The following is a 63,645-nucleotide window of genomic DNA, read 5'->3' as shown; positions in this document are numbered from 1 at the left end:
ATCTGTTGTTGGTGATGTGCAAACCTGCTTCGAATGACAAAACTTTGGCTGTAAATCTGCCCGCCTCTAAATGTGAAAGCTTCTCATCGGATGATGGACGGGCTGATAACAGGGCCACAGCATGTTTTTATCATTATCCCCACCTCACTGCCTCTAATAGTAAAGTGTCGCTGTTAGACCGTTCAGAGCTGTACAGAGGAGCCAAATCATCTCGAGATATTGTGTTTACAGTGTGTTTATTCCATGAGGTGGCTTTAATCACCACAGAAAAGTGCACAAGTGGGCTTTTAATGTCAATATAAGCTTTATGTTCTATTATGTAAACGTTTTAGGTCTTAGCTTTTTATGGCCTCAGTGGAATCAGACTGTTGTATGAGCTCTTATTGTCATGGTTGTCAGCTCTTAGTGGTGAGCAGTTGCACTTTTCTGACCACTTATCCTCTGTGTAAGGTAAAATAAATGAGCATCATTAGTGGTAACAGAGAAATAGAAAGGAAGATGGAGAAAACATTGCGTGTATATTTGAGCCAGTTGCTTTTATTTTTTTCAAAGCTCTGGTTCTGTATGTTTGTTGGCTTTGTTGAAAATAAAGTGCTTTGACAAGATGCGCCGGACTTTATTCACATAAACCAACGAGGCACAAACATGTTTCCAGGTTCAACACTTGAAAATAAAACCTCATTTTTTAGCCCCTCCATCTTGCTGACATTCTGTGAAAATCCTTTTTTTCTGATTTTATCGCAATTAATCCATTTCCCAAATGAATGACTATTAAAGCGACCTAGGTTTATTGGACATATTTCATTTTGTCTTAGCCATTTCAATCATATTTGATATTTTAATGTCACCCGTCTGAAGAGTCATGCTATTTTTTGACCCAAGGGCAGCAGAAAATCTGTTGTAAATCAAAAATCAAAAATAATTTAGTATTATAAATAAAAAATAACCACTGCCATAGACTCATTTGTATTTATACAAATATAGCCTCATACATATACGTATGCGGCTTTTCTTCAGTATATGTTATGATTGTCAAGTCCCTTGATTGTCAATGCATCATACCCAGAATCTGAAACATATGATCCAGCTGTTGATCCACCTTCTACAAGGGTTTCCTTTAACAGGGCCACGAGGGGTTGGAGCTCATCACAGCTGCCTTCAGGCAAGAGGCAGGTAGCAACACGGACAAGCTTCCAGCTAATTATAGGGCAGACATACAGAGACAAACAAACATTGACATTGACTCGAATCTTAAAATGGAGGACGAGGAAACGAGCCTGTCACTGAAGAGTTATTTTCACTCCCGTGGATAGCGGGTAGATTGATGTCTTTCTGACTGGAATGACCACGGTCAGCATGTCATGTGCCTGCAATCAGCGCTGATTGCATTCTCCATCAATAAATGAAATGGAGCAATGCAAGGAGAAGTATTTGACATGGACTGAATCCGATTCCTCTGCATTGATTAAAAAATGAAGCAAAATAACAAGGACAAGCTCCGCTGAAAGGCCACGCTGCTGGAGGTCTGGGCTGTGGCAACAGCTTGTCCCCCATCTCTCCCCCTGCTGCAACCTTTCAAACACCCCTTTGTTGGTTCTCTCTCATCTCATCTCCTCTCACTCTCCTCTCCTGCTGATAAACTAAGTACAAAACTAAGTACCATTAGCTCCAAAGTGGGACCCTCACACAGCCAAACATCACTAATACTCCTGAGAGGACGTTTGGCACCTTAGTTACCACGACTTCCTGCAATTCTGCCTCCAACCAGATAAAACCAGCCCACCAAACTGGTAGGATAGACCCTCTGTCAGAGTCTTATCAGGCCATTCCTTGTGTAATAATAGTAACATTTCTTTCATCCACACATCGCTGTTAGGCTGTTCATTTCCCCTCAGCGTTTATCTGTAAAACCCAGCTGTGTGTTTTTTTTTTTAAAGATTGCACTGTTAGCCGCAGGCGTCAAGGTCACAGTCAGCTCAATTATCTGCTCATCATCCCGTTGATAAAAAAGCAACCCAACAGAATTCCTGACACTTTAAAATGGGTGTACACTTGGGTGGGCGGTATCACTGTGAATTAGAACTGCCCTTTTCACCAGGCTTGTGCACCCGCCTGACGGGGCCGCCGTGCGTCCTTTGCATGCGTGAATGCTATTTATAATATCTGAGCCATTGTCCCGGACACAAGAAGAACGGTTCCGAGTTGCGTGTTTGGATTCCCTCAACAGTTTTTGTCTGTTTTAAAACCTTACTACAACACAAGGGTAACACAAAGGTAAAGTTCCCACATAATGAGATCTAAAATAACTGTAATAAATGTTTCGTTTTACCTTGATGCTGTGACCTACGGTTTCCAACACTCTTGGGTTCGCTCTGCACACACAAACTCTAAGGGATTTCTTTATTGAAGTTGTGTATTTGTTTATTGGATGTGTTGGTAGATGATTTATTCTGCATGAATACGCTGACATTCTTTGAACGGTTCAAGATGTGCGTCCACCCTTTATGAAAATGCTTGAGCTGCTTTGAATTTACATGCAAATGTGTTTTTGGGGGAAAGAGACATCCAAAGTCTGCAGGGGACATTGGGTCTTTGAGGCTTTTGGGCATTGTTTTTCTTCATCAGTATCCCTTCCTTTGCTTAAAAGGTGTCAACTATGTAAAACAGCAATTCAAAGTGATCTTTTGTTTCTATCCACAAAGCCAAACATTGTTTAAATGCTTGTATTCGGCTCAATGACTCTTCAATATAAGTTTATATTATGTTTTTGGGACCTTTGTTTTTATGCAGTCTGCATATTAAAGCTACTGCATCTCTTTAGTTCTCTGGAGTTATAAATTAAAATAATTAGAGGATCTGGGCCATGTGTAAAGCAAAATAAAGTAGGATAAAATGAATAACTACTTTAAAATAAAAGTAAGTTCTGCGATTATTTGGCTCTATTTCTGGCCACGGTCTGAAATCTCCCACCTGGTTTCTTTCAAAAAGATCAAAATTCTAAAGCTGTCCATTTTCAGGTATTTTGGTAAAAGTATTAAGCAAGATATGAGGTGAAAAACATAAAAGGCAGACAAGCTCAAATGGGAAAGTCCAACGAGTGCCACTCTTCATTCTTCAGGGTTTCATTCACTGAGCTAATGTGTCATCTTTGCCAAATAATAATTAAGCCATCATGGGGTATGTGGAGAGTCCTTGTGAGTACGCCTGTGGCTTGAATAAATGTTGATCGCAATTAAAATACAAAAAGAAAATCCCCTAACGAGTCACACCCTGCGTTACCTTGAAGAGACAAAGTTCACGAGAAGCAGCTTCTGCTTTCTGTAGAAAATAAAGGCAGAAAAGTTAAACAACAAAGACCTTAATGACTAGAATCATGGAAAGAAGTGCTGAAGAAGAGCCGTCATCATGAAATAGACGGGGCAGCATTGTCAGGACCACTAGAATGAGAGGGGCGGGGCTACACAGAAAGAGGCGGGGCCTTTCGGAGTGACAGCAGCAGAAACTCCAGGAAACTGACGGGACAACCTCAACCTGACAGAGGCCTCCATCGTCACCACCTTCCAGGTCAGTAAGCATGCATGTTACCAGCAACACGGTGCATTTTCCACCGTGCACGAGACCCGAACAGGACTGTCTGGGCTCTAATTCCACCTGTAAAGGTCAGGTCGCAGGGCAGACCGGCAGACACTCCCACCTTGGTGAATGAATTAGTGTGTAAATGCAGTTGTAATTATCTAAAGTTTGCATGGACTCTTCTGCCACATTCAGCTGTGAGGACATCTGGGGCTCGTCAGTGTCCCCAATCCTCTTAATCTCAATTTAAAATAGATCACGCAGTGATGAAAAGTGGTCTATTTATAAACAATGATGTCATTTTCAGCTTTCTGCACATGTAAAGCAAATTAATATTGCTAAAACTACGGCATTTCTGTGCAAAGCCAAAGAGGTGATGATAAATGTGTCGTGTTTTAAAAATATCCCTCACAATAAAGCCTCGTTATTCTTATTCTGCTCGCTTCTTTCCAATTTAATTGTCTTCTTGATTCTGTTTTAAGTGTACTTTTGGCCATTTTCTTCATTTGCTTTTTTATCAAAGGTGACATATACGTTTTTGCCTTCTATGCTTTTGCTCGTTATGAGCAAATATCGAAATTTTCGACCTTCCTCTGACGCGGATATTGGGGAGATTTAATTTAAGCCCTTGAGCCTTTTACGTTTGTGTTTAGCTCAGTCTGTTGGGAACTACCCTGCAGCACAGAGGGTTCTTGGTTCAAGCCCCGGGGCATCCAAAACATGCCCTGCCAGAGTGCTTCAGAGCACTGCCGAGGTACCCTTGAGCAAGGTTCGAATGCATGGGGCCCTGCCTCGTCCCTTGTGTACCCTTCCCATCACTCCGAAAGGGATAAAGTGGTCAAGAAGATGAGATTATTTAGATTGAAAATTGAATGTGTATTAAATAATCTAATATTTACATTTCAGATTTCTTTTTAGACGTCGCTTTTAACTAAAATTGAGGAAATGACTTGCCACATTTAGCGAAATGTGATAAAACTAGTTGTAAGGGATTTGTGATGTAAATGTAAATGGACTTTAGCTATTACGTTGACGTGACCACCTGTTAGCTAGAGTTCACTATGTCCATGCAGCGACCGTGCATTTATCCTGCACATTTGACCTCTCACGGATAAACAGACTTATTAAATATCTAAATTTCTGCAGCAGCGCTGGAGCTTTGTTCATGTTGGCAGGGTAGGTGAGAAAGGGCTTCGGGGGGATTAAAGCAGGTCCCTGATTTAACCAGAGTAGTTCCTCCACTGCTGCCAGAAGACTTCCACCAACTCAGATGTTTAAAACAGACCTTCCAGGTTCAAGTCAGTTTGTTGTTGTTTTTTAAAGAATAAACCAGCGTGTTTAAAGTCTTTTACACCGTAATTGGAAATCATCTTAAATGACGGCTGAAAACTGCTCCTTGTTTCGGGTAGAGAGAAGAACTCTCCATGAGATTCATCCTTCTCCTACGGCAGGAGGGTCGGAACCCAGTCATCGAGGGCCGTGATCCAGCCGTGTTTTGTTACTGACCAGGTCGAGACCCCTCTCACCTGGGGTCCCACTCGCCTCGTTATCGGTTTGAGAGGACGGGAAACCCGGCTGGGCTGAGGGACTGGGCTCTCTGAGACTCTCTTGATGTGCTGGGCTGACAGGTGACCGCACAGAGCCATCTGCTGGTGGCGCCGCACCCACGCACATCTGGATTTTTAACTTTAAACCAACCAGCGCGCATCTTCTTTTTGTTCCGGTGCATCAGGTTTAGTCTCCTGCTCTCAGGAGACATTAAGGACAGTTATACCCACGGCTCAAATATCAGAAATATAGACATTTATTCATCACACACACAAAAAAATTATTATTCCAGACGAGATGAGCGTGGGGGCGTTTCTGCTTTCCAATTTCCTTTACATTAGTATTCATCCATTCCCTGTGACCTGTTACTCATCCAGCAGATTCTCATAACCACCGAACTGTCATAGCAGCAATAATTTTTTATGTGGTCGTGGACACGAAGGAATTGGATTTTTTTAAAAAATAAAATAAAAAAAATCCGCTGTTGAAAGTCTCCAAATCAGAATAACAATATTTGAAATCATATTTCCCATAGCTGTTTTATTCACTTCTGTCTGCTAAAGGCGATCCAGAGCTGAAGAAGAGCTATAAAAAAAAAGAGAAAGAAAGAAACGCAGATATAAACCAGCCTATTACTGCAATGGCATGCAGAAATAGATCCACACCTCCACCTTTAAGAGGAGGCTGCTCCACCCTCCGGGCTTCAGCGCTGACCTTCCTGCCTTCGGTCCTGGGACCCGGTTCTCTCTCCTCCAGCAACGTAAGCAACCATTCATCTGCTTTCTTTTGAGAGGATTTCAAAACCCTTTTAAATTAAAAAAAAAAAAAAAACTCATTAAGATGAGACGAACGTGAATATTCCGTTTCTGAACACAAACTAATCAAAAACTGACGAATATTGCATCTGTCTGTCGTGTGAGGATAGCGTGTGTGTGTGTGTGTGTGTGTCTGTGTATGTGTGTGTGTGTGTGGGGGGGGGGGGGGGGGGGGTGGGGTGGGGGGGTTTGGGGGTTATGAATCGTGCTGCCAAATAGTATACATGACATCCAGATAAGAACATAAGAGGAACATAAAAAGAACAGATGCAGAGACACGGCTGAAAACCAGTCATTCAAGAACAGGTCTGAGTGGATTCCACTGAGTGGATTCCACTTGGCTCAAATCCAACCAGCTGTGCCTTTTCCTGTAAATACAACCTGATGTGAAACTGCTGCTACCCCGGCTGAACCTGTACGTCTGTCAACTCAACTGAGGATTTTTAAATCCCTTGGAAAAAAAATAAACTGATGAGCTTTGTAAACTCCAGAATGCAGAATCCATATTCCTGTAACAGTGGAAAGGGGAGGTTCTTGTTTTTCTTGTTTTCTTGTTGGTTTCTGAGTTTCACAAGCTTATGTACATTTAAAAGGCCCAGAGAGGCCGTAGGTGTAAACATTTTACCCATGCTCGACATTTCAGCCTCTGATAAAAACCCATCACCAGCTCATTTAAGCCTATTTCTTTCATTTAAGCTAATTCTCACTACGGTGGGGTTCTTCTGTCACACAGGCCTCCTTTTCTCGAACCTGAGGGAAATATGGACAACCGACTACTGGCACCACCGTATCCTGGTCCTCCCCTGGGAGTTTATCAAGCTCAACCTGCAGTTATCCAAGCTCCATCTGTAGTTGTCCAAGCTCCACCTACAGTTATCCAAGCTCCACCTGTAGTTGTCCAAGCTCCACCTGTAGTTGTCCAAGCTCCACCTACAGTTATCCAAGCTCCACCTACAGTTATCCAAGCTCCACCTGTAGTTGTCCAAGCTCCACCTGCAGTTATCCAAGCTCCACCTGTAGTTGTCCAAGCTCAACCTGTAGTTTATCAAGCTCAACCTGGTACATGTTCAAAACCTTAATCTGTGTTTATTTATCCTTTTACACAGCTGCTTCTTTCTTCTTTCTCCTTTTCTTGAACCTGAGGAAATATGGACAAACAACTACCGGTACCACCGTATCCTGGTCCTCCCCTGGGAGTGAATCAAGCTCAACCTGGAGTTTTTCAAGCTCAACCTGGAGTTTATCAAGCTCAACCTGCAGTTATCCAAGCTCCACCTGTAGTTGTCCAAGCTCCACCTGTAGTTGTCCAAGCTCCACCTGTAGTTGTCCAAGCTCCACCTACAGTTGTCCAAGCTCCACCTGTAGTTGTCCAAGCTCCACCTGTAGTTGTCCAAGCTCAACCTGTAGTTTATCAAGCTCAACCTGGTACATGTTCAAAACCTTAATCTGTGTTTATTTATCCTTTTACACAGCTGCTTCTTTCTTCTTATTTTGTTTGCATCTGTAGTTAGCAGGGGTTTGTGTTCTGAGGACGGCTTCACACATCAACGCCAGTCTCCGTCTCAGGTGGTGTTTCTGTGGGGCGGCGATTTGAAACGACCCGGAAGCCGAAGAAGACGAGGCAGTTTTGTCCAAGCACATTTTTTAAATGGACAATTGATTAAGATGAAGCAAAACCGTAGAGGAGAGGCTTCAGAAAAGACAACAAAGACTAAAAAAATCTCATGAGGAATATATTGTATATTATACTCAAACCCAGAATCCTACTATTAAGGTTGGGACTATGACATATTTCAACTTTTATTCATGCTGTTGGGCTGATTGGAACCTTTTTCGCAGGACGATTGAGATGCTGGTTCAGATTTTGTGGTCTTAAACTGTCAGATGTTGTGTGGACTCGTTATTGCAGCCTGTTGATGAATATGTGCTTCTCCTACTAAACATCTCCTCCTCACATCCAGCTCAGACAGTCCACATGTACTCGACACAGCAGACCCAGCTTGTTCAAACCGGTAAATCTCTTACTGGAACCGCGGCTGGAATGTTGTTGTTGATGTTGGTGTTGATGGGCCTCACAGAGTGTTTCTCAGTTCCAGTAATCACCAACGTAGGGATGGTGTCCCAGCTCCAAGATGTTCCTGGACGTATAACATGTCCTCACTGTGGACAGAGCGTCACCACTATAGTTAACTACAAATGTGGCCTCCTGACCTGGGTCATCTGTGGAGCGTTGGGAATCTTCGGGTTAGTATCCATAAACGCCATCTATATTAGATAAAATATCCGTTTCGAGTAATACAGCCAGGATGCGCCAGGAGTCTCTACTACGTGAAGAGCTTCCCATTAATAAAGAGACATCAAAAAAGGCTAACTAGGGCAGAATTTAATGAGATTCCAATCGTTTCTTAATCTGTGTGCTCTGTAGAAAAGATAGAAATAGAGATTTCAAAAGAAACAGGTGAGAACAAAGCTGAAGGTGACTTATTTCAGCTGTAAAAACACTGAGCTTGTTGAAGGTGGAGCCTCACATGCGTCAGTGGTATGCTGCTGAGCAAACACCACGCTAGAAACCAGTGAAACAGCTCGGACAGTTTACTGGAGCTGACCTCCGCCTCAGAGACCTATACAATCAGAGTTATAACAGACACATGCTGAAACTTTGTCCTTACTTTGTCCTCAGTATCTGGCCGTGCTGCCTGATCCCATTCTGTGTACCGTCATGCAAGGACGCGGAACACACCTGCCCTTGCTGCAATACCGTCCTGCGCCTTCACAAACGCATGTAAAAGTCAAGGCGACGCTGTGACCTCCACAGCCAGTGTGAGACCGGCTCAAGAGTAAAAAGCCTTTTCATATGGAATTCAACATATTCAAAGCAGATATGCATCTATACATACTATCTGGCATTTACTCAGACATACATATATGCAAATAAATTGTTATTTTGATCACTTGATGAGTTATGTGACCTTTTTAATTAAATGTTTCATTACAAGAATAGTGATCTGGTTTAACAAATGTTCTAGCTGAACCTCCTGCTCTGTTAATGACTTTTAAACTTTTTTCTGTATATGTTTACTTAGGAAAGTTTTCTTCTAAAACATGAGGGTGGCGGTACCCTATTGCCCCCTACTGGCCAGCGGCCACTGCTTAAATTGTGCTTAATTTAACAGCAGATTGGTGCATTAATACAGATAAACAGCAGGTGGCGCCAATACACCTCATCCTTTCGGCCTCGTCTTCAATGTTGAACGAACAATGGAGGCTCTGTAATGCTGCTGGGATTTAAATACAGCTTCAATTTGGTATCTAAACTCCGAAGCAATAGAAGGACGTCACAGAAAGGGGGAACAGTCGGCTCAAAGTCCACAAAAGAATACAGAAACCAACAAGGTGAACAAGAATCTGTTCAGTTCATGCCAGGATGACGGTAATATCAGGTAGGAGATGCACGGACCAGGTCCCTGGTCGAAAGTTTCCTGGGTAAATATATAACTAAATTCCAGAGACAAAAAACAAAAACCAGTCTGCAAACTTCTTCGTGATAGCGAATTTTTCTTTGCCCCTTTTGCTTGTTGGGAGTCTGGCCCAGGGTTTCTGTAAAGCCCATAGAAACTATTTTGGTTGTAAGAGCCACTATATCAACAAAGATTCATTGAACTGAATTCTGTTTTGACCTTTGAAAGTCATTGAATGCTGACTTTCATGTATATTGCAATGTCATCCTGACAGATGTCATTTTCCTTTCTTCCAAATGCTGAATCTCCCACTTTTTGGTCATGGGAAAGATTTGTGTAAGTGGTATGAAGGAGGACATGGAAGTCTCAGGGCTGGAAATAACGAGAGACCAATACGGGCTAGGAGCAAAATGATATACCGCATATTTGCTGCTTCCTTCATGGTCAGACAAGTGCATGAGCAAATCGTACTGCGTGGGTGAGGACAACTAAAGCTGGGATTGCATCTCTGTCGACACCTCCGCAGAACCAGTATGATGTGGGGAGGGAGCGAGAGAGAGAGAGGCAAAGACAGTGAGAGAGAAGGGAGAAAGACAGAAAATACATGGAAGGACGTGGGTGTGTGAAGTGTCAAGGAATGCATCAGAACTGTGTATTCTGGACGCAGCCGGACGAATCGTGGCGAGATTCAACTGGTCTCCCACAGTGACTTCTAAAAGGGTTAGGGTTGGACGGGTCTCCTTCTGGACGCCACAATGACTTTGATCAACCAGGTCTCTCGTGTAAGTGCGTGAAGTCCAAAACTCCACAAAGCGGATGAAGAGATGCAGACTTGAAAAGGTGGACGCCCCTTTTACTGTCAATCATCAAGATTCCAGACATCATCCGAGGTGAGTTTGGCGTTGTTAGGAATTGCAGGGTTGGGAATTTCATGTGGTGCTGATTGAAAACCGATGGTCAGGAGAGTGTGTGTGTGTGTGTGTCTGTGTGTGTGTGTGTCTTTATCATTGCTTTTGGATATTGAATGTCAACTTCTTCTGAAGCCCAGTGTGCAATGTTGTCAACCCACGCTGTTTTCAGTTTCCATGGAAACCTTTGCTGAGTGCTAAAAGCGTTTCTGCTCTGTGAGTGTGTTTCTGAGTGACTGTAAAAACAAAAAAACCCACATAAATTTATTCCTGATACAGAACAGCCTCCTGGATGGAGCCGTTTCCGGAGCACAGTTTCCAACCTGTGCTGTGATTCATAGAATGATGCATTAGTATTCGTTTTTCACCAGCTGCTTTGATTTGTAGATCTCTTCTCTCTTTTCTCTCTAAGATGGCCGCCAGCCCCGCCATCATCTGCCTCCTGTCACTGATCAGCTACGCCTCCGGCCACCTGCCCCTGAATCCTCCGCAGGGATGTAGCGCGGACCTGGACCCCTCGTACCGAGTGCTCTGCGACCTGGAGTCGGTGTGGGGTGTGGTTCTGGAAGCCGTGGCCTGCAGCGGAGGCCTCAGCTCGCTGGTCCTCGCTGTGCTCCTGCTGGTCAAGCTGCGCTCCCTTTCGGACCCCTCCAGGCGCTCTGGTGTGGGGCCTCTTCTCCTGCTCCTGGGCACCCTTTTGGGTATTTTCTCCATCTCCCTGGCTTTCCTGGTGGGGAAAAACCAGGTGCTGTGTGTTATCCGCAGAGCTTTCTGGGGGCCCCTTTTTGCCCTGTGCTTTTCCAGTTTGCTCGTGCAGGGCGTGAGGCTCAAGAGACTGGTGGCTGGTAAGATGAGCCCATCGGGCAGCTCCCTGGCAGCCCTCGGTCTGGCCCTTGCTCTGGTGCAGGGCATCATTTCAGCTGAATGGGTGTTATTGACTGTAGTCAGGGAGGGCCACCCAGCCTGCGTTTATCCACCTTTAGACTTTGCTCTCATTTGCAGCTACACCCTGGGACTGTTGCTCATAGCTATGGGACTCTCTCTGGGAGTAGTGCTGTGTGGAGGAGAGATGGGAGCCGAAGGAGCAGGTGGGAGTGAAGAAGATGGAGACGACAGCGAAAAGCACAGGTGGAAATGCAACGCCGTGTGGCTCTTCCTGTCCAGTCTGGCATCGGCACTGCTGTGGGTGGCCTGGTTAGGCTTCTACCTGTACGGCAGCCAGGCGCTCAGAGGGAAGGGGAAAGGTGAGAGGTCAGGAGGAGGGAAGGATGTGAAGGTGTTGGATGAGCCCGCACTGGCCGTGGCCCTGGTCATTCAGGGCTGGATCCTGCTGCTGCTCCATGCCATCCCAGAGGCACACCTGTGTCTCCGGAATCCTCCCCAGTCCAGCACGCAAGACTTCTTTGACACCAGTCACGCCACCCCTCCGGCAAATTTCGGGGACGACGTGCCTTCGCATCACTCCCACCGACCCTTCGCGGAAAGCCAGACCTTCATGGAGGAGCACAGCGCAAGTATGTCCATGTGACGTGTTTGTGTCTCGCTGGACATGTTTGAGAGAAACGTTACGGAGGAAGCGGAGGCTTTCCAAGCCAGACTGTATTTCAAATGTGTCTGGTACTAAAGCTTCGACTGTTAGAGAGAAGGACACGGTTGCTTGGCAACTGACAACTAAAATAAATGATCCTTTCAGCTGAATGACTGTGAGATTTAGGGATTCTTTGTCATACGGGTGATTCAGAGCCCAGCTGTAACGAGCCTTATAGGTTTGTTGACATCTAATTCTACACTCATTTTAAGTTAGCGTCCATCCAACCTGTCAAATTGTGGTTGATGTGACCGGGAGACGTTTTAAGGGACCGGGATGAAAAGAGAAATCTGTTTTTTTTATCGGGATGAGATTAGTGGAGAAATAGATTGCTTTGTGATGCTCGAAGCAACAGAGACACACAGTTAATCTCAGACCAGGTTAGGTAAGATAGGTAGTTACCCCCCCCCCCCCCCCCCCTTTAATGTTATTCAATATAAGTGTTAATGTACAGCAACTGCACCCTGCTGAAGAAGCATCCAGTCAGATAAGTAGCCAGAACCCTGACTTTTGACTCTTCTTTCAGCTCTTCAGAGTGGAACATACCACAGCAGCCAGAGGGGCGCTCGGCCTGGCATCGCCTTCAGGGGTCACGTCTACCAACCCACTGAGATGGCTCTGGTCATGAACGGAGGAACGGTAGGCATGGCAACGACGCATTCTGCTGCCACTCGGCCACACTGAGTCTTGTTTACTGTTTCTTTTTCTCCGTTGTTACAGATGCCAACAGCCCCAATTAAGTACACCGGACGACGGCTGTGGTGATATGGGAATAGTCTGATGCGTGAAAGCTGTGCTGCCTCTTTATCTGGGGGCTGGATGTGAAATCATACGAGAGGCAAGACACAGTGACTTTTAGGACACTTTGTCATGACAGATGTTGTTTATGGTGCATTATTTAAATCAACAGTAGTCTCCAGTCGGTGTGATACATAAGCTATGATGCATAGACAATGTGTGAAATATAACAAGTATGTAGATGACATGCATACACCTACACAGATTGGTTTCTGCGTGATATGCTGGAAACACCTAAAGGACATTGTTTTTTTCTCTATAATGCATCGATCATTGCTGCAAACCTAATTTTAACTACTTAGATGGTTTATCCTGTACCGCTTGATCAACGTGGGATTCAAAAGGCTACTGCTCTAACAGACATATTTTAATACGTACATAATTAAAAGCCATTAAGCACTGAAACACCTACTGTATGATATACAATATTCACTGCTGGAAGTTGCAATTTTGCACTGTTTTTTAAAGACTGAAGTTGTCTGGGAACTGATATCTGCACCTGATAATAATATGAGATGCCTGTCAAGGCAAAGCTGATGCGTTTTACTAATTATGTATTTTTAAGAGTATTTTGAGAGTTTTCTATACTCCCCCCATATGTTGGCAGACAGCACAGTTTTAGTTAGGGGTCTCAGAGTTCGCTGTCCCAAAAGCTGAAGTCACCCAAACCATTGCAGGAACACCTACGTCATGACAGACGGCGAAAGTTTCCCTGAAGGGGACATTGAATTCCATGTAATTGGAGCTTGTGTGTTTTCCATTTCTTTATTTCAAATGCAGGAAGTGTTGTGCTCATAATTATTTTGTCATAGCTTGCTCTTTAAATATTGGAATGTGTTGAATATTGCGGGACACATTCAGCGATTCACCACTGTAGGTATAAACACCAGTGAGTAGCAACAATTGCCTCACAACAGGAAGGTCATGGGTGCGATCCCCAGATCCATCAGGCCTTTTTGTGTTAAAAAAAACACTCTTTCTGGGTGCTGTGGGTTCCCCCATACAGCTGCTAAGCTACAGCAGCTCAGGACGGACCCTACATCTGATAATTTAAAATGTTCCTTTCTTTCAAGATTCAAGATTCAAGATTCAAGAGTACTTTATTGATCCCTTTAGGGGGTGTCCACCAGGGAAATTAGCATCTCCAAAGATCTACAAGCATCTACAAAATTTCCCACCACCATTTCACCCCATCAAACCTATTAAAGATAATAAAAATATAATAAAATAAGAAATAAAATAGAATAAATTAAAAATAGAATATGAATATAAATATAGAACTATAAAAATGTTCCAGTTCTCCTGTTGGCCCTCCTCCCCCCCTGTGAGGAGTTGAACAGCCTGATGGCTCGCTTTGGCTTTCCCAAATACAAACAATACTCCTTTGTGCCAGTTAAAGTCTTGATATTTTAATTTCAAAGCAGAAAAAAGTGTAAATGCCCAATTGAACAATGCCCATTCACGCGCATGTGAACAAGCACTTTTGTGGTAAGCCTAAACTGAAACAGGCTTCTTTGAAATGTGCGCTGTAATGTTGAACAAAAGTGTGTTTTGAATGTGTTTTACTTATCCTATATAACTTTGTATTAACTATGTAAATATCCAAATTCCACCTTGGAGATGCTCCAATAACGCACCGTCACTTTTATGACAGCAGAACATGAATGTCTGTAATGTGATTTGCACAGAGTGGTTAATTCATCAACGCAGAGTTTCCGGTATTTTCCATATGCTGTGTGACTGACAGATGAAGATGTCGCAGACTGTATGATTCCTTTGCGTATAATGTTCTTAAAATACCCTCTACTACATATTTAGCCATTAAAGATAAATGACTTCCAGAGGCTGCAGGAGTTCAGATGGAAGCTGCCAGGATCTGTCTGTGGGAATAATAATAATAATAATAATAATACTAATACTACTACTACTACTACTACTACTAATAATAATAATAATTGCACAAACTGCTCTGGGACGCCACAGGATTACACTGATTATGATACAAACCCTGGCAGTTAAAACCAGAAAAGCATATGGCAGCTTTACCACTTGGTTATATTTTTCAATAAACAATAAATGGTTCCATAACATTATGTTAATTGATCTTGTACAAGATTGTTAAGTGTTTCCTTCAGTTATTTATGAGGTTGGATATCTATCTATTGCTAAAAATGTATCTGCAATATGTTTACTTTTCCAACTGACTGCAAATGTGTTTGGTAAATATGTTTATTGAATAAAGTTAACAAATAACACACCACATCAGTCTCTCACTTAGTTGTTTATTACAACAAATTTGAAAAAGGGAGGATCATTCAATAACTTAATTATTTAAAAAATATATACATTTTACCTGTACATGAGATCTCTCTGACCTTTAATTTGAGAATAAATACACTCCAGAATAACAACCTGGGCGTGAAAGTGTAATAATAAATCATGTGAACATGCGTTACTACAGAAGCCTGCTTGGCCCTTAACGGAAGTAGTAGAGAAGCAACTTCCGGATATAGAAAATGAACTTCCGGGTTAAGAAACACGCTTGAATCACACGTTTGTTTACCAAAATCAGTAAGTAAATTCAATTTATTCCCTCCCCCACACGTTAGGGTTAGGATTTTTGCAATAGTATTAACAAAACACTAATTTTTCAGCGGAATGCCGAAGTTTTTGTTCGTTAAATTTTACACGTAGATCACTAATAATTTCTCAAAGCATGCTGTTGTTTTGAAAAATCTTGAATAATTCTCCGACCTTGCCCGATTTTAATGGCCAATGAGATTATCACAACAGATTAAATTTCATATCTGATCACATACTTTTAAGTCTCGCAATTTGATCAATTTGTAATATAGTTACTGTTTTACAACTGATCTTTGTTTCTGCAGACAAACTAAAACTCATTTTTATGAAGGGGTGAATGTGAAGAGTAAGGAAGAGATGACTGAAGAGAAAAAATTGAAAAAGGTGAAAAAAAATAAGAATGAAAAAGCCTCTCTACAGAAAAATGACTGTGTTAATGACAGAATCTTAACAGTTCTTTGTCAAGAAAAGGAGTCTTGTGTTCAGGCTGATGAAAAAGCTGGAAAGAAGAAGAAGAAGGAAAAATATGTCAACGAATGTTTGTTCAACACCACAAATGGTGGAGACATCAGTGAAAAAAAGAAAAAGAAGAAAAAGCAGGATAGTGACTATAAAATAGAAACTCCATTGTGTAAAATTAAAGACAATAAAAAGCGGAAAAAGTCTACATGTGCTGATTTAGAACATGTAGAAATAGATGAGGAGGAGCTGCCAAAGAAAATCAAAAAGAAAAAAAATGCAGAGACTGTAGAATGGACAAAAGAAAAGAAAAGGAATACAGCTGATGAGAAAACATCTGATGCTATAGAGGAAAAACACTCAAAAAAGCATAAAAAGTCCCCCCAAATTGTGGCTGAGGATCAAGAGACAACAGAAGAAACAGGTGACAGTGAAGGGGTAAAAAAGAGCAAAATGGCTCTAAAACCTGTAAAGAATAAAAAAGTGAAGACAAGAGAACATGGAAATAAAGTGACAGCGGCTGAAATTAAAGATGATGTCAAGAAGAAGAAAGAGAACCCTGCAAAGAGTGATCATATGAAAGAGGAGAAAAAGAAGCCTAAAAAAACAGCTTTGGAGTGTGCTGATGTTGAGGAGCCACAGCTGAGGCAGAAGAAGAAAAGTAAAAAGCGCAGTGTCCAAGATGAGGCTGAACCCCCATTAGTGAATTCTGAGGAGCAGCAGAGTGAAGAAAAGCTCACAGGAACGGGCAGAAAAAAGAAGAAACGAAAAGAGCGCACCACGATGGTGGACGCCCCAGCGGAGCATCTGTGTTCTGGTAATGCCCCGAAACCGAAGAAGACAAAGAAGGTTAAAGAAGAGGTGGAAGATCAGAATGTAAGTGGGCAGTCTAAGAAGCACCGGATCCATTTTCAGGCTTTTAACTTTGTTTTTCATAAATTCTGGATGAATATTTGTTCCAGGAGCTGTCTCAGATGGATGTGGTGTTTTTGTCTGTGAAGAATGGAAACACTGACGAGGTCACCATCAACCAGGCGAGCCACGTTCTTTATTATCATGGCATCCTGTCAGTTAAGCAGAAATGGAATTAAAGAAACCGGTGTTTGTTGTGTCTGCACAGTAGGAATTACCTCTTCATCTTTCTGGCAAACTAAAAACACATCACTGTTTCAGTTGACTAAGCTAAACTTCTGGCTTGAGCTTATTATTTAAATTCTGTCTGTTATGAGGCTTTAATGCCCTTTAGCTTCTCTCCACTGAAGTGAATTTTGTCACAGGAGCGGAGACGAGCGTTACAGACGGAGAACGACCAGGCGTCACGCCCGCAAATACCTGCCAGTCCTTCGGTCAGTATAAGACCCTCCAAATCATTTTCGTTTAAAAAGCAGTTCAGTGTGTTTTGTAGTATTTCATTTCTTGTACCAGAAGAACACAATTGATGGATGGATGGACGTCTCCTCCAGGTAAGGTTTCCACGGCAGCAAAAACACACCTGTAGAGGGGAAGTAGCACCTTTCTGTTGGTGTATTACATGAACGAGTACCCTATTGTTCCTGCACAGTTTCCATTTTGTTGTAAACTCAAGCTGCTATCACCCCTCTAGAACCCACCGCATGGTTATTAAAGCTTTTATTACCTACAGCGTAACTCAATAACAGTGCTTGATAAGTGCAGGTTTCTTTGGACCACTATCCACTTGCTTTGTTTCGGTCCTCAGGAGACATCAGCAGATTTTTCCACTGTAGATTTTAATGTTCTTGGGTCTGTTCTTCAGGGTTTGGGTCAGTGGAGCACAGCGCAGTTCGACAGCTCTGAAAAACAGCAGAAGTTCCTTCGCCTGATGGGCGGCTTCAAAAAGGGGTTTCAGCCCGCTACAACCACCGCCACAAGAGCAAATATGGCCCTCGGGACGCATGGACAGCAGCAGCTACAGCAGAAACTTCTGGACGAATTTGACCGTGCACACTTGCGCAGACTTGACTCCAGCAACAGGGGAGCAGGGATTGGGTTTACTGCACCAGTAAATAAGAAGTTTTTCATTGATGTCAATGCATCACGATCAGTGCGCTTTGATGATTGACCCATAATTTAAGTTTTTATTCATTTGTAATCATGTGAGAGCCAAAATGACCGCATCAACAGCAGTCTGCATGTAATAAATCTTTGGTACCAATGATATAAAACTCTTTGAGTGTGTTTTTATATTGATGAATGAGTCACATATTGATTTTCTTCATTTTAGTAAAAATATGCAGAGATAGGTGATCACTAGGCACGGTCAAAATAACTTCAGTCAAGAAATGTTATAAACTGTTTAAAAGAAAGTAACCCTCGCAAAAAAGGATGTTTTGTTTTTACAGCTAGACCCTGCATTTCTGGAAAATTCCTGGACCACAGGAGTAATTTTGGATGCTGTACAAAAGAGCCAAGAGATCAGCTTAAATAACCAGCTTTCCAAACTAAAGTGTCCTTGAGATCATTTGCCAAGCTGGCACCTGTACATTGACACCTGCATAGATAACCTCCTTGCTGTGTCACAACAGAACTATGTGATGAGAGAGAATGGCTAGTGGGGTCCCGTCCCTCATGCCTCTAGATGTTTGGCCTGCACTCGTGCAACTTTACGTAACTCTTTAGCATAAGTCAGTGGGCACTGCATCTCACTCCAACTGATTGGAACCATCACTGCACCTGGAGAACAAAAAGTTTTAATTGGTCACATTTCTGGATCGATTTCTGGATTTTGCTGTGTTACTTTGTCGCCACCTTGTGTTCACAATGTTGAAGTGAGCGGTGACGTTTACCTGATTCACTGTGTGCTACCACCACCCCCAGTTCATTCTCTGCTGTTGTCAACAGGTAGCTGGACTCCACATTGCCAATGGACATCTGATGTGACAGGTCAAGTATTGACAGCAAAGATTATACATTTTGAAAACTTTTAGTTTTCATTTATTTTGGTTGTTGCTAACATTTGGTTAAAATTTGGCAAGAGCACGTAAAGAAATATATTTCCTGAGGAAAACTTGTGAAATGTTAGGGTTACTTATTTTATCTACTTTACTAAATATTGTGTTCTAGCTTCTATAGAGGGTTAAGGATACAACTTTTGCCAGGACAATGTCACCAGGCCTGAAGCTTTTGTAAATCTCCACCTGCAACAAAAAAAACCCAATCTTTGTTAAACAACTGCGAGCTGCAGAAGTAATGTTCAGAAGATTGAAACACACCTTGTCTTTCTCTGTCGCACGAACATCTTCTTTTCTGTCGGAGCAAGTTCAGTCAATAGTGTTGCAGAGAAATAAAATAGAAAGTAATACAGATGCTTTTCTTTGTCCCGTTACCTGATTGTTCCTTTGAAGTGGTCCTTCAATGACGTAGACCCGACCTTTAGGATGTGGACTTTGGCAAATCTTGGGTTGATGCTGGTCACCTGTACAATTAAAGTTTGATGAGGTGCCAGGAGAAACCATGAAACACTCAGGTGATTCTCAGTCACTTTTCCTCCTTTCATACCTTACAGGTGACTATTGCTCCCACATCTGGTAGCAGTTGTAATTCTGTTCCTCTCACCACGGAGATCATGGGTAGCTACCATAGCATTCCAACATACAAAATAATATTAATGCTTGTAACCATGCATACAGGCTAACATCACACGAAACAGTTACCTCTTTCCCCTCACTTTTCCTAACGACATAGCCTGCTAGTGAGGAGTGTATGTAGCCATGCCTCAGGTATACCCCTGTGCCCAGAACACAGTCTTCAGCACTGCACAGCTTTTCACCTGGAAAGAATAAAAACCATGAAGTCGTGTGCATTATGTGACCATGAAGCAAAAAGTGAAACACCATATTGGTGTGGTCGCCTGCACGCCGAGCTTGTTGCATAAACTTATAGAAGAAATAAGTATGCAAACATCATCTCATCTACTGAAGGGACACCAATCAATATACCTAAGACGGCGTTTATTATGAACATTGGAGTAGTCTTTTTAGAAAGACATTTCCGTTAACACAGAGCAGCAAGTAGCCCTGTCTGTAGAAAGTGGGAAGTGGGCTGGTAGCAGAAGAGGCGCTGAGGGTGACACAGTACAGTGGCAGTGGGCGATACAAACCTAAACTAGCTGATATTCCCAGTTTACAGCAGCGCGTCTAAGAAGGCTAAACAGGCGTAAAAAGATAAAGGGGACTCACCTGGTATACAAACTTTCGCGGACATTTTGTTGTGATGCATGCGCGAGTCGCTTATTGATGACGACGGGCTTCGCGCGGTGATCTGACGCAATAGAATTTGTACTGCGCATGTGCAAAAAGGCATCGGCCATCCCGCACGTGGACCTCCTCCTGCAATGGGCGGGGTCTTACGTGGGCGCAATTATACTGTACATGTCTTAATGTAGCACAATTATGTATGAAAATGTAGTTAACACAGAGCCAACAGCTCAAAACGTAGTCAGGACCGTTTCGACATTCAATGATATCACAAAATTCAGTGTCTTCACTTAATGGGTAACATTTATTTATTTTCTTAACACAAGCATGAATGAAAATCAGTGCAGAGCATAACAATCCATATTTTTATATTCAACAAATGCCTTTTGTGTGGTGTGTAATGTATACAATCCCTCCTGAGTAAAGGGTTAGGGTTCTCCTGTGAAACCTGAGGGCATTTTTAAAAATAAAATCCGTGTGTGTGTTTGTGTGTGTGTGCATGCAGTTTTACAAATACACAGCATCTGCAAATGATAAATAAACTGAATTTCTAAACAGCATGTGATTGATCCATATTCTGAGGCTGGGATTCTACTTTTTGGCTTTGCCCTGAGCAGCAACAGCCTCCATGGCCTTCTTGACCGTTTCCTCATCTCCCAAGAACTGCATAGATCCCAGTGGCTTCAGGTTCTTGTCCAGCTCATAAACAATAGGGATACCTGTTGGCAGGTTCAGGTCCATGATAGCCTCTTCTGACATACCTGGGAATAGTATCGGACATGTGAAATACTGCAGTTTCAAGGAAGGAAAGAAAAGTCAAGGTTCTGTGGATCTGCTATTAAAAGGTTTACACAAGCTTGCATCAGTCAGCCACATGTGTTTATTAAAACTTAACTCTTCCACCACTTTACTAAATTTTCAGCTGTTGTTAGTGTTTACAATTAAAAAAACCATGACTTAAATCATATTTCCATCTATACATACGCTCTCAGTGTTTTCAGATGGTGATTTTTATGCACTTCTTAAATAAAGATTTTTCATTTTACCCTCTAGATGCTTCACAATGCCACGGAGACTGTTGCCATGGGCAGCAATCAGCACCCTCTTTCCCTCCTTGATCTGTGGAACGATCTCTTCATTCCAAAATGGCAGCGCCCTGGCGATGGTGTCTTTGAGGCTCTCGCAGCTGGGGAGCTGGTCCTCAGTCAGGTCAGCATAACGACGGTCCTGCAACCAACAATTAATGTCAATGAGGGCACGTGCTGTAATAAACATTTGCCATTTCCTCTGATGTCACCTTGCTTATCGTCTCATAGAAATCATGGCCCTCATCCATGGTTGGGGGTGGGATGTCAAAAGAGCGCCTCCAGATCTTGACCTGGGCTTCCCCGTGTTTAGCTGCTGTTTCAGCCTTGTTGAGACCCGTCAGACCACCGTAGTGGCGCTCGTTGAGGCGCCATGTACGGTGGACCGGCAACCACATCTGGTCAATGCTCTCCAGAACAAACCACAGAGTGCGGATGGCCCTCTTCAGCACAGAGGTGTAGCAAATGTCAAATTCATAGCCAGCATCTAAGACAAGACAAGGAAAATATAGGAAAATGAAGGACCGAGTGTGTCGAAATTTGGTTTGAGTAAGTTTTGATTAATGTAACGGAACTGACAGGTCAATTTTTCATCACAGACAGGTTATATTGTTCGAGTCACATCCGAGCAAACACAATGAAGAGCTGCCTTCTTTATGTTTCAGATTCTTCTCTTTTTGTGGTTGATTTTGCTTAGTCAGACAAAGGATGCCATTGTGGAATTGACAGACTGCAGTCTGACAGGCATTGCGGATGCCATAATTTTTTGGAATCATAGCCAACAGCAGAGGATGCCTGATGCAAAGAGCAGTGCGTGTTACAAAATGTGTCCCAGTAACAAATACACAACAAACTCGCAGTAGACAAAGATCACACAAGTCATGTTTGGCTGTGCTCTCCTCACATGTGCGCTGCATTGCCTTCGCAGTGGCCCGAGGGCGACGAGGAGGACAGGAACACCAATACAGACAGTTTATATTGTGCCATAATATGTTGACTAAATATTGTGCAACTTAGAAATCTGCAACTTTGCAATTGGCGTTGTTTTGTCAATATGACAGATATTGTGCGTTGATTTTAACGTGTAACACTGGCCTACAATCCTCGAGGGCAACAAAATACAGGACGATCTCTGCCTCTGAAAAAAATATTTGAAACTAAAAATATAAAATACTAAACTGTAAAAAAAAAAAAAGGAATCTGAAATTCAAACATTAATATTGTATTTCAACTAGAGTTTCCATTTCAAATGTTGGGTTGTGACCTAATCTTTTTTTATGTAAATGATAAAACCTTTTGGCCCTGATTTAGCTCCATATTTTTACTCATCACGTTTTGTCCAAACGTCTGAAAAAAAATAATTTGGAAATTAGGGCTACCACTACTCTGGCTTACACTATTTACCTGCACATGTTTCGGCTAATCAGATATTCTCTTGCATTTTAAACATGGAATTAAAATAAAACAGGAATAGACGAGATTGACAAAGTCCAATTTATAACATGTCTGGATCTGTAACAGACCAACACCTCCGCTTTCTTCGTCCGGTCCATCCAACGATTTCAAGTACCATCATGTCCGCGCTTCAATGCGGCCCGGTGGGTCTACGCATGCGCAGTACCATCACTTTAGTGGCAATACATTTTTGCTCACTGCCCACATCTCAAATCACAGGGGAAAAGAATTAACTTATACGTTAGATTTCTTATAGGATTTGCTATTGAACATAAAGAGCACTTTGTATGCAATTAAAGAGGGAGAACTATTTGATGAGACCCGGTTGTACTATTGCGATCAGTTCCCCCTAAAATGTTGGTTAAACATAGAGGAAAACTAGAGAAGATATTTTTTATAGGGTAGCATTAGACGTATATATGGATTTAGACAAAGAGAGGTAAAAAGAGTGGTAGTCGAATTCGTCTAAGCACCGGTCTGCGTCGAGGGTTGCCGGCTACCTGTTCGCACATTCTGAGTTGCATAAGCATCAAAAGGACTAATCCAGGCACGGATGGAAAGCCGCACCGGGCCTGTTACGCAGTCGGTTACCTTTCAGCGCTTGTCCTCCTCTCTTCGCCTCCTGCTCCCCGGTCTCACTTAGGTCCGCATCGTACCAGCCGCAGAAGCGATTCTCCTGGTTCCAGCAGCTCTCCCCGTGGCGGATCAAGACCAGTTTATAGGCAGCCATCCTCGCAATGATGCCCTCTGTGCGGGTTTCCAGGAATATCTGACGCGACTGAACCTTCCAACACGGCAGCGACGACAGCAGATTTGTCCTGCCTTTGCCCCACGGCCAAAATGCGACGCCTAAATCCGGGTAGCGTGTATCTGCTGTGGAAAAGAAGAGTGTGCGCCCTGCCTGCGTTTGAAGGAGCCGAGCCAGTTTCCTGGTGGTCTCAACCAATCAGAGGACGAGATTCGTGAGCGACCGCTCGCACAGCAGGAGGGAGGCAGCAGGATGCGGGCAGCGGCACGTCCGCACGCTCATCACCGCCCGGAGGTGCTCCGACCCTTTCGAAGGCGCTATATGACCGCATATTGTTGGATATCACTAATATGTCAATATTTGGACGAACAACTTGTATATAGCTGACAAGTTAGAACACTCAGTCCCTGCCCCGTCAGACCGATATAGCATGTTAAACAGTAATCTGATTTTCTCGAGGTTTTTGTGCGCTCATTGATTTGTTAAACCACGGTGTTTTCTGTGGGCGGAAGGATACCTTCCAATCAACGTCAGGAGCTGCTCTGTTGACAGGACTAGATGAACGCTCATTGGTTAAAAAGGCGAACATTCAACAGGTCCCGCCTCTATCCGGAAGCTGACAGTCATGTGACTGCTTTCCTATTTTTTTTTTAACTTCAGCTTCCTAGTACTAGCTAACACTACAGTGCTTTTGCTGTTTACTTCACCATTGTCTTTTCTTTGTAAATTTCTAGTCTTCGTCCGGAATAATGGACGAGACGAGTCCGCTTGTTTCGCCGCTTAGAGACTCTGGTGATTTCAACTATTGTCCCACAGAGCCCCCCAGTCCCCGGGGTGCTTTTGGGGGTACACCGGGGTCTGTGGTTCGCATCCCGGCGGGCAGTCCTGGACGCAGTCGAGAGAGACAGCCGCTTCTGGACCGAGATCGTGGCTCTTCACAGAGGGAACCGCACAGGAACGAGTTCCCGGAGGATCCCGAGTTCAGAGAGATCATCCGAAAGGCCGAGCGAGCCATAGAAGAAGGGATCTACCCAGAGAGAATCTACCAAGGATCCAGTGGAAGCTATTTTGTCAAAGATTCTCAGGGGGTAAGAGGAAACTTTCATTTACCACCTGCACACACGGGCCATTTAGGTATCTAGAATATTACACGAAGAAGAGATTTCAGTATTTGTTTTAAACTATAATTGGCTCTCGCAAAGGCCTTTAAAGAGTATGTGATGACTTGACACAATTTGTTTCAAAATATCTACCACCAACAGTTAGGAGGATGTATAACTTCTTCTTTTGGTCTTTGGCCTTTGTTCTTTGGTCAATTGGCAGCAAGGTCTCTGAACAAAGAGGGGAATTGATCGCAAAAGTAAGGTTAAGCCTGGTGTTTTAGGTAGCGATGTTGGCATTCCAAGTGCACATGGTTGAGAAAAGTGTAAAAACTTTGGTCAGGCATTACAAATTCTCAGGAACATCTTCCATCTGCTGCACTAACTTTAGTCCCAAAGAGGGACTGAACCCTATGGAACTTCTGCCTACATTCTTAGAAATTACACAATTAGTTTCTTGGTTATCGGACTAGAAGGACCAATAGTTTAACATGCCAATTTCTTCTCTCATTAGAGGCTTATGAAACTGAAACTTTGTAAGCACTGTGTGTGTGTGTGTGTGTGTGTGTGTGTGTGTGTGTGTGTGTGTGTGTGTGTGGAGGGGGGTAGTATTGGTCCAATCACTTACTCCCATTACACCCTCTCTCACACCTCTTCAGCTTCTTTAGTGAGTCACCAATGTGCTTAGTGGTCATGTGTTTGCTCTGGACGGGCATGTCATTCTTTTTGATAACCAAATTTCACATTTTGATCACGTTGTGTGTCCGTATGTGCAGTACTACAGTTACTGCCGTGGTTTTCAGGGTACGACTTAAATACGACACAAGACCTTAATGGTATCAATATCAAACCTCCGTGCCTTTAGGCTGTGAAGACAGTTTTCAATTTTCAAAGGCGGCTTTGATTCATGGATATTAACTGAGGTTTCTTCCAGCTTTGTCTCTCCTCTGCTTGCTTCTTCTTGAATCCTATCCTCTTTAATGTCTCTCGCTCTTTCTCTCCACAGAAAATTATAGGGGTCTTTAAACCTAAGAATGAGGAACCATATGGTCAGTTGAACCCCAAGTGGACAAAGTGGCTGCAGAAACTCTGTTGTCCCTGTTGCTTTGGCCGTGACTGTTTGGTACTCAACCAGGGTTACCTCTCGGAAGCTGGGGCCAGTCTGGTTGATCAAAAATTAGAACTCAACATAGTACCTAAGACCAAGGTCCAGACACACACTCTATCTCCACATTTTAAATACATTTACATTATTGCCTGAAGACCATGTTTGCTGAAGCAAAATTGGAAGAAGTTTCCATTCCTTTATATCTATGCATAGGTGGTGTACCTGGCAAGTGAAACATTCAACTACAGTGCGATCGACAGGGTAAAGTCTCGTGGAAAGAGGCTAGCTCTGGAGAAGGTACCTAAGGTGGGCCAAAGATTCCACAGGATTGGGCTGCCACCAAAGGTAATGGCTTTGAGTAGTTGTAACATTCAGTTTGATTTATTCTATAATTAGTCACTTTTACTTAGATATAATAGAAAAGGACATATGTATTAACATTAGGGGCGTCATGATGTATAACCACTGTCACAATAGTTCATGTCATGTATGATATTGGAGAGAAAATATGTCATCCAGTGTCTAAGAAAATGTTTTTTTGCATTGCTGTCCATCCAGGTTGGGTCTTTCCAGCTGTTTGTTGATGGATACAAGGATGCAGATTTCTGGCTCCGGAGGTTTGAAGCTGAGCCGCTGCCTGAAAACACTAACCGTCAACTCCAGTTGCAGTTTGAGCGGCTCGTGGTGCTGGACTACATCATCAGAAACACTGGCATGTTCTCTTTCTGCCCATCAAAAATGAATTTTGCTTTCCTGAATGATTTTTCTAAAATGATTTCTGTAGACAGGGGAAACGACAACTGGTTGCTGAAGTATGACTGTCCGATGGATTCTGCTACAAATCGGGTGAGGGTTCGCACAGGCCTTGTAAAATGCTCGTCTTTATTTGCCTTACTGAATTCCATTATCCTCACCTCTGTAGGACACAGACTGGGTGCTGGTGAAGAATCCCATCATCAAACTGGCAGCAATAGACAATGGTCTGGCATTCCCTCTAAAACATCCGGACTCCTGGAGAGCCTGTAAGCCAAAACACTTGAGTTGATTTTCCACTAAGTGGTTTGGTTCTGTTCATGATAACTATGTATTAGAGTGGTATGCCGTGATCTGACTTGGTCTTCCGGTGGGGGATGTGTACGCCGGATGGCAACAGAAGCTGAGTGACATCATAGCTGTACAGGAAATGAAGGCTGGCAACACTGATTTTCAAATATTAACCGAGTTAATAAAATGAGTGAATATTTTAGTCCCCTGAAGCACCCACTAGCCTGAAACCCCCATAAACCTGCATGCGGAGCGACATTTTCACATTGGAGAGGGATACACGATGTCACAGAAGGTCGTCAGCATTATTAAAGATAATTTCAGGAGAAAAACAAACCGGAAGGACAATCGGCGAGCTGGCCCTCCTGATGCGTATCTTGTAGTGAAAAACCAAGAGAAGATAAAGAATGTGGGTGAAACGCTATCTGAACGGGCGGCTATAAGGTAGCTTTTGCTGTCAAAGTAGGTAGCACTCGCCTGGTGATGCTTTCCGGTTCATTGGCTTTTGGGGGTTTCATCCCTGGAGGTGCCTCCAACATTCAGGGGTACATAAATATGCTTGATGATGTCACACGATTTAAAAAAAACAAAGAGATATTTGTAACAAGCCACAGAACTTGCCACAATCACTGAAGCTGGATTGGGCAGATTGAGTTGATGATGTTGGTACCTCATTGGACAGGTTATTAACAAGAGTTGGGGCGCAGATCAGTGTTTCCGTTTTAACTCCACTGAACCGAACCACTTGGTGAAAATGCAGCCAAACGGGTTTTAATGAATCACTGCACCCCTTTTTCTGATTACACTGAATGCTTATTTGAGCCTGGAAGAATTTGGTGAGTCATTTTATCACCTTACTGGCTATTTACAAATGAATATCTTTTGCTGTTCAAACCCCAGATCCATTTTACTGGGCATGGCTTCCCCAGGCCAAAGTCTGTTTCTCCCAGGAAATCCGAGAGTTGGTCTTACCTAAACTCTGCGACCCAAATTTCATCAAGGACCTGGAAGAGGACTTGTATGAACTATTCAAGGTACTGTGACCCAGGCTGTTGAAACCAGAGGATAAGATGCAGAGTAGGTGACTGTTATGTTTGGCTCTGAACATTTTTACACGCTCCATGTCTCACAGAAAGACCCTGGGTTTGACCGAGGGCAGTTTTACAAACAAGCAGCCGTAATGAGGGGCCAGGTGAGTTTTCTTTTTCTTTCTCTGAAAATCAAACTGAAGCTGATTGCTGTTGTGATTTAAAGACATGAACCAATTTAACCTTGAACAATTCCTCCTTTTTTTCCTAAATATTTGGATATTTGTCATATTGATGCAGAATCAAGCCTTCACAGGTGTAATAGATTCAACAAAAAGACATTTAAAAGCAGCACGGTTAATCCAAAATGCTAATAAAAGCGATAACTAAAGACAATAAAACACTAGAGCAATTCAGAATCCATTTTAAACAATGAAAAATGACATTTTGGCAAAAACATTTTGGTAAAAAATTGCTGACAATGGCATCACCAGTATGATAGATTTGGTATTGTGGACTTTTGGTTGTAACAATGACTACATGTGTGTCTAATATCTAATATCTTTTCTGTTTTTCTTAGATCCTGAACTTGTGCCAAGCCCTGAAGGATGCTAAAACACCTTTACAGTTGGTCCAGATGCCCCCGGTAATTGTTGAAACAGCCAGAGCACCTCAGAGAGCCAACAGTGAGTCCTACACACAGAGTTTCCAGAGTAGAAGACCTTTTTTCACCTGGTGGTAGGAGGAAACCTCAGAGTAGAGGTGGACAAGCAGGAAATGGGGCACAGAAGCAGTGATGGAGGATGGGGTAGGAAAGGATGCCCAGCGAGTGACGCCCACCTTTCCCTCCGGTGCTTGTGGATACTTTGCTTGCTGAAAAATATAAAACAACGATTAGATGCAAATAGGAAGTTTTGCAACATACAGTAGCTTCCTGTTTCTGCAGCTGTGCCTTTTTGGGACATAAATGAAGAATCGACACCACGCAAGAGAGAATCCTTTCAAAAGGTCTTTACCGATGAACTATTGTTCGCTCACACATATGCATGCCAGTCTGAGTAGCCAAAGGATGGAGAGTGCTGCATTCCAATGTATTTTTTTTCATTGTCTTCATGTTCCCTGCTGCCTTTCAATGTTTCCCTCCCATCCACTTACAATACAAACGCGTGGGAAACCGATGGTGTCACTGCGGAAGCTCTGTGGTCGCTGTGGTAAGGGTGAACTGGTTTCACAGTCAGGATTGTTAGATTATGATCCAAGTTAACATGGAATTTGTTTTGTTCTTTTAAGCAGAGGCATCATTGTGTAAAATGGCTAATGGACACAAGCTTGTGGCTGAGTTGTCCTATTCTACTAAAAAACAAAAGCGAAAGAGACGATGGTTGTTTGAAGCCCTCGGTGTCTGGCCTCTGCTGATGTTTGCATTTTGGCCCCAGTAAACTAAGTAACTCCCTGCTGAACTGACATGAAATGTACTGAGAAAATGCACTGTATAATTTGTAATATGTAATTATAGATTCTGATTAAAAATGGTCCGTTAATATAGCTGAATGGCGTTTGTGACTATAATCGAGTCTGCATTCCTGCATTCACACGCCCAGAAGTGGCAGTCAATCAACACCAGAGCAGAAATAAACAGAAATAAACAGGGCTGATGGCATCTTCACAACATTATTTAGTCATTCCTGAGTCAGAAATGGCTCCATGTGATTAAAGCTCTTCTGCTGTTTAACAGATTTCAAGTTCTATGAATATCTGCTGGGCACATGAATCTTACTTCCTGTTGTCTGAAATGTTACTAGTGTCTCATGATAAATACCTTAAGTATCCTCATATGGATAAATTTGTGAAAATGAAATTGAAAAGGCACGTCCAGCTCCCACTGACCCACAGGAAATAGGAACAGTCAGGATTAAAGAAAAGAATGGAAATCAAACAATCTTAGTCTCTGTCAGAAAGATGAGGGAAATGAGCTTTACTTTTCAACTTTTATGAGCTACACAAATGTTTTTTAAACAGACAAACATTCGGTGTGTGGAGCTTCACTCGGATCAAATCAAATCTTACTGAAGAATGTGTGGGTGTGTGTTGTGTAAACTAGGGAGAGGGTGACAGCCTTGTAAAGTCATGCTAAGATTGTTAAGCACATGACAAATATCTTACAGCATTTTAGAGTCTGGGCTCAAGTTTTAGAAGACTCTACACATTTGAGAGTTCCACTAAACCCTGAATATTCTTCTTGTTCCATAACTGAGCAATGAGTTGGCAGGAAGTTTCACTCCTTTTTGTCTCTTCAAGCATTTTCTTTACATGAAGTTGAGCTTTTTGTCACAGTCCCGTGATATCTGAATGCTTTCAGCCATGTCGGATTCCTGTGTCCCTCTGCCCTGAAGCCTGCTTAATTTCTGCCTCCTGACTCCCACCCAGCCCTCGCCCACCCCCTCCTTCCTCCACATCTGAAGTCTTAACCTCCGTGTCCTAAAAAGCCTGTGGAGCTTTTGAACTAATTATTGCCTAACTCTAAATGATGAAACCGATCCCCGAACGTCAATTAATCCTAACAATTACCCGGTGTGTGACCGCGCATGCGCCCTTAAACGTGCTCGCTCTGGTTCCGCCTGATTTTCGTTTTTCAAAAAAGGTTTGAGAATTTGTTCCGCACTAACCAACATGTGCGGGCTTTTTAATGGCTTTTGGAGAGTTCGGCGAAGTCTGGCTCCAAAAATAAGGGTGATGATTGAACAAAGAGCAGGTTACATCCAAGGTAAACCACCTAAAGATCGCGTTGGTCCGGTGGTAAGTTGAATTTAAGAACTGTGCATCGGTTTAACTTTAAAAGTATTGGCTGAAAAAGTTTCCTATTAATGAATACAATGCAACACATCCAACAGCAAACCGCGCTGGTGCTGACTGTGTTGACTGTGGCGATTCTCGGACCCTCCGGTTGGATCCTGGCCCACTTGGACCATTATAAAAGCCGTGGCTGATGCAGCTGAGACAGTTTGATCAAATGTTAAAATAAACCTTTTTCTAATAAACCTCAATTCCACCCTATTTATGCCTTAGGGTTTTTTTTGTTTGTTTTTTAAGTGGCTGGTGCAGTTCCGATACACGCCAGCAGGTGTCAGGAGCGCTCAGCGGAGATGGAACCACCACTTCCTTCATGAATAACTTCTTGTGACTTGGGCAGCATTTGTTATCGGTCTTTTAGGGCACCATGGAGCCGCAGCTGACTGGGAATGGAAACCAGACACCAGCATTGTCACTGCAAAAGCACCCGATTGTGCCTTTGCACATTGAGCTAAAGGGATGTCAGAGGAAAGAGGAGACTGAATGTTTAGACTCAAATGGGAAGACTGTTGGCAGTTTCCTCAATGCTGGAGAGGTGGAAACTAGAAATGGTTGATAATACAAGGCAAAAGTCAGTCCATCGTCCCACCTTGGACTGAAACATGGTAAGAAAATGTCAGTCCTTATAGCAGAAACACAGAACTGGAAAGATCTGGTTCGTCCTAAATTGAAATTACATGGAAAAGTACAATAAAATACCGAAAGCAGCTCAGCCAGTGTTTAAAAATTGTCAATGATTTTCACGCAGCTCTTACTCTAAATGCAGCTCCTCCTTTCCCACCACCCACAGATTTCCCTCTCCAACCTTCCTAAGATCTTCCAGCAGGCTCCGGAACAAGCGTTAGTCCCAAAACCACTTCAGCCAGTCCATGTGCTACTAAGTTCCATCAGCTGTCACACAATAAATACTGCAGCAGCATTAATGGACATGTTCAGGGGCTGTGCAATTAAATATGCATTAAAGTTTGACTTGCTCAGAAACATTTTAGTTGCAAGAGTGAATGAATATGTGTTCCAATTGGGGGAGTCCATATTGATTTTGTGAACTTCAAATAAAGTTTTAGTAGGATAAACTGTTCTTTGTGTTGATACGCACCCATCCAGCCCTCATGGTATCTCCTCTCTGAACATGTAACTTTTTCTGAGACATGATAGCAATGCTAAAGGACTAGCAATGCTGGATTATTTCTGCAACCTCCTATGCTGCATGCACCACCAGTCTACCCTGCAAAGATGGAGAATGCATCAAGTTCCATCTCTGTGTGGAGTTCAAATTTAGATGCCATTTGTGACTAGAAAGTGCAGCAACACTTCAACATATTTAGAGAGGAGCAAATCACATCTACATGAAAGATATGAGGGTAGTGAAATGTGTGTTGTGTATTTTTTCCTCAGCTTAAAGTACCTGATTTGTTTGCAGGGCCCTGGCCTTGAAGGACCTCAGTGAGTCTGCTCTTTTTAAAACACCAAAGTGAAGCATCCGAGACGCCAATAGAACTGCGACCAGGGGAGGAAGGGACATATTTGGGGGAAACTTCATAATTTTTGACACCAATAGAAAAGGTTTGTGTTGAAATTATGCCAAAGTAATCCACCAATAAAAACAAATGGAAGTTACTAGTGTAAAAGAGGTGTGAAGGATGGACCTCACGTCCATATTTTACAGTATAAGACAGACACAAGCACTGATTTTTCAGCACTTCCTTGGTGCTCCCTTGGGATTGCTCCTGTTTTTTCCTCTGTTGTGCCATTGCTGTTTTTGGGGAATAAGAATTTTGGACTTGACTCTTCTGAACTCCTGTGCTCACTTGGACTCAGGGCGTAGTTCTTATCACAGAGACAGAGAAAGCTCCATGTCATTGTATATGAAAATTTTAAATGTATTACTCTTACTAATATCCAAGCTAAAGTTTTATAGAAATACAGAATAAGATTCAAGATACACACTTTAAATTGGAATACTGATTGTGTGATTTCATTATGACAATGATTGCATATTAGACATTGTTTTGAGAACTTATTTCCATGGTATGGTGATTATACCATTTAAAAACTCTGACTGGTACAGACTCGTGCTAATTACTTTCAACTTAATGCTTTTAAATTTCCAAGCGAAAAAAAGCTTAATTGGAGAATTTCATGTGGGCCAAGTCGTTTAAAAATATTTTCATCTATTTCCTCAAATTGTTTTCATTTCTCTCTATATAATAGTAATAACAGTAATTATTTCTGTCAATATCTTTTAAGCTGTAGTAAATTTTAGTTGAATCAGACGGACTTCTTTGTGGTCGATCATCGACTCTGTGATCGATTATATTGGACACGAACCGTCTTGGGTGATCCTATTTTCTGTGATCAACTAGTCAGCCTAGCTTAAAGGAGGAAGCGGACGTTACTCCTCAATGCTAACAAAGATCGCCGGGACTAGCATCAATCCTCTAGCCTCAACGACCTCGCCTGCTCTGTATTTTGGTTCAGGCCTTGAAAAATAGTGTCACCGTGTGATTTTCCTGCTGGTGTTGGAGGGCAGGCCGCTGACATGTTGGCCGGGCCGGGAGAACATGGAGGCTCTTCTTTCCTCCGGGCAGAAGGTGTCGGTGGGACTCGCTAGTTACGCCTGAGCTTCACGCTGTTGCTGCTTCACAAGTTGCCTGTTGTTCGTCACTCACTTTGAGGTACTTCATCGCCTTCTTTTGTGTACCCGGACGGCTCCTAAATGTGTTGCTGTGTTCTCAGGAAACACAGTTAACTTCCGTGTTTACAACATCTGACAGGCCAAATGCTGCGTGGCGACCCTCCGACCTGCTGAATACTTCGATTTGGTGGCTCATTGTAACTGAAGAACATCTGAAATAAGTTGATTGTTTTAACAGCAAAGTTCTCCGCGGACACATGAATAAAAAGATAAAACAGAAATGCATACCATTATATGTTCAACACAAGTTACACCACCGTTCTTAGTTTTATCATAATTGCACTGCCTGATTTTATTTATTTAAATTTTATTTTTCAATGCTCTTATATGTTTTTTTCCCTCACTTTTTCAATTTGATGTCCTTTGGTGTTTTAAAATATGCCTTTTGATTAAAATTGATTATTATGGTTGTAAAGTTAAGCTCAGTACTAGAAAAGTGGTAAGTTTATGTGGCGTCATTCAAAAAAGCTATGTCTAATTACTGAACATGTGTGATTATTAACTTGAAGGAATACAATCATCCATGTAAATAAAATGCAGATGTAAATTTAGTTTTTCTGTTTTTACAGAAGAACGACATTGCACAATATGGCCCAGGACTCCTCACAGCTGGCAGGAGACGGCGGAGAGCTGGTGCACACACTATCAAAAGAAAACCTTGGGTCTCCAGATGCTTCTGAATTGGGAAGTCCGCGATGCACACAGCACTTTGACCTTTTCAACATGGTCCTGTCCTATAAGAGAATGGTTCTTTTTCTGGAGCCACTTTTAGACGCCGTGGAGCTAACGCGCTTCCTGCTTGGGTGTGTACTTGGGTTATCTGAATGCTCATCATGTGTTGGGAATTCCATTTATATCATCACTGCTTATCATTTTAGTTGGAAGATGCCGGTCTGCTCTCTCCTTGTTTGTGTGTTCTTTAATGTCTTCTTCTGCACAATTGATAAGGGTGAGTGTACTCATTATTGCCTGTACATCCATTGTATGCTGTTTTAAAGGAACATTTCTTTGCCTTTTAACTATTGCTCTCTGTGTCTGTCAGTGGGTTGGTTCACAGTGAGTGTGGTATTGCTGTCAATACCTGCTGCCTTGGGTTACCTGCAGGACAGGTGTGGAGGCAGGGCCTCTGAAGCTGAGCTCCAGAAGAGGCATTACCACGTTGTACATCGCAGAGACCTGCAGACTATTCATCTCACCAAACAAGATGCCATGCTCGAAGTTAAAGACCTGTATAAATGGCTTATAATTACTCTTAAAACTTATTTTATTGAGTGTTGTACACCTAACACAGTTGTTTAGAGCACAACCATGTGAAGCTAAGATGATGCGCTTGTTTGTTGTGATCTAGATCACTTTTAATAATGTGCAACACAGTTTTATTATGTTAAACAGTAAACCTGGAACATATTTACTTGTGTCATACATGTTTTTGAGTGCTTTTGTTTCCTGTCATCGCCAGGTTGAAGCATCTGGATGATATGCTGTCCTCTGCATGCCTGTCTGCAGAAGCTGTTTATAAGGTCCTCTACTGGGATGATCACGTCAAGTCATCAAGGTCTGTGTCTCGTCTGCCTCTATAAAGACACGCACACACTCATGTACACACACAACAACTGAAAGAAAAGTTTTAACTGTAGTTCAGGACTTGCAGTATTTTGCTACAGGTTCTTTGGAGGGATGCTGTTATTGGTCTGCCTGCTTTATGTTGCTCCTGTGGGCTGGGTGCTTGCTGGACTCAACAGCACCATGTTCTTGTGGAACAGAGACTTTTGCAGAGGTTAGAACGTCCTCCTCGAAGAGGCATTGGCTTAGACCTTAGGATTGTTTAGGAAATCGGTAAAACTAAAGAATGGTTTTACTTCACGTGCGCCTTCAGTCTTAATGGACCTTCGAAAAATATTCCACGTGGGTCCGTCCCAATCTTCAGAGACTGTGTGTGAAGAACAGGAGCCAAGCAACTTGTTGGACAGCACCCCCACACCAACAAGTCTGGAGGTGAGAGAATATTGATTAATATTAATTGCGGAAGTATTAAACAGTCCAGACTAACATCGGTCTGTGTGTTGGTAGGACCTTTCTCCTGGCAGTGTGGAGGAAGCAGAGGAGGCGGAGCCTGACGATGAATTCAAAGATGCCATTGAAGTAAGCGTGTCATTAAAATGAATAAACACTTCATCGTCCCTGATTTCAGCCTCTTGAAGCTGTCACCAGCAGTACAAGTTGAACAGCTGAACTGTTCTTTTCTTGTCTCTCACGAGTTTCGCTGCAAGGCTTTTTATTAGCGAGTGAGAAGTAATTCTCTCATTATATGTTCTGCTTCTGTCTCTCTTTCTACCCTGTGCTCAGGAGCATACATTGTCTTTGCTGGTGAGTCCCCCACCTCTCCCCCTGTTTTCAAACAGCCACATCCCTCGCAGCGTAGTTCTTTGTGGCTTTCTTGGTCGAATGATTAGCAGTGTTTTGAGGGTACATTCTTATATGTTGCTCTGCTCCCTGATTAGGAAACTCCTTTGGTTTTAGTGGTGAGTGAATTTTTCCATCTCTTCCTTCATTCCTTCCTTTAAACGCTGGTATCCTCCTGATGATTGTAGTCTTGTAGAACGCTACCATGTCTGGTCCACATGTCGAACATTGTTAGTACTTCTCCTTTGGCCATCATATTTGGTCTGCCCTTGACTGGGATTGGTTGTGTTTGGCAGGTATTCATGCAAACTCCATGTATTTTCCAGGCAATGTGGCACTTATAGTCATGCTAGATTAAATCGTCACATTGAACTTATTTGGTCAAACCCTGCTGCATAGTTTGGATGCGTGTATGCAGAGTATTTTTACCCTCAAAACGCCCGGTCACGAGCCTCCTCCCTCTCTTAGGAGGATGAAGAAGGGCCGCTTGGTGCTCCCGAGTATGACACAGTCTCTGAAAATGGGCTGATCAGCCGCAACGAACCAATACGCAGCAAGGTGTCCAAACTGACCGAGAAACTACGCAAACGCTACCCCACTACCACCACAGGTCAGGATGGTCTGGAATCAGTCTCGGAAATAAGCGGATTTTATTTTGTATTTGAATTGTTTGTTGGTCTCTTTCTCCAAAGGAAACTGTTCTAGCTGCAGCGCCGTGTTCTCGGTGCTGAAGAAAAGGGTGAGGCTTGTTTTTGGTGATATATAAAGGCTGGAACATCAGGTATTTGTTGATTGGTTTTAACAGAATGTCTTTGTGCTGCAGAGAAACTGCAGTAACTGTGGTAACAGCTTCTGCTCTCGATGCTGTTCCTATAAAGTCCTGAGGTCATGCATGGGGGCGACAGGTGAGCATGGAACATTCCACGCCCCTTCTTATGGAAATGATCAGTCTCTATCTAATTTTGTTTTTAATTTCTCTCCTTTTTTGTAGCTCCTGAGGCCCAGAGAGAGACTGTGTTTGTGTGTGCTGCTTGTAATTCCTCTCTCATCAAGCTGCAGTGAGATGCCAGTTCACTGTTCCGACCTGAACCCTGTCGCCGAGTTACTGGGACCCTCGCACAAGCAGTGGTTTTCATGACAAGTGTTTCTTTCTGTCAAGATACTTCCTGTACTAAAGCAAATCCCCCGTGTCGTGTCTTCGCCATCCTTCAGAGCTTTTCATTCTGCTTACAGGACATTTACTGTATTTTGTTGAATATCTCAATCATTAATTGTCAAAAAAGGAACAGAACTAATGGATCATGGAGAGATATGGTAGCTTCAATGGTGAAAGACTTTCACCCCCTTTGCTGAGCGGAGGGAGGTGCAGCGTGGAGGGTAGTGGCGGGCTGGTGGTGCAGGGTTGATTCTACTTGAATGTTGATGTCTTCATCTGTAACTATACTGTAATCCTGAAAAGACGTGCGCATATGAACAAGGCAAAGGCCGGCGGGTCCAGGGTAGCGGTCCGAGCAAAGCCTGATGATGTGAATTATCAATGGAACAAAATGATCAACACTCAACCCGAACATACCGTTTTCCATGTGGCTTTGATCGTCACAGTGTGCACTGGATAACCAAGACTCTTTTATTGTAACCTACAGATGGATTTGCTCTCAGTTTAGCTCCATTCAGTCACATGGTTTGTTTTTGGGGAACGTTTTGACCCAACTTTTGATATGAGCGGCGTTCTGCTGCGCGGCTAGTGGGAAAACGCGAAATCGGGGGTTTGCTTTTCAAATACTGTTCCCACATCGGTGAGAAGCTCTAGATCTGCATCTAATCCGTTTTTACGTTAATGAAGTGATGCTGTTTTAAGCTGTGACTTATTTTTTTCCCCTGTGTTGACACAAATCTTAGAGCTCCTTGAATACTGTACAGTTTCCCCATACTGGAAAAAAAACTTGCTGCACCTGGATCTACATTTTCGGGCTGAACAATCGACTATTATCATCAGAACTTAAAGGAATCATGTATGGAGGCTTTGTTACCCAAAATGTGGTTCTTAAGAGTAAAATAGTTTTATGATACAGACACAGATGATTGTAACTGTCTGCTTTTATTGTATTCATATACATTCTAATATATTTCATTTAAAACCTCAAGAAGCTCGTATTTATTTGGTTTAAAATGTTGGTTTCGTATGTTATTACTTTATTGATGTAACATTGAAATAAAAATTTGCATTGTTCATTTAAGTGTTGCTGTGCTACAGTTTACACCAATAACGTCGAATGATTCCGAATTTCGGTGTAGTGACGCACATTCATTGCGGGAACAATTAGACTTTTCCGTGAGCGTCCAGTCGTCAACTCTTGGGGATTAAAGATGCGGAACGCTGCGGGATGAGGGCAGAAATAAACGCACGCAACCGCTCGAGCTGTTGGCCCCGCCCAGCAGCCAACGCCCCTCCCCCTCAATCTGTCCTCATGTCCCGCTAAAGCGGTTTTCGCGCATGCAGGGTCTCCCAACGGACACGGATGGCAACATGGCGACAGAGGTAAAACTGGCACCTTCTTATTCCTTATGATCTATGATCCTGGCTGGATTTCGCATGGCAGCGTGAGTGGGCAAATCTTCGCTTCGCTGCCGGCCGCGTCCTCTATTAACATGCCGACACTGTCCCCGAGATGAAGTCGTTTTATTGGAGTCATTTATTGGAGCGGCATAAAAATAACTTCAAGTCTTAAATTACGGACGAGAATAGAAGTATAGAGAAACGGGGGGTGTGGACACGCGATTTGAAAGCTTGATTGGGTGAAAGCTGGGCTGTTTTTGTTTGTAGTGGATTCTTAATCCGGTGACAGCTCTCTCTCTCTCTCTCTCTCTCTCTATCACTCACACACACACACACACACACACACACACACACACGCTAGACAACGTTCAGCACCATGGACAGAATCCATTATCCTGATCCTTGCTTTTCCAGTTGCATTTTTATTATGTATGTTTTAATCAAGGCTAAAACCCAGTTTAATGGATTAAAACAATGTACACACTCACGCACACACACACACATGCACGCAGGCGCACCATGATTCATCATCAACATTCGCATGCACACTACAGACGCTAAGAGCTGGCATGGTCTTTTACCAGTCTGCCTCATTTTGTTCCACCAGATCAATCTGTTGCGACATGTGCTGTGTTGTCTCCCAGAGATTCACTCTCTCTCTCTCGCGTGTGTGTGTGTGTGTGTGTGTGTGTGTGTGTGTGTGTGTGTGTGTGTGTGTGTGTGTGTGTGGATGTGTGTGAGAGAGATATTATATCCAAAGCTGGGCTCTGATCCAGTAGACAGCAAGGCAGCAGCATCATGATTGATCTCCTCTTGTCTGTGTATCCTGGAACCTTCTATCTTCACCATTTAACCACTGTTTGCACACATTAGGAGCGAGAGGCTGGGACCAAACTCCCTCCCAGTATCGATTACTGGTGGATAACTGCATGAACATGGGAAATGCTTTATATTTGCCCACATGTCTGTGTGATCCTCCCCAGTTCCACAATCTGCAGGAGTTGAGGCACAGTGCGTCTCTGGCGAACAAAGTGTTCATCCAGAGAGACTACAGCGAAGGGACAACCTGCAGGTTTCAGACCAAGTTCCCCTCTGAACTGGAGAGCAGGGTGAGGGGACATATAAGTTGTATCTGATCCTCAACTTAATTAAGCTCTCCATAACAAAAAAAGATTCACTTCTGGTTAGAGTTCAGCTGTATTTTACCCTTCTCTCTTTGTCTGTTTTCCAAATTTTACATAACAAAAAAGTCCTCTATCCAACCCCCCTCCCTGTCTCCAGATTGAGAAGACTCTTTTTGAGGACACTGTGAAGACACTGAATAACTACTACGCAGAGGCAGAAAAGATAGGAGGCCAGTCCTATCTGGAGGGCTGTCTCGCCTGCACTACGGCGTACCTCATCTTCCTCTGCATGGAGACGCGCTATGAGAAGGTCAGGCTGCCGCCCTTGGTCCTTTACTGGGAAGATGATGGGCCTGAAAGTTCTTAATGGTATTTTTTTTCTTCCACAAGGTATTAAAGAAGATCGCAAAGTACATTCAGGAGCAGAATGAGAAGATCTACGCTCCCAGAGGCCTGCTCATCACAGATCCCATAGAAAGGGGAATGCGTGTTGTATCCTTCTGGATCTGAGGGATCCTGCGTGTTAGCGTTTGTTCCTGTGAGGCTACCAGATCATTGTTCCCTGACACCAACTTTCCCCAGATAGAGATTTCCATTTATGAAGACCGAAGCTCGAGTGGCTCCAGCTCAGGCAGTAGCTCCGTGTCCAGCAGCACCGCTCGGTGATTTCTCCACGCTCCTCCTCGTTCTTCTTCCTGGATAGTCATTAGCTTACCGCACACGATCCGATATTTAGTCCTTAACAAGCTCACAGGAAGGATCCACATACTCTCAACAGAGAGCCTTGTTTTCTCCAGGTGTACTGAGACATGATTGTCCAAGTGGACGTGCATCAAAGCCCACTGATTCTTAGTTTGTGGCATTCTGCATGTGCTCATACACTTGGTAGAACGCAACCGCTAATGTTGTGCAGTCGTACTCTTACCTTCCGTCCCGTCCTGTCCTCTCTGAGCCTGACTCAACCCTGTGGATCATTATGGGGTGAGAAAGACAAGAGGAGAGAGCTCATACCTCAGCCAACACAAGGATCACCAGACAGGAAAATGGTTTGGACTCCTTTGACTTTTTAAACTTTTTGCAGGTACAGTCGGACGTGTAGGTACAGTGTACGTTCACCGGCCACTTTATTAGCTGCTCTTGCTGGTAAAGGTTTGGAAACCCTCTTGCCTTCCTAACTGCCTTTATTCCTCCTGGAGCATCAGGCACTTGGTTTGTCAGCTGCTGATCTACGACGTGACTCTCCCCTTCCACCACATCCCAAAGGTGATCTTTCGGATTGAGATGTGGTGAGTGTGGAGGCCACTGGAGGACAGTGAACTCATTGTCCTGTCCCAGAAACTAGCTTGCTATGATCTAAGCTTTGTGACATGCTGTATTATCCATCGGAAGATGGTCAGCAACACTCCTCATTTAGTCTGCAGCATTTAAACGATGCTCAGTTGGTATGAAGGGGCCCAAAGTCTGCCAAGGAAATATCCCCTGCACCATTATAGGACCACCAGCTTTAAATGTTGGTGCAAGGCAGGATGGATCCATGCTTTCATGTTGTTTACACCCAATTTTGTCCTCCATGGCTGAAAATCCATCATCAGACTCATCAGACCAGAAAATCTTCTATTGCCCCATTTTGGCGAGTCTGTTTGAATTGTAGCCTCGCTTTCCTGTTCTTAGCTGACAGGAGTGACCCTGGGTGGTCTCCTGCTGCTGTGGCCCTTCTCCAGGTGTTCTACAACCCCTGGTTGTAGCCAGCAACTATTTAAGTTACTGTTGCCTTTCTATCATCTCGAACCAGTCTGCCCACTCTCCTCATACATCAGGGCGTTTTGGTCCACAGAACTGCTGCTCACTGGATATTTTCTCATTTTGGAACCATTCTCTGTAAAGCCTAGAGGTGGTTGCGGGTTAAAATCCCAGTAGATCAGCAGTTACTGAAATACTCAGACCAGCAAGTGAAATGGTGTACCTAATAAAATGGCCGGTGAGTGAATATGAGAAGGGCATCTCCCTTACTCAGCTCTTCCTCCTCCTAATACGTATCATAGTTTTAGTAGCAAATCAATTTGTCACAGCGGGGACGTGTAGGTAATGTAGAGGAGCCCCATTTATTATTCATTAGGCGTACAATCATAAATGTGAACAGTCTCCACTTTAAGGAGACCTGCACGTCCTAAATTCTTGTTATGCAATGACATTTAGTAATTCTAAGATTAGAAATAGACAAAGAAGATGTTTTTAAGTCTTCCTGAACCTGTACACATGCAGTGTTTAAGAAAAAGGAAACAAAGCTCTTCCTTGATTACAATCTTCCAAAGAATGACAACTGCCAAAAACGAGCCTATATGAATGTGTCCTGCCTGGGAATATTTAAATTTAACACATTTATACTGCTTGATGGTTTGACACATGGCAATGAGGTCATGTTGGTGTGAGGGGGGTGAATAAATCCTGTTGATCACAGCCACACAGAGCTCATCGTTCTTTGCAAACACCCCTCCGCTCTTATCAAATTTAGCTTCTTTTTTTTTACAGTGGGAAAAGGAATGGCTGATTGTAGCCAAAGGGAACAGCTGTAGGATACAGACGCTTGCAGTATCTGCAAACACGGCACACAGCTGGGTCCCTCTTCAGCAGCTGAGGAAACAGAAACCCCCTCAGGAGGGGATCAGTTCAAAGACTATTCATTTTTCAGATGGGAACTACACGTTTCAGTTTTATTTGATGTCTGTGAGGCATTTACTGAACTGCTACAATGTTATATCACCAGCATCAATAGGAAAAAGAGTCACAAATTGTTCTCAATCATTCTCTCACATACATACCAAAGCAAGAAGGTTGTGGGTTCTAAACCCAGTTATATTAATGTCCTGTGATGGACTGGGTTAAAAAATGAAAAAATAACTTGAGATTTGGGTGAGACCAGGTTTATTGAATTGATAAAACAATAATAATATGAGTCCGCAATCATTTTAGTGAGACAAGCTTTGGTTCAGTTAATGTTTGCATGCATGCGTGACGTAAGATGCGGCGATGCAGCAGCATTAAAGCGTTATATCGATCCCGTTTCTCAGCCACCACATCTGAAGTGGTCAGGGCTCTTGCTGCCTGGCTCTTTGGCCACATATATTCCCAACATGTTCAGAGAAAATGCACCTGGCACGAGGAAAGTATCCTCGCACACATCGCTGATGGCGTCTTAGTGGAATAAAGTTAGGAGCAGCCAGGCAGCCTGTAGTAAAAGTGTCCTAAAGCAGCAGTTTTGGGGCGCAGACACGGAACGGAGGCTGTAAAAGAGCGGAGCCGGAGCTGTGTGAGTGGAGGAGGCGGGAACGAGGAGCCATGATGGAGAACAGGAGAACAAGAGAAGGCCAACATCAGATTTTCTTTTGTAATAACAGACACGGTGGCGTCACTTTGATCAGGCCAAACGTTTTAATGAGTAGCGACGACAAGCACGACATGGTGATCTGAGCAAATTTGTCTGCAGCATTTTCATTTATGGAATCTGTTTTGGTACAAAGGAACAAGCAAAACCTCCCAAGAGCAGGAAAATGAAGGCAGTAAAATAACTGAAACCAAGTTATCAGAAGAACTCAAAGAAGAAAAAAAAAGGCCGTAATCCTGGAGGACATTCTGAACTGTTTCAGTTTGGGTTTTCCTGTGATTTTCCTTACAACCCTGTGGAAACATGCATTATAATAAAACATAATCAAACCAAAACACAACGTATTAGACTGCATGTTTACTTCACAAAATAATTAGAATTAAAAGGTTTACCTGCACACCGGCCAGTCTTCACAGCAAAACCCGTACCACACTGAAATGGGAATAAATTAAGTTATTATGAGCTAAGATTTAATTCTTTCCTGCCAACTTCTTTTAAATGCGCCAAGACTGACAGAGAGAGAGGAGCTGCAGGTCTGGTGTGTTTAGGGACCTACCTGTGTGTCATTGGGCAAGGCAGCCATGTCTCCTCCTCGGGGATAGGTTACTTCCACCACAGAGTTCATTTCACCAGGCTGGAGGGTTCGAGTGTAGAATCGGCCATCTGGCCAATAAACCTCCAGCACCGTCACCTTGTCGTTTCCTGAAGGTCACGGAAAAAAAATCAATTTGTTTGTCTTTGAAGGTTACTTAAAGATTCCAACTTCACAAGAGTCGCACAGAATGGTTTGTAAAGTCAACCACACCTAAACCAAAATGTGCGACTGGCTCCATCTCACACAGGTACCCTGAGCCGCCGTCGATGATGCGCGTGTGAGCGCCGCTCTGATTGGTAAAAACGGTGACCTTGGCTCCCCGGGCGAAGGATCCGAACTGTGTGCGAGGGATCACCCGCAGCCAGTTGTTGGCAGCCCCCTGAGAAGGTGTGAAGGTTTAGCTTGTAATTCCTTACCTCCTTAAATAAGCAGGATTTCAAAATGCTACACAGACACACAAACGCACACCTGGGTGACCTTGAAGACGGAGATAGGCTGCTGGGCGCTCTCTCCATGTGCCAGCAGCAGGTCCAGTCGTCCATCTCCATCAAGGTCGGTCACGGTACCACCTGTTCCGAACAGAACATTTTCACCGCCTCGTACATCAGCTCCACTGGGGAGATTTCCCTCAAAAATGAAGGAAACCAACAAAGGAACAATTTAAAGATGGCCGACCGGTTCCTCGCCCCTGTGGCTCGGCAGCATCGCCAACATTCAGCTCCTCGATCACAGGATCTGCATTTGCCCTCCTGGAAACCCTGAGTTCAGACAATATAGAAGACGATCAGTAAAGCGGATAAATCATCATCCATTATCTGTCCAAAACGATGGAGTTACCTGAAAATTCTGTTCGGAGCGCTTTGTCTGTAGAAAATGTTGTTGAAAAACACCTCCAGCTCCTTGTCATTGTCGAAGTCGGCAGCGATGACTGTGCGGACAGGAGAGGGAGTAGCAAATCCCGCGGTCGCAATGTTCTGAAGGGGAGAACACGCCTTAGGTGTGACCTCATCAAACCCTCTGCAAAGCCACTGCTGCGACGTTCGTACCCGGAATGCCGAGTTGCTGCCCTGCAGGAACAGTCTGTGGGGGCCGTTCCAGTTGCCATAGACGATGTCCGTCCTTCCATCGCCGTTGAAGTCGGCCAGCGCCACTCCTCTGCCATGCTGATTCTGGTCAGCCACACCTTTACATATTACCACAGCTGTGAAACGCTGCTCCACAAAACGGAAAACGGCGGTTTTGTGAATGCATAGTCGAGAAAGGGTCACTGTGATGTTGCTAAGTAGAAAAAGTGGGATAAAAATGGTGTCGTTCTCAAGTTAAACGTGCTTATTCAAACCATTTTTTAAGGGAGAGGCTAATAAATGTCACATCGTGGGCTTTCAGGTCGCTTGGTGGATGCTCACCTGCTCGCTGGGCCACATCCGCAAAAGTCCCGTCTCCGTTATTCTTGAACAAGAAGTTTTTCCCATTCTCGTTATCGCAGAACACGTCAGACCTCCACTGGTTCAGGATCGGTCCAACGACCACGCCACGGCCCCCTGCACGGCGAGCACACGCGGAGTGACTCGTTTGAGCCTCGCACATTTGGCTGCACACATCCAAACCAGTCGACCTGTTAGCTTGTTGACTCCGGCCGTCGCCGCCACATCTGACAGAGCGACGACGCCCCTGGTCACGTCGCTGGCGGCCTCATCCATTTCGAGGAGCACATGGGGGCCGATATTTCCCCTGGCGTAGTTCGCCACGTAGACAGAGTAGCGGCCTGTTCCCTGCAGAGCAAACCAAATGGTGAGAGAAGGCAACAAATGAGGAAATTGAAATGAAATAATCTTTTATCAACCTTTCTATCGACACAAGCAACCGAGCGTCCCGCCATCCTGTTAGCAACGCCACGGGCAATGTTGAGTTCATCGCTCAGAAGGTCTTCAAATTGGCCATTGCGAAACTTGAATAACTTGTCTGAATACGTCGCCTGTCCTGTTTGGTTTTTTTAATCAGCAGGATAAAAGTCTGTGTTACCTGGATTTAACAGGTGAAATCATTTCAAGATAAAATACGGCCGATGTTACCAGAATAGGCATTATTTGTGTTGAGAAAGTAGATCTCTTCACGTCCATCTCCATCCACATCACAGGCAGTCACTCCAATGGCATTCCCTGCGCTGTCTCTCAGGGCAAAAAATGGCGAATTTGGGTCATCAATAGCGATGTTGACTAATCTGTTTAGGGTGTGATTGTACTTCAGCACCAGGTTGGGTCCGTTGTACCTGAGGAAGTGCACACTCTGTACGTTGATGCATTCAGTAACCGTGCGCGGTCATCAGACATTCTCATTCTTACCCTGCCACAACCACCTCCAGGTCACCGTCACCATCAACATCCGTTACAGCCATCCCATAGTTAAGTTGTATGGGATTATGTAAAGCGTCAGTAGGAAGAATTGTTGGTGTGACCACGCGAAACATTGGCTCCGGGTTCTGGGCGAAGGATCGCTGGAACAGCCCAGCCAGCAGGAGACACACACATGAACTCCACATCACAGCAATCTGCAATTCATACGAGCACCTATGAATTATTTACAACCTTCAAGCAAACATAATGCACAGGATATGGGATGTAACATTTGTATTGTGTTACAAATTCTTATGAACTCATAATAGGAATATATGAATATATAAAAATATGTCTTTTTTTGTCCACGTGAAACATTCTTATTACTTACTGTGAAGTGGTTCTTCCTGAAACGGAGAAATAATTGTTTTGCCCCGCAGATTACAATGAACAGAGATAATAATCAATGCTACAGTAAAAAAAAAAAGCGTGTGATGCTCATACGGGAAGCATCATTTGCCGCAATGCATTACAGCACATTAGAGCACAACACAGTATGCCCGCAGGAATAATAAAAGTTGTCTCACCTAATGCATCCGTTTTATTCTTCGCAGAGACGGTAATCTGTCTCACCACTGCACAGCACCTTATATAAAGACTTTTTGTAGTTTACGAAACACCTTGTATAACTGTTGAGATTCAGCCAATCACAGAGCAGCTCCGAGAGGCCGCTGCAGGATGCCGGAACTGCTCCACGGTTCCTGCTCGTCAAACAGGTTCTAATGGTGTTCTTCTATAATTGCTGCAACACAAATATCAAACAGAAAAAAACGCATATAGCGAGTTCAACATTAAAAATCAGTGGACATTGTGGTATTAAAGATCGCAAATTACTACTACCTGTCAATTTTATCCAGGTTGTAGTACAAAGGAAAACACCATCTCCCGAGGTGCTTTGCGAACTCCGTCAGTCGTGCGACGGTTTTCTTTTCCCAAACAATCCAAACACGGGTAAGCTGAGGCGAAAAGCATTGGAGTTTGACTAAAATGCGTGAGTTTAAAATAAAACACACAAAGATACGTCGTTTTTGAATGAGAGCATGGGTGTTCATTAGATTTCTGTCATGAACGCTGATTACTTCCTGGGTAAGAGGACGTTTCTTAGCTAATGTTGTTAGCTTATGGGCTAACAGATCTGCTAATGTAGTTTATGTGTCAGCCGGCGTTTGTTACATGCGCCAAGGGGATGTGACACAAGGCGTTTGTTTGGTTGTATGTTGGCAAAAAAATTCTGAAAGAACTTTAAGTTTAAGTGGTTAATGTATCAAAGAAGAGATGAATAAATGTTGGTGATGTTCCGAATGCCGGAGGGTCTTCAGGATCTTTGATCATAAAGCAACCTACTATGTTATTTAAGCCCTTGTTTACCTTTGTAATCCAAAAACGCATTCATTTCAAACCGTTAATGAGCTCATTAATATAAACTTTTAAGAGCTTAATAGTTTGGTATATATTGCAAACTGTTACAGTGCGTTTGCTCTCTTTTCCATCTAGAGGTTTTAGAATAATTCTAAAATGGACCCGGAAACACCAAAAAGTGACTGTTCTTCAGCCCAACCAACGCCCGCACCTTTAGAAACAACCAAAAAGCCAAGCCAGGCACTTTATGTCCCCAAGCAACGGCTTCGTGGTCAGAAAGACAAACCTCAGGCTGATGGAGTTAAACCAAGACCGAGGCCTCACTACACAGACAAGTCAAAGAAAAATGCCAGAAACAGGAAAAACAAATCCACAGGAGGTGAAGGTAATGATCTAGGGGATGAACACAATGGTGAAAACCACTTAAAAGTGAATGAAGAGCAATTGCAGCATCCAGAGAGGCAATTGAATGGGGAACCTGATTCAGCCAGTGTGGAAGCTGATATTGTCAGGTGTTTGGAGGCAACACACCTCCAGGAAGACCAGGACAAAGGAGACAGCTGGGACACCTTGTTCAATGATGATGGAGATTGCCTGGATCCGCACCTACTGGAAGAGGTGAGAGTGTGTGTCCCCTGCTTGGGTGACCTACCACAAAAATGAAATAACCCCGTATGCACACTATACAATAAGCTTCTCTGGCGTCTCTCTTCCCCTTGACTCCTACTTGTCATTCAGCTTGCCAAGAGAGAAGGGAAGAAGAAGAAATCAATTCAGGAACCCAGATTTGACTACTACAACATGAGCAGCGATGAGGAAAATGAAACTGACCTGCGGGACGACGAGCTCTCCCACATTGTCGAGATCTATGACTTTCCTACAGAGTTCAAGACGGAGGATCTGCTGAAGTTATTTCAGAGCTACCAGTATGTAATATTCAGCAACAGTCAGAATAATTTCAGGACAATGTAGAATCCTGAAAAAGAGTAGTTTATCTCTGCCTTTAGCATTTTCATGTGTCTTTGTTGTCTTCTAGACAGAGAGGCTTTGACATCAAGTGGGTTGATGACACTCACGCTCTGGGCCTCTTCTCAAGCCCCATAGCAGGTTAGTGAAGTGTTCAGTAAACATCTTTGGACCACAATCCAGATAAATCTATAACTAATGTTTTCTAATTCTGCTTTTCAGCCTGTGAAGCTTTAAGATCGAAGCACCCTCTGATGAAACTGAGACCTCTTTCCAAATCCTCACCTGCCACCAAGGCCATGGCTCGCAGTTGCTCAGGTACACAGGGATGAATAATCCATAATAACAGTCTGCCAGCTGTAATCACAGCTCAGCGGATTTTGTTCTTCCCATTGTCCAGATTACCTCCTGCCTGCTAAGGACAGACCACAGACAAGTGCGGCGCTGGCTCGCAGGCTTGTCATTGGCGCTCTTGGTGTGAAGAGCACGCTGACAAAGGAGCAGCGTGAGAAAGAGAGGAGGAAACTCCAGGAGGCCAGAGGTACTGTCATTTAAAGAGCAGAGAAGTTACACTAATACTTAGACCTCTGGGTTTTTGTAAAAACCCATTGTTCCCATGGTTAGAGAAAGTTTTGCCGGTTCTGCACCACCATTTTCCACCGCAGGTGGGCGCTGTTTCCATACATTAGAAAGCAAAATGGAACGTGTGGTGGAAAGCAGTTTCTACGAAATGTGCGCTCCATTCATTGCTGTGTAGATTACGACAGGTCTATAATCAGTAGAGCAGGCGTTTCCATTCGGAACATAAGTACACAGGCCCAGAAAACCACTAATGACTGTCCGCTGAAGAGCCAGTCAGGAAACCATGGCCTAGTGTGCAAAAAAAGGCTCATTGTTCTGTAGATTATTTAACATCACAACACCCAGTAAACGTGAGCACAGAAGATTATGATGTGCTGAACATTGTGTTCTCAACATCCAAATGTTTAAATTGGAGATGGATTTGCAGCGGGTCTTTACTTCGGGGTTAGCTCTTCGTTAATCACATTGAGCAAAATCACAGCATCAACGTCAACTGTAGGGATTTTGCTGAGTTCTCTTGTTTGATTTTGTTGTGTTGTTGGTCTAACTTTCAGAACAAAAGCGCCTGGCAGCCAAACAAAGAGACGATGCCTGGGAGGGAAAATGACCCCAGCTCGAAGCCTGGATTGGATTTCTTGGGTCTGTTTTGGTATTTACTGTACAAACAGGTCTGTTTTACCTGTGTGATCACCCTAGTTTGTGGTGAAGGTAACACTGGAGAGTTTATCTTTTTTTAATAGGTGTAACTTGTGGTAATTTTGGAGTTTTAAAAATGCTTTTATTCCGTACGCGAGCAACGTATATCCACATGTAAATGTGCCCGTTCATGTCACTTATACCGCACACAGCGGAACACAGAAATCTACCTGAGCGTCACATCACGGTTACAAAGGCCCCAGTTTGTGTTCAGCTCATTGGCCGCCGCCACGTGGCTCGCTGGGCTAATTAAAGCACTGCAGCCTCAGAGGAGGCGGCACATGCTCCCTTTTCTGTCTTCATCTCTTTTTTTTACCCAGTGAAAACAAGCTGACAAACATCGGATACAATAAATATTGACTCCTTCGCTGTGGCCACGGCCGCGACTGTTTGCTGTCAGTACATCCTGCACAACATTCATCTTTACATGCGAGCCTGTTGAGTGAATGTGTCATTCATGAATAAACTGCTTGTTTTACTCCTGGAATGCATTCCTGCTTCATCTTTCCTCGTTTAAAAATGGTTTAAACGCATTGAACTCCACAGATTATAATTACAAAACCTCTTATGGTTTCAAATTCACTTCAGAATTGGGATTTATTAGGTCATTTCTGTCAGCCAGATGGCACCGAACCTCCGCACTTTCCTCTGCTCTGTTATTCTTGAAGCTGAGCTCCAACCAGCTTGAAGTGTAGTCGGTCCCCACCGCCGTCTCGTAATCGTTGCATTGCTGCGGCTTCGCGGGGGGACAAAGCGCCACCGAGCGGCGTGCCCCCGAGGACCTCGCTCACAGCCATTAACGGCACAAACACAAACCACAGCCTTTACTCTGCCAGAACAGAAAAGGCTGTTGCATCACAGAGCGCCTGGAAAGCATGAAGGTGGAGGAGGAGGGTGCGTTTCCCAGCATTCCCTCAGACACACTTTCTATCAAGGTGCCCTTCGGTGGAGGAAGATGCAGTCAATCCAGATGACATTTAAATATCAAGACAAGCATACAGAAATGAACCCAGTGGGTTATTTTCAACCAATTCCTCGTTACTTTAGCTCTGGATATCTCCTCAGACCACTTTAATATCAGTTTTTCTAACTCTTCATTTATTCTAACATTTCTCGTATATCCAGCGTTGAGCATAATTCCTCTCATTTATTAAATTATAGGTAAAAAGCTGCAGTCAGAGCAGCAAATGTTGCACTCCCAGATGCCTTCCAGTCACGATCACCCTCTAGACGTGCATTATCTGAGTTTAGGTTGTGGAAATTATGATGCGCGTCAAGTCACCAGGGAGGTCAAGCCGAGTCGCGTGGCTAAAGTAAAGCCTGGGTGTGTGACGAGGGGCAGCTGCGGGAGGTTTCAGCGATGGTGTGTGTTCATACATCAAAATGAGGTTGGGAAAAAAACCTAAATGTTACCTCAGGCTTCCTGGGAAAAGATGAGAAACCCGTTCGCTGCTCTTTTTAAAGTTCAAAAGAAAAACTCTGTGATCTAACGTGTTGCAGACCCCTAAAAAAGTGAAATGACGGAATGTCTTGGAAGAAGTCGTCACATCGTTTGTTTGCAATTGTTTTATTACATTGGAAACCGACCGTGCGGTTGCAACCGCGAACTGTTAAAGACGCAACGAGATCTCTGATGTTACCAATGTTACAGCTCAAGAACAAACACGTTGTCGCCTTTTCCCATCATACATTTAACAAAATAAAACAACAGCCACACAGGGACACGTTTCAACAGCACATTAAAACTCCGCATAAATTACAGACCCTATAAAGAACATTATTCCAGAGAGGTACTATAAAACTGTACACGACAATATATTTGCAATACATTACAATATTTATTCAAACGAGGCATAATAGCACCATGAAATGTAAGTCTCAGACTAAACAAAAACCACCCAGCTGGAACAGGAAATACTGCATTTGTGATGTTGGTGGACATGAACGTGTTATGTCATCAGGGTTAGATCTCTGCTTTCTTCTATGGGTAGCTATTCTACGCTTTATCATTGTGATGTGAAGCTTGAACTGACTTTGTGTTTCTATATTTCTAAGGTCTATATTTTCTATACTGTCGTCTCCCCTTTCTGTGTGTATCTTTAAAAGAGGAGTCGGCGATCATCCGCTCGGAGGATCCGTATCGCTCCCCGCCCTCGTCGTCTTTCATCTCTCTGTTAAACTGGCGTGTCTCCGTCGTTGGAAACTTCCCCCGATGTGTTGAGGTGTGGCAAGAGGTCGTGGAGTTGTTTCCTCTTTGATTCTGTGTGTCCCCCCCCCCCAATTCACAGGAAGTTGTTGGAGATTTGACGCTGGTGGTCAAACAGGTCTTCCGCCTCGGCGCTGTAAGCGTCGCCTGACATGAAAAGAAGAGGAAAGCGTGAGGGAAATGGGAAGGGAGAGCATTCAGGCGCACCGGTAGGATGGTCTTCCTCCCGTACCTGCGTGGCAGCCGTGCATGTAGACCCGCGCCCCGTCGTACTTGCACCGGCAGCGCATCACGTTGTTCTGGAAATCAGACTCGGCCATGTCTAAGGAAGGGTTGACCTCCACCTGTGAGGCAAAACACACTGGTGATGAACACCAGCTCCCCTGTGTGTACGTTCTTGGAAAATCAATATCCAATCCTGACCTTTGACCCCTTACATGCTGCATCTTTAAGCAATAAATCAGTCAGCAGACGGTTGGCTTAACCCACTAAAGGACGTTGCCTAAAGATTTGTCTAATGTGTCCTTACAGGGACCATTAATTGCAGCCTGGAGTCTCTGATGGATGCTTGAAAGGTTCCTGACCAAAATTAGACCCTGGGAACCAGTAAGAACGTCGCACTTCAGATAGTTACTTTGCTTTCTCACGGCGCAGATGAAGAAGTGAACATTCTATATGGATGGTGGCAGTTTGGAAATGATGAATGACATCACTCTCCAGCGTTATTGCCTTGTATAATTACACACAAACAAGCTCCAGGGCCGTGACAGTTTGGGGTTTGGACGTTGAGTCGCAGTCTATCATTAGGTTGGAGCTATGGAAGGTTAGAAGGTTCCCAACCCCTTCTGCAGCCTGCAGCACATATAAGAAGAGCACATAAATTAATTTCCCCGGTGCCCACATCTAGCAGATCAGCTGACAATTTCAGGACCAATTAGGGGGATAAAAAAAATCCTAAACTGTTTTAATATTGAACCTGAACCACACAGTTCCTGCTCCTGTTCCCGGGTCTTAAATATGGAGATTTAGAGGTGATTCCCTAAGAATGAACCCTTGGGAAAGACTCTCAGCTGTGTGAAAATGAGCCTCCCTCCTTTACAAGTCAGCTGCAGAGACCGCAGACGGCTGCACCCCTCCACCCCCCCCCCCCCCCCCTCGCCGATGCTGGAAACAGCACCTGTGGGTTCATCTTTTCCAGCACACATGTGCACAAATGGACCCCCCCCCCTTCCCCCCACACACATGGGGTTCATATGAAATAATGAATGTCAACATCACGCTGTCAGAAAATAAAACCCAGCAAACGACACAGAGGGGATCTAAGGTCGCCACGGCAGGAAAACTAACGCCACAAATAGCGCACAAAGTGCTGACCCAGCTACTTTAGCACCAATGAGACCCGCTCCTTCTGAATGAGTGGACTAATCGCAGGGTCTACTTTCTATATAAAGCCAGACTAAATTCTCTTTCCTTAAATATGCACACACCCGTTAAACTGCATGCGTGCTGCACACCTGAAAGGGCCAAGAGTCGTTTGGTCAAATTACAGAGGTTAATCACAGCTTTTATCCGGCGTGCCTTCAGACGTTGGAACGCCAACAAATCTGGCTCCACTTTTTAACACTAAAGGGCGTCAGGTGAAGATTGATGTCGCCGTTTTTACAGCCAAACGAACGCCGAGAAAGGCGGCGGCGGAGGCCACAAGATAGGGTCCTTACCTGGAAAATGTATTCTCCGGGCCGTATGTCTGTGATATCGATCCACTGGCAGTCGATGTCGTGGCGGTAAGTGTCCCAGCAGCCTACTGAGATGCCCTGCTGCCCCATGTTGTAGCAAGCATAGCGTTTATGCAGACCTGGCAGCAAACACAGAGCAGACCGAAGATCTTTTAAATGAGAGATCATATCTAAGCTGTGCAAGGCCGCCTGGGGTTTTGATCAATTTAGGCTTGGCCTCTGAGGTTGGCGCCTGCAGCTGATGTTGGATAATCTTCATGGGATGCGGGCTGTGCACTTTGATGCGTGCTTCAACCCCACGCGGGTCACAAATCTGCACGACAGATGAGATTTGAGATGCTTGCTCCTTCAGATTACCTTCTGGGCAGTAGGTGTCCTCCAGACAGAAGCTAGCTTTATGGCCTTCAGCCACCTTGGTCCCATTGAGCGTCAGCAGATCGTAGTGGGTGAACACCTCAATGCTGTGGTAGTGCCTAAAGAGTGAATCATTATTAGCGTAATGTGGCAAAAGAGATATTTCCGTTGAATATTCTTCCCTTTCTACTCTTAGAAGGGCAACCACGACAGCAACAACAACAATAGATATCAGTTTTGTGTCCCTCTTCACATATCATGGAGTCGTTCCCAGAACGGGCTTTTTACCATGTGGCTGCTGGCTGGAGAGGAAGAGACACCACAACTGCTGAGATAAAGAAGCCAGGCTGCCCTGAGCTGGGTTTTATGGTAACAACCGGGTAACCAGTGAGTAGGAAACCATTTCAGAGTGTAAAGTTTTGCATTATATGAGGTGGGTTATATAAAGATCTCCAGACAAGTGCTGGTCCAAAGACACATAAACTCATCCGTCCTTGGAATACTGGTTCATTTTTCAATGCCAATTTATTTAAAGATTTTACCGTTTGAAATGATTCCTGGCTGAGGAGGTGATTTTCTTTTTTTGCAACACAACCCTGAAGAACCCGGAATTCCTCCCAAACTAAGAATTCCTCTAAATGTCACGGCCCTTGAGGTTAACGCATGTGGCTCCGGGCCCTTCATCTGTTCACCTGTGACACTGGTGCCAGGTCCAACTCTCTCTGCCGGCTTTGGGCCGGAAGTCGGCGCGGCCGAGGTTCATGATGCGCGAGGAGAAGCGCAGGAGGCGGCGGTGTCCGTAGGGCCAGTTCATCCTGGCGGCGGAGGAGGACAGACAGTTCTCTTCATTAGCACAGGTGAGGAGGTGGAGCGGTCGATCCTCCAGGTAGGCCGTCTCTTGGACGAGCTGAGCATCGAGGACGAGGTCGGGAGCGGCTGCGGAGGCACAAGCTCCCGGTTAATTGGGAAGATAATGAAAATCTCACCTCGGTGAACAACAGTCGCCACAGCGGCACGAGATACTCGGGCCTGGAGACAAAACATGGAGTCCAAACTAACAAACTCATGCACCAAAGAGAATTTGCTCAGGTGAAGCCAGAACATAGATATCTTGGTGGCTGCGCTAACGTGCTAGCTGGGTTTGGACTCACTCTCTGCACAGGTGACTCCCGCAGCTCTACCATCTCCTCCTCGGGGGCAGTAGACGTTAGAGTTTCGGCGACACTGCTGGATGGACATCTCATTGCCGACGCAGTGAGTTCCGCTCAGAATCACCTGAGCGGCGTCTGAAGAACCCGACCAGTACCAGGTTTCCTGTGTACATGACAAAAAGCCAAAATCACCTGGGATCTTCTGCACAGTTTCAAAGCTGCCTGCTAAATCGTCTTAGCAGCCTCCTTTATGACACACTCATGCCGGCCTTTCCATACACACTTCTATTTCGGGTTTGTTTGCTCTGTGAATTTCTTCCGATCACTCTTCTCCTCACTTTCCCTCTAGATTTTATTTTGGGTTCGCTGGAAGTGGACCTTTGTGGAGCCTGTAATTACCTCAGGCCTCAGTAATAACACAGCACAGATGCACAAACAGCTGGACAGAGAGAGAGAGAGAGAGAGGGTTTACTTGATGAGCTCTTGCAGCGAAGCCCAGCCCGAGCTGTCGACAGACCACCATGGCCTCGTTGATGCCCCAGTTCTCGCTGCAGACGGCGCCCCAACGCCTCGCGCCTCCGGCGTCCATCAGCACCTCCACTCGGCCCTCTGACAACTCTCTGCCTCCTACCAGACGCACCGTCGCCTGCAGGCCGGTGTTGGGCACGTTGCAGCGGACTGACACGTCCTGGTTGTGTTTGCAGGTGTAAAGCGCACTTCTCTGTAGCGGCACTCCGCGATGGACCTCTCCCTGCCCGTGCACTGCACGCTGTTCATGTGGATGGGGCCGGTACCTACGGGAACGGGAAACAAAGCCCATTAACACGTCCGATGCTCTGAATGGGCTTCACAGTCCAGACTCTGAAACTGGGCTCTATGTATAAACGTCTAAATTAGACACAAAATGGTCAAACGGAGGAAAATCTATGTTTACCTAGGTGTGTGAGGCCTTCGCTAAAAGCCTATAATTTGGTTTTAAATAGCCAATGATGTCACAGGAGTCTAACCACACGGCTTAGAAGCCTTCACATCACTTTTGAAGGGAACGGATTAAACTGTTCTACTTTATAGAATCACCAAGGAGCGCCGGGAAACCCTCCCTGAGACAACAAAAGGAAATGCACCATTTGAAAGATCTGCTTTATGCTCACTTGGCAAAAAGATAATGAAAGGAAATGAACCTGATTAAACAGTCACTGTTGAGCTACTCAAAAAGAAACTGAGTCCAGTTCCCTTGAAATAATGTGTAGCTCTCTCACAGATACGGGTAATTTGGGAGGTATTTTTGGGGCCGCAAGGAAATAATTCTGGGTTTCTTTTTCATCTGTGGCTGCGGCATTTAGCGAGGAGAGGTTCTGGTTGAGCAGAGTTTAGTCTAAAGTGTGTGTGAACTGATCGAGCAGGGCAAACTCATTCTGTTTATGTTGCGTAAATTTCTTTTTGTCTTCCCCCCGCCTCTCCATATCCTCCCCGGCTGCCTCCCTCCAGCTCCCCTGGCAGAACACCAAGGTTCTCCAGGGCTGGATGGGAAATATGGCCCCTCCAGTGTGTCCTGGTTCTGCATCGTGGTCTTCCCCCAGACGGACGTCCCCGGGAGGCGTCCATTCATTTACAGCACACGTCGTTTTTTCACTCGTGGATATTGTGGAATCACGTTGAATATGAAACAGTTCTGAGACAAGAGGAGGAGGAGTTTGTGTCTTACCCTGTCCCAGCTGAGCTCTGATGAGGGCCTCTTTGGCGGTCCCGAAGCCCAGCTCTCTGCACACCACACTGGCTGCAGCGATGTCCCACAGGTGGTCACACACGGTGCCCCACTTCCCCTCCCTCAGCACCTCAACGCGGCCCTCGCCGAGGCGCGGCCCCGCCTTCAGCCGCACAACCGGCTAGAAAACAAACAGAACACTCCATTTAATCTCTGTAAGGTCACCCAATCTGAACATTTAACCCTCTGATACTGAATAATAACGTAAACTCGCAGCTCTGTGTCCACTCACTGGTACAGCGGGGGGTGCGGGGGCTCGGCCATTTTGCGTGAACTGCGATCCAGCCACACAGCGGACGACGGCGTGCATGCCCCCGCGACACGGTGCGTCGGCGCTGGGGCTGGACAGCCGGGCCGGGCACTGCGACAGGGAGGCTTCCACACCCTGACACTGCACCTTCTCCACCCAGTAGCCCTTCTTACTGATCAGCGTCCTCAGTCTGGAAACACAGAGGAGAGAGAGTAACAGTGACGGCGTCGCCATGTGGAGTTGGATCCGTAGACAAGAAGCTGGTATTTTTACCTGGAGGAGGGATCGGCTAACTTTGAGTCCCATAGTTTCCTGGAAGAAAACGGACATTGCAACCATTAACTGCATATTAGTGGGTTTTTTTTAGCTTTCCACTGTCAAATGTCCAGTGCACCACACTTTGAAGGCAAAGGCAACATTCAATTATTAAATAACCTCGTTTAGCAGGTTACATGCTGCATCTGATTAATTTATTCTTATCTTTATTCACACAGGTACTTTTGCTTAGAGCATGTCTGGTTTGTCCATATTAATCCATGTAAGACGTCTGGTTGATGATTAAACTACAGGCAAATGTAACAGGACGACTGTGTCTACACACAGAAAAGGTCGCTGGGCCTGAGCACACACCCATGCACAAGGGTATTCAATAAAAAAAAGGATGATTCATGCACCAGGCAGAGACTGGTGTGTGTGTATCTGTGACACAAACACACACACATACAGAAGCTGACCGCAGGCACTGGCCACCGTAGCCACAGACAGGTGTCAGTTTGGCTGACACCCTTCGTGAATGTGCCTGATTTAAATGTTGGTTAACAGAAAAGAGTTCACTGTGGGCCATGTAGTCAAAGAAAAAACAGGTTTTGAGAGTGAAAGAGCATATTAGGAGGTGTTTGCTAGCTAAACTGTGCAATGCCAGCCATGTAGCAGCAACACACCAGCCTGGAGAAACGGGGAACGAGTTGATGTTTATTAGAATTGTGCTGGACTGTAGCTGCTCCAGTGCACCGTCGGCCTTGCTCTTGTGCTGGTGTGTTCCATATTCTGAGGGTGTATCCATAAAATGCAAGTTGAGCTCACTTGACTAGAACGTTGCCTCATTAATTGCCTATTTTTTTTCCAAATCCTAACCAGAAAAATGCCTCAGATGGATTTTCGACATGTGTGTAATGTACACTATTTACCTGTGTCACATTTGTGCAGGTGTGGTGTTTTTGTTTTTACATAACCTGGCTGTAAATCAATATGAGAGATACATTTTCTCAGCTTGCGCCTATAATTGGCAGCTTGGCAGCATCTGTTCTGCGGTCAGGCAGCAGCATGTCGGTTCACTCTCACCAGACATGGAAATATGCACGTGCTTATTGACTTTCCCTGCACTGCTGCCGAAAAACACCAAAAAAAAAAACAAAACCCAAACAACAAAGGCTGTTTAAAGCCCTTGTGTCTCAGAATGTCACGGCTGCATTCTGGGAAACAAAGAGCCGCTGACGTAAGAGTGAGGGCTGCTGAACTTCAAAGGAGATGAGATGAACCATCCATCGCGCCCCAACTTCCATCATAAGGGCATCCTGAGGATCCAGTTTGGGTTTTTTTTTAGTCCCGATCCGACCAGAAAGCACAAGGGAACAGCTGACAGTCGGGAAAGTAAAGATAACCTGTTATTAAACTGCAAATTACTCCAAAGTTGCAGGTTCGGCAGCAGCCTCCAGACAATCCCGGCAAAATTCCACAGAATGAAACAGGGTCATGATGATGTACTTTCCATAACGCTTTTAGTGTAATCACCACAAAGGCATAAAAACTCTTCAAAAAGTCTTAACTGAGTTTGGGCGGGGGGAAGGAGAGTTCATTGAGCCTGAGAAGTTTCTGTCAGCCTCAAAGGGAGCATGATCGTGATGAAACACAAGTTGGAAAATTGATTTAGCGTTAGCCTTCTGTAGGAACTTTGTGTGTGTTATTTAAACGTCCATAAAAATGCGCTGAGCAACTTAATGGGCCGGGACGAAGCCAGTCACACCAACAAACGACCACACGGCTGCGGAGAAGTGCTGACACAGCGAAGGGTGTGCAGTGGTTACGGCTTAAAGAAGATCCAAGATTACAGGACCTCTCGCGCCACAATTACAGCTGTACCAGTGGACACAAACCATGAGAGGGGACACGAGCAGCCACGGGGCACTGCCAACACCGGAGGGAGCACCGGGAAGATGTCACGTAACTGCTTCGTGTATGAACACGACTGTACCCGGGCACGTGGGCAGAGCAGAAGCGTTAGCGTTAGCGTTAGCTGTTGCTAACCTGAAGCTCCGAGGGGAATAAAGACGGGTGATTTTTTGCTGCATCCTACCATAGAAATGGAGCGTGTCTAACCAGGATGGCTCCGACTGATGGGGAGGGAAATGTAACACGCACTGCATCCCACCACTAGAGGGAACTCAGGATTGCCTTTTACGCACTGTCCAGTTGTTTGGTTGAAAAGTCTGTTTTTGTTTTGTTTTTTTTGTATATTTAGGGAATGTCTACAATATCTGGTTTAAACAGCACGTACATGATGGCGCGATAAAGCAAGGCTACGCGCGCCAATGCCAATTATTCCTGTTGAAAACAAACTTTCCTCTCCCCTCGGTTGTTTACAGACAGATAAAAATGACTGCACGGCTCATCCTCGGCATTGCTGGGTGGAGGCTGACAAAAACAAACAACACTCTGTCCCGGTACAGTCTGCTGGCACACAAATATGGCTTTTCTCCAAACAACTGGGGAGGGATGGTTTTCACTTGGGGATCGGATTTTGAAAGTTGGACAACCTGTCTCGCCAATGATTCTTTGTTTAACAGATGATCCAGCGAAAGGCAGACGAGTGGCTCACGTCCGGGTCTGCTGATGCTAACACGACAGGGACGGGAGGACAAACACCATGGACCGGTGCAGCTGCTCTGTTAGCATAGCCAGAAAAAGAGCAGTGTGGGCAGACCCACGGCCACACTGAAGGTCATTCGTGCACAAGCACGTGGGTGTATTTGGGTGTTTGTGTTTGCGCGAGGGTGCTGTACATTGTTTGCGTAACGCCTCGCGCTGTGTGACGAGGGCCGAGGCAGAGATGCATTCGTGTGTTAAATGAGGCGTTTGGGGTTTTGATGGTTGTGTGTGCAGCAGCTTTGAAGGTTGGTTTTGGTGCTTCAGGGGGATAAAGTTTGGCGGATGCGCGTGAAAATAAGCACAAAGCCCGCGATTATTGGGTGGGGAGCGAAATTTTCATCAAAGAAAAGTGAAAAGGCATTTAAAAAGTTAAGATCCTGTCTGGAGCCTTGGACTTCAGCACTGTAAACATGACCTTTTTCATTAAAAATAGGCTGTTTTAAAGTTAAGAGCAGATCAAAATACAAACTAAAGAATAGACAATGACTTAAGAAAGCAGCAGAATGTTGTTGTGTTACCTGTACGTTCTAATCTCAATTATACTGTAATGATGCAAATGTTGATGTATGATGTGTGTGTGTGTGTGTTCTTGTAGTTGCTACATTTTGACAACCAAAACACACACATTCTACTTACAAGGCGGGGACATTTTTGGCAAATGAGGACATTTTGGCTGCTCTTCACAGCTTTGAAAGACTGATAAGACGTTAAGGTTGAGGTTAGAATTGAGTTATTGGGATGGTTGGGGTTATGGCAGGGAGCTGGGTCTTGGATTATGCTTATGGAAGTCATAGAAGTCCACATATATGTGTGTGTGTGTGTGTGTGTGTGTGTGGCTCCAAGCCCTGTCATTTTAGACCAATTCCCACTGTAAATCTGATTTGTGGAGATTTGAAAACAAGCATCTGTGGGACTCATCCAGCTCTCACCTGTAAGCATTTTGGTCAAACGGCTGCGCAGCCGGGAACCCCAACATGCCACAGACGACGCGGCTGCTGCTCAGGTCCCAACCGCGGCTGCACACGTGACGCCACTTCCCCGCGTGCTTCACTTCCAGCACTCCTTCCGTGACCAAACCGCCGCTGTTTCCGGTGAGCACGGGCCGCAAGCGAGCCTCCTCCAAGTGGACGGAGCCCTGTCCGTGAGAAATCGGACCAGTTTCAACAAACAGAGCTGTTTTTGTGCTCTGATTGAGAGGGAACTCGCCACACGTCTCCAATCCTGCCCTCAGCTGCCATCAGCATTCGTCATGCACAGTATAACAGGATTTACTTGCCTAAATAAACAAGACTTTGTTTAGCTTCATATCTGCAGACAGCACGCAATCCGGAAAAATGTACCGCTAGGAGAAGATATGCCCTGTCTCCAATCATCACGCTCTCTCATCATCCTCATTATGTCTCTCTATCCAAGAGGAAGGAAGCGGTTTAATGCGTGGAGATGTGTGTCGGGATGATTACCAAATGGGGGAGAAAGTGTAAACTCTCTAAAGTTGAGAGCAAAGCGAGACAAACACGACGGCGATAAATGGCTGGCTGGTTTCCTTCCTCGTGTGTGTGTCGTTAGCGGCCCACAGGGTCGAGGAAGGAGAGCCTCTGGTGGTGACCTGACCCGAAATCTACATTAATAACTGATCTGGGGACCTGGTTTTAGGCTTCTCTAATTACACCCCAGCTGGTGGCACCAGAAAAATGACATTTATTTCTTAGTCACAATAAAGCGGCGGTACCTCTACAGATCATGTACCTGTGTGAACTGGGCATCGGCCTCTGGTCCCACATCTGGATAAAGCGGCTCTGGGTCGACGTGGTTTCCACTGAGCGGCCTCGGTGGCTGCCTGTCCTCCTCCCGCCTCGCCGGGCTGCTCCGTGCCGTGTCCTGCCTCTGCCTGTTGGTGGCGCTTCTCGCCAGCCACGTGGGCAGCTGGTGTCCCTGCGGCGAGGCCAAACTGACGTCCGAACCCGGTCTGGATCCGCCCCGATTCCGCCGCAGGATCTGGATCTCGTGGCCGTTTTCGTGCGGCGAGATGCTGTTGCGGCGGGAGGCGGTTGGGCCGCGATGGAGGGCGATCTCATGGCCTCTCGTGGAAGACGAGACGTGGACCTGGGCCGAAGAGGACCCAGACTGTGACGAGGTCCTGGGTCTCGTCTGCCTTGTCTGATGTCCAGAGGACGGAGGAGCCTCCTCCAGGTTGACCTGCGGAGAGTCAGGTCTTCTTTCTGGACTACAAATGACCCCCAGGTCCTCCGAATGAGTGCAGTCGTTGATTCCCCAACCGTTGGAGCGACACTGGGAGACGGAGCGCTCGGTCCCGCTGCACCGCACGTTGTCCAACCAGATCAAACCTACCGGCAAAGACGACAGAGAAGCCCTTTCCTAAAAGTCCTCTTTCATTAGCGAGACGATCCAAATGGAATCCAACCAACCTTGTCCCTCCCCAAACCTGGCGCTGTGCGCCCAGGTGAGGCCGCGCTGAAAGCCCAGCTCCCGACACACCACGTTGGCCAGGGTCAAGTCCACCTCGTCGTCGCACACCGTCCCCCAGGCGCCATCGTGGAACACCTCCACGCGCCCCTCGTTGGCGTTGCGCCTGTTCACGCCCGCCAAACGCACGAGCTGGGCAGAGGTGGGAGGGGGGTGGAGGAGCAGGAGGCAGAGGAGTGTGTGCAGGAACCCAAAACACAACATCCTGATAAAATAAAGAGCGATAACATGGGATGGGGATGAAGTGGAGATTAGTTGATTTCAGAAAACAAAACTGCACGTGAAGACTGAGCCCAAAGTGCCCGAGTCACCACAAAAATCCACCCCTCGCATTCCACCTGGCGTGAAAGCATATAATTAAAACGTCTTCACACACTAATGAGACATTCCGCTGTAAAAGGGAAGACTGAGATTCTGTTTCACGCTCTGAAGCATGAGAGTCATTTAAAGGGCAGTTGCAGAACCCACGCGGGGCAGTCGGGGCAAAGAGAGTAATAACCAGAACTAAAAGTAGCATCTCCGTCCAGCCGACGGAAACTTTGGCTTCACCACAAAAGCCCCAAATTTAACTGCACATATTTAGCCAACAGACACAAAAGCAAATAAACACGGCTGTGAAAATGTCGCGTGAGTGAAGCAGAAAGTCTGTTGGAGTTAATGAGCGGCGATTATCTGCTGCTAATTCCATCCCTGGAACCTGCAACCTGGAGCGATAAGGAGAGAGAGGAGTGATGTGGAGCACCGAGGGGGTCCATGTTTGGTTTCCCATGAGCCGTTGAGCAAAGCGTGTCAACAAAGCTGATGATTCAGGTTGATTAAGAGGTGACAGAAACTGTGGATGAAGAGCAAAGTGATGAGGAGGAACTCACCTTGACTGTGGAGCTCAGCATGGAGGCACCAGGAGAAAGAAGGCAGTGAGTTTGGTCCTCCTGTCTCTCCTCTATTCTCCTCTTCTCCCTCCCTTTTTCCTTTTTTTGTCACACCCTCATTTCTCCCACTTTATCCCTCCCATTTCCTTCATTTTACTCTTTTTTAAAAGTATCTATCAGGCCACATTTATGCCTTAGCGGAAAAAACATGAAAAGAAAAAAGCAGATAATGAAACTCAGCTCAGATTTCAATATATAAAGTCAGTTTTTTCCTCCTTTACCATTAAAATATTGACTATTTTTAGATTGTTTGTGCATCTGAATGACAGAACCTGCTTGTTTAAGGGATAGTTTAGCTATAAATTGAAGTTTCTTTTGGACTTAGAGGAATAAATGTTGCAAAATTAATATTTGAAAGTAATTACTTGAACATTTTTTAAAGAGATGTATTTCTGTTGACATAACTTTAACATTTGGTTAAAAAAAATGCATTTACAACACGGTATTAGTACAAATGTTTAAATCAATCTGTGCCCTCTACACCATTTTTATATCAGTTGCTGCTTTAAAATTGTAAATTTCCACTGTGGGATCAATAAAACTTTATCTTATCTCTTATTTCAAGTCAAGATTGATGGGGGTTATTTTTTTAATATTAATGTGGGACAATAACTCTTACAGTGGACACAGAAGTTCCTCTTAAGCAAAGCCTCCCATCAGCAGGCTCCAGGAGCCTCCAGGAGGAATGTTGCAGCAGGTCACGTTCTGCTCCTGGGCAGCCACAACATGAT

General features: G+C 44.6%; 12 protein-coding genes across 26 annotated transcripts in view; 8 read left to right on the top strand and 4 right to left on the bottom strand.

Moving 5' to 3' along the window:
• Positions 1-605, top strand: part of LOC130527810 (somatostatin-like receptor F_48D10.1) — a 6,804-nt gene extending 6,199 nt beyond the window's left edge. For all 3 annotated transcript variants that reach the window (XM_057036571.1, XM_057036575.1, XM_057036574.1), the window contains one exon: positions 1-605. This exon is cut by the window's left edge and continues 865 nt beyond it. The gene's annotated coding sequence lies outside the window, so the exon portion shown is untranslated.
• A 6,092-nt stretch (positions 606-6,697) lies between these two features.
• LOC130527815 (lipopolysaccharide-induced tumor necrosis factor-alpha factor homolog) lies at positions 6,698-8,887 on the top strand. 5 transcript variants are annotated; one of them, XM_057036587.1, is made up of 4 exons: positions 6,698-6,995; positions 7,898-7,948; positions 8,033-8,180; positions 8,617-8,887. In XM_057036587.1, exons 1-4 carry the CDS (start codon positions 6,698-6,700, stop codon positions 8,720-8,722), a joined length of 603 nt encoding a protein of 200 aa, XP_056892567.1. In that variant the 3' UTR covers positions 8,723-8,887. The 5 variants fall into 5 exon arrangements, with proteins under 5 accessions (XP_056892567.1, XP_056892566.1, XP_056892569.1 ...); XM_057036586.1 differs by having other exon boundaries at positions 8,027-8,180; XM_057036589.1 differs by having other exon boundaries at positions 6,761-7,361.
• A 184-nt stretch (positions 8,888-9,071) lies between these two features.
• Positions 9,072-14,948, top strand: gprc5bb (G protein-coupled receptor, class C, group 5, member Bb). 2 transcript variants are annotated; one of them, XM_057036577.1, is made up of 5 exons: positions 9,072-9,376; positions 9,725-10,284; positions 10,715-11,816; positions 12,417-12,529; positions 12,611-14,948. In XM_057036577.1, exons 3-5 carry the CDS (start codon positions 10,715-10,717, stop codon positions 12,653-12,655), a joined length of 1,260 nt encoding a protein of 419 aa, XP_056892557.1. In that variant the 5' UTR covers positions 9,072-9,376; positions 9,725-10,284; the 3' UTR covers positions 12,656-14,948. The 2 variants fall into 2 exon arrangements, with proteins under 2 accessions (XP_056892557.1, XP_056892556.1); XM_057036576.1 differs by having other exon boundaries at positions 9,669-10,284.
• Positions 14,949-15,138: 190 nt separating this feature from the next.
• Positions 15,139-17,913, top strand: knop1 (lysine-rich nucleolar protein 1). Its single transcript, XM_057036568.1, has 5 exons — positions 15,139-15,259; positions 15,577-16,606; positions 16,693-16,764; positions 17,008-17,076; positions 17,505-17,913. The coding sequence occupies exons 2-5, from the start codon at positions 15,629-15,631 to the stop codon at positions 17,808-17,810; spliced, it is 1,425 nt and encodes a 474-aa protein (XP_056892548.1). The 5' UTR covers positions 15,139-15,259; positions 15,577-15,628; the 3' UTR covers positions 17,811-17,913.
• Positions 17,914-17,955: 42 nt separating this feature from the next.
• On the bottom strand, positions 17,956-20,020 carry exosc1 (exosome component 1). The gene is made up of 8 exons (XM_057036591.1): positions 19,927-20,020; positions 19,402-19,517; positions 19,247-19,321; positions 19,075-19,163; positions 18,961-18,994; positions 18,835-18,885; positions 18,535-18,619; positions 17,956-18,421 (listed from the first exon to the last, which is right to left on the bottom strand). The coding sequence occupies exons 1-8, from the start codon at positions 19,964-19,966 to the stop codon at positions 18,315-18,317; spliced, it is 597 nt and encodes a 198-aa protein (XP_056892571.1). The 5' UTR covers positions 19,967-20,020; the 3' UTR covers positions 17,956-18,314.
• A 209-nt stretch (positions 20,021-20,229) lies between these two features.
• Positions 20,230-23,438, bottom strand: pgam1b (phosphoglycerate mutase 1b). Its single transcript, XM_057036585.1, has 4 exons — positions 23,076-23,438; positions 21,242-21,516; positions 20,991-21,171; positions 20,230-20,705 (listed from the first exon to the last, which is right to left on the bottom strand). Exons 1-4 carry the CDS (start codon positions 23,212-23,214, stop codon positions 20,536-20,538), a joined length of 765 nt encoding a protein of 254 aa, XP_056892565.1. The 5' UTR covers positions 23,215-23,438; the 3' UTR covers positions 20,230-20,535.
• Positions 23,439-23,826: 388 nt separating this feature from the next.
• pi4k2a (phosphatidylinositol 4-kinase type 2 alpha) lies at positions 23,827-30,566 on the top strand. 2 transcript variants are annotated; one of them, XM_057036570.1, is made up of 10 exons: positions 23,827-24,320; positions 25,339-25,539; positions 25,654-25,785; positions 25,999-26,152; positions 26,225-26,286; positions 26,363-26,462; positions 27,385-27,518; positions 27,617-27,676; positions 28,093-30,308; positions 30,404-30,566. In XM_057036570.1, the coding sequence occupies exons 1-9, from the start codon at positions 23,982-23,984 to the stop codon at positions 28,252-28,254; spliced, it is 1,344 nt and encodes a 447-aa protein (XP_056892550.1). In that variant the 5' UTR covers positions 23,827-23,981; the 3' UTR covers positions 28,255-30,308; positions 30,404-30,566. The 2 variants fall into 2 exon arrangements, with proteins under 2 accessions (XP_056892550.1, XP_056892549.1); XM_057036569.1 differs by having other exon boundaries at positions 23,833-24,320; positions 25,999-26,156; positions 26,229-26,286.
• A 2,156-nt stretch (positions 30,567-32,722) lies between these two features.
• zfyve27 (zinc finger, FYVE domain containing 27) lies at positions 32,723-37,697 on the top strand. 3 transcript variants are annotated; one of them, XM_057036578.1, is made up of 14 exons: positions 32,723-33,037; positions 33,627-33,860; positions 33,936-34,006; positions 34,100-34,286; positions 34,517-34,612; positions 34,722-34,834; positions 34,934-35,052; positions 35,128-35,199; positions 35,404-35,424; positions 35,559-35,579; positions 35,929-36,070; positions 36,153-36,199; positions 36,284-36,365; positions 36,452-37,697. In XM_057036578.1, the coding sequence occupies exons 2-14, from the start codon at positions 33,646-33,648 to the stop codon at positions 36,520-36,522; spliced, it is 1,257 nt and encodes a 418-aa protein (XP_056892558.1). In that variant the 5' UTR covers positions 32,723-33,037; positions 33,627-33,645; the 3' UTR covers positions 36,523-37,697. The 3 variants fall into 3 exon arrangements, with proteins under 3 accessions (XP_056892558.1, XP_056892559.1, XP_056892560.1); XM_057036580.1 differs by lacking the exon at positions 32,723-33,037 and having other exon boundaries at positions 33,719-33,860; positions 34,162-34,286; XM_057036579.1 differs by lacking the exons at positions 35,404-35,424; positions 35,559-35,579.
• A 143-nt stretch (positions 37,698-37,840) lies between these two features.
• On the top strand, positions 37,841-41,602 carry golga7ba (golgin A7 family, member Ba). Its single transcript, XM_057036592.1, has 5 exons — positions 37,841-37,999; positions 39,001-39,126; positions 39,299-39,451; positions 39,532-39,633; positions 39,724-41,602. The coding sequence occupies exons 1-5, from the start codon at positions 37,955-37,957 to the stop codon at positions 39,805-39,807; spliced, it is 510 nt and encodes a 169-aa protein (XP_056892572.1). The 5' UTR covers positions 37,841-37,954; the 3' UTR covers positions 39,808-41,602.
• Positions 41,603-42,046: 444 nt separating this feature from the next.
• Positions 42,047-46,193, bottom strand: crtac1a (cartilage acidic protein 1a). 3 transcript variants are annotated; one of them, XM_057036567.1, is made up of 14 exons: positions 46,039-46,193; positions 45,461-45,666; positions 45,191-45,387; positions 44,962-45,098; positions 44,734-44,890; positions 44,525-44,659; positions 44,165-44,301; positions 43,956-44,092; positions 43,794-43,876; positions 43,587-43,687; positions 43,329-43,497; positions 43,080-43,225; positions 42,916-42,955; positions 42,047-42,816 (listed from the first exon to the last, which is right to left on the bottom strand). In XM_057036567.1, the coding sequence occupies exons 2-14, from the start codon at positions 45,655-45,657 to the stop codon at positions 42,809-42,811; spliced, it is 1,644 nt and encodes a 547-aa protein (XP_056892547.1). In that variant the 5' UTR covers positions 45,658-45,666; positions 46,039-46,193; the 3' UTR covers positions 42,047-42,808. The 3 variants fall into 3 exon arrangements, with proteins under 3 accessions (XP_056892547.1, XP_056892545.1, XP_056892546.1); XM_057036565.1 differs by having other exon boundaries at positions 42,047-42,444; XM_057036566.1 differs by lacking the exon at positions 46,039-46,193 and adding an exon at positions 45,843-45,974 and having other exon boundaries at positions 42,047-42,444.
• A 119-nt stretch (positions 46,194-46,312) lies between these two features.
• r3hcc1l (R3H domain and coiled-coil containing 1-like) lies at positions 46,313-49,601 on the top strand. Of its 3 annotated transcripts, none has more exons than XM_057036582.1 (7): positions 46,313-46,462; positions 47,006-47,488; positions 47,609-47,796; positions 47,907-47,977; positions 48,059-48,154; positions 48,237-48,377; positions 48,973-49,601. In XM_057036582.1, the coding sequence occupies exons 2-7, from the start codon at positions 47,027-47,029 to the stop codon at positions 49,023-49,025; spliced, it is 1,011 nt and encodes a 336-aa protein (XP_056892562.1). In that variant the 5' UTR covers positions 46,313-46,462; positions 47,006-47,026; the 3' UTR covers positions 49,026-49,601. The 3 variants fall into 3 exon arrangements, with proteins under 3 accessions (XP_056892562.1, XP_056892561.1, XP_056892564.1); XM_057036581.1 differs by having other exon boundaries at positions 46,389-46,502; XM_057036584.1 differs by having other exon boundaries at positions 46,439-46,597.
• A 1,058-nt stretch (positions 49,602-50,659) lies between these two features.
• On the bottom strand, positions 50,660-62,982 carry LOC130527806 (lysyl oxidase homolog 4-like). Its single transcript, XM_057036564.1, is given in 15 exon segments — positions 50,660-51,467; positions 51,553-51,664; positions 53,039-53,175; positions 53,414-53,529; positions 54,103-54,346; positions 54,562-54,724; positions 55,034-55,272; positions 55,275-55,355; positions 56,267-56,447; positions 56,559-56,766; positions 56,850-56,888; positions 60,431-60,636; positions 61,248-61,846; positions 61,928-62,190; positions 62,855-62,982. Coding segments are annotated over 14 exon segments (2,658 nt in total). The 5' UTR covers position 62,190; positions 62,855-62,982; the 3' UTR covers positions 50,660-51,396.
• Between the last annotated feature and the right edge of the window lie 663 nt (positions 62,983-63,645).

The sequence above is a fragment of the Takifugu flavidus genome, chromosome 6, assembly GCF_003711565.1.
Source record: "Takifugu flavidus isolate HTHZ2018 chromosome 6, ASM371156v2, whole genome shotgun sequence".
NCBI classification, from domain to species: domain Eukaryota; kingdom Metazoa; phylum Chordata; class Actinopteri; order Tetraodontiformes; family Tetraodontidae; genus Takifugu; species Takifugu flavidus.
This window is presented reverse-complemented; position numbering and strand designations above follow the sequence as displayed.

What these genes read in the sequence shown, in the direction of transcription:
- gprc5bb (XM_057036577.1), top strand. Translation starts at nt 10,715, where the DNA reads ATGGCCGCCAGCCCCGCCATCATCTGCCTCCTGTCACTGATCAGCTAC. An exon ending in CATGGAGGAGCACAGCGCAA is followed by an intron (nt 11,817 to 12,416) that starts GTATGTCCATGT and finishes CTCTTCTTTCAG; the next exon opens with CTCTTCAGAGTGGAACATAC. An exon ending in TGGTCATGAACGGAGGAACG is followed by an intron (nt 12,530 to 12,610) that starts GTAGGCATGGCA and finishes CCGTTGTTACAG; the next exon opens with ATGCCAACAGCCCCAATTAA.
- r3hcc1l (XM_057036582.1), top strand. Translation starts at nt 47,027, where the DNA reads ATGGACCCGGAAACACCAAAAAGTGACTGTTCTTCAGCCCAACCAACG. An exon ending in AAGTTATTTCAGAGCTACCA is followed by an intron (nt 47,797 to 47,906) that starts GTATGTAATATT and finishes GTTGTCTTCTAG; the next exon opens with ACAGAGAGGCTTTGACATCA. An exon ending in CATGGCTCGCAGTTGCTCAG is followed by an intron (nt 48,155 to 48,236) that starts GTACACAGGGAT and finishes CCCATTGTCCAG; the next exon opens with ATTACCTCCTGCCTGCTAAG.
- pi4k2a (XM_057036570.1), top strand. Translation starts at nt 23,982, where the DNA reads ATGGACGAGACGAGTCCGCTTGTTTCGCCGCTTAGAGACTCTGGTGAT. An exon ending in ACATAGTACCTAAGACCAAG is followed by an intron (nt 25,540 to 25,653) that starts GTCCAGACACAC and finishes ATCTATGCATAG; the next exon opens with GTGGTGTACCTGGCAAGTGA. An exon ending in CTACATCATCAGAAACACTG is followed by an intron (nt 26,153 to 26,224) that starts GCATGTTCTCTT and finishes TGATTTCTGTAG; the next exon opens with ACAGGGGAAACGACAACTGG.
- crtac1a (XM_057036565.1), bottom strand. Translation starts at nt 45,657, where the DNA reads ATGTGGAGTTCATGTGTGTGTCTCCTGCTGGCTGGGCTGTTCCAGCGA. An exon ending in CGGAGTCAACAAGCTAACAG is followed by an intron (nt 44,660 to 44,733) that starts GTCGACTGGTTT and finishes CTCGCCGTGCAG; the next exon opens with GGGGCCGTGGCGTGGTCGTT. An exon ending in CCTTGCCCAATGACACACAG is followed by an intron (nt 42,956 to 43,079) that starts GTAGGTCCCTAA and finishes TTCCCATTTCAG; the next exon opens with TGTGGTACGGGTTTTGCTGT.
- knop1 (XM_057036568.1), top strand. Translation starts at nt 15,629, where the DNA reads ATGACTGAAGAGAAAAAATTGAAAAAGGTGAAAAAAAATAAGAATGAA. An exon ending in AAGAGGTGGAAGATCAGAAT is followed by an intron (nt 16,607 to 16,692) that starts GTAAGTGGGCAG and finishes TATTTGTTCCAG; the next exon opens with GAGCTGTCTCAGATGGATGT. An exon ending in ACGAGGTCACCATCAACCAG is followed by an intron (nt 16,765 to 17,007) that starts GCGAGCCACGTT and finishes ATTTTGTCACAG; the next exon opens with GAGCGGAGACGAGCGTTACA.
- zfyve27 (XM_057036578.1), top strand. Translation starts at nt 33,646, where the DNA reads ATGGCCCAGGACTCCTCACAGCTGGCAGGAGACGGCGGAGAGCTGGTG. An exon ending in CTAACGCGCTTCCTGCTTGG is followed by an intron (nt 33,861 to 33,935) that starts GTGTGTACTTGG and finishes TTATCATTTTAG; the next exon opens with TTGGAAGATGCCGGTCTGCT. An exon ending in GATCACGTCAAGTCATCAAG is followed by an intron (nt 34,613 to 34,721) that starts GTCTGTGTCTCG and finishes ATTTTGCTACAG; the next exon opens with GTTCTTTGGAGGGATGCTGT.
- LOC130527815 (XM_057036586.1), top strand. Translation starts at nt 6,698, where the DNA reads ATGGACAACCGACTACTGGCACCACCGTATCCTGGTCCTCCCCTGGGA. An exon ending in AGTTTATCAAGCTCAACCTG is followed by an intron (nt 6,996 to 7,897) that starts GTACATGTTCAA and finishes CCTCACATCCAG; the next exon opens with CTCAGACAGTCCACATGTAC. An exon ending in GGAGCGTTGGGAATCTTCGG is followed by an intron (nt 8,181 to 8,616) that starts GTTAGTATCCAT and finishes CTTTGTCCTCAG; the next exon opens with TATCTGGCCGTGCTGCCTGA.
- pgam1b (XM_057036585.1), bottom strand. Translation starts at nt 23,214, where the DNA reads ATGGCTGCCTATAAACTGGTCTTGATCCGCCACGGGGAGAGCTGCTGG. An exon ending in AGGAGGACAAGCGCTGAAAG is followed by an intron (nt 21,517 to 23,075) that starts GTAACCGACTGC and finishes GTCTTGTCTTAG; the next exon opens with ATGCTGGCTATGAATTTGAC. An exon ending in CATTGTGAAGCATCTAGAGG is followed by an intron (nt 20,706 to 20,990) that starts GTAAAATGAAAA and finishes TACTATTCCCAG; the next exon opens with GTATGTCAGAAGAGGCTATC.
- golga7ba (XM_057036592.1), top strand. Translation starts at nt 37,955, where the DNA reads ATGCAGGGTCTCCCAACGGACACGGATGGCAACATGGCGACAGAG. An exon ending in ATGGCAACATGGCGACAGAG is followed by an intron (nt 38,000 to 39,000) that starts GTAAAACTGGCA and finishes GATCCTCCCCAG; the next exon opens with TTCCACAATCTGCAGGAGTT. An exon ending in TGGAGACGCGCTATGAGAAG is followed by an intron (nt 39,452 to 39,531) that starts GTCAGGCTGCCG and finishes TTCTTCCACAAG; the next exon opens with GTATTAAAGAAGATCGCAAA.
- exosc1 (XM_057036591.1), bottom strand. Translation starts at nt 19,966, where the DNA reads ATGCATCACAACAAAATGTCCGCGAAAGTTTGTATACCAG. An exon ending in CGCGAAAGTTTGTATACCAG is followed by an intron (nt 19,518 to 19,926) that starts GTGAGTCCCCTT and finishes TATTCTTTCCAG; the next exon opens with GTGAAAAGCTGTGCAGTGCT. An exon ending in CACTTCAAAGGAACAATCAG is followed by an intron (nt 18,995 to 19,074) that starts GTAACGGGACAA and finishes TTGCTCCGACAG; the next exon opens with AAAAGAAGATGTTCGTGCGA.